The following is a 72,089-nucleotide window of genomic DNA, read 5'->3' as shown; positions in this document are numbered from 1 at the left end:
TTGTTCCTTACAGCCGATATCGCTGCTGCTCTCATGTTGTCGATTTCGTTATAAAAAGAATTATTATGGCATCAATTATCCATGGCATCTTCTTTGATGCCATGGATAACCAACTAGCCCTAATTGCTGTTCTCATTAATGTGGCTTCCATAAGGCGCGACCAAACAAGTTCGTACACAGTGCGCTATTACCTATTATGCCATATCAGTGTTCGTTATAACGAGATTCAACTCATGAGGAACTTGAAAAACTTGAAAGATCAGAAGCAATAAATGTCCAACACAGGACAGGAAACACAGTGTGATGGAACCAAATCAAATGGGGCACACCTAGCCTAGTCAATCTGGAAAGCCTCCCTGCTAGACCCGGTTTCATTTCGAAGCTTTGGCTGACTATACGAATAGCTTTACTTGTAGCCTACACAACGGAAGTTACTGCAAGGAAGAAAATCATGTTTCCATTCCATTCATTAGGCAAACGTTTACGAGACAAAGCAACTGATCTTAATGTTGTTGCTTAATTGTATCCTAAAATTCCAATGTCACCAATTGTTATGTCAGTAATCAATGGGCAGGTTCAATTAAAAGAAGCACTGACAGCCATAGCAATGAATGAATGAATGAATGAATGAATGAATGAATGAATGAATGAATGAATGAATGAATGAAATATCAACGAAGTATGTGCTTTTGGACTTGTGTAAGGGTTGCGTAAGCATACATTTTCATTGTAGGTTGCGGCCTTCAATAAAACGCTCTGTATGAGCGGCATCATGTTTCTGTCATGTTTCCCACAGCAGTGTCACGGGCCCACAGCAGCCGCATCCCGCTGGCGCAGAAAAGCGTCAGCATTCAACTGCGGGAAACTATCGATTTTTCTGGTGTGTAGAAGCCTTCATGTCGGCCTCACATCGTGTGCAATAAAGGACTTTTAAATGCGCCAGCTTTTGTCGGTAGGCTCAACTAGAAAACTGTCTGCCCGTCCCTCGTTTCGTCACGTAGGACGATCATCGTGATAAGAAAATGAATGCATAAAACAAAATTATTTTCTTGCTGGTCGGTCTTGTAAAGATGCCAGTATTGAAAGCGATTGGCTGAACTACTTGCCTAAACATCTACGCTTGCAAAATACTCCTGCATGTTACCCGCATGATTACTTTCTACCTGCGGTGCAAAAACGAATGTGAAAGTGCAACAATTGAATACTCTAATGGATTTAAATAAATGTATTGTGGCGGTGGAAAAAAAGCCCCTTTGTGGGAGAAGACGTAAAGCCGACGTGGAGTATTCTAACAACAAGGAAATTTTGGGCATTGAGAAAATTTGATGCGAGACTCGCGTTTTGTTGTTCGAGGAGTGCCCATTTTTCGGAGCCGTTCAAGGCCCTGACAAACATCATAAAAACATTCCGAAGGATCCCACGCATTGAGGGAATCGATTTCTTGCGCAGCATTCAACGAGTAGCGGCCTATGCAACACTTTGCGCCAAGGCTTATGAGGTGTATTGCCATAGTCGTGTAATTGAGTAGTTGTGTGCATATTTTGTGCGTTCTAGACAAGTTCAATACACTGGTGTGTAAGGGGTAGCTCACTGTATGTTGTAACACCCGCAGTGGTGTTGCAGCACAGACGTCCGTTTTCTCAAAACGAAGTGTAAGCAGCGTCCTTGCACATATTCCTACGCGAACGTGCAACGCTAGACTATGACTTCTTAAGCCATGTGAGTACATACTGTTGCGGTTATATTTAAAAGATATTTACCAAAGAAAATAGTCTGACAGTCAATATGGTGCTTGTTGTTCACCAAAACACGTCATCCGCCTCCTGTTCCCTCACTTCACCGTGGCGATAGCTGCAACACCGCAACGTCGGCCTCCGGCGGTGAAAGCGCCGACCCAGTGCATGTTAGAGCGTTTTGGTCAAAAGGTACGGCTGCAAGCGGGCGGTGAGGACGACGTCTGAAGATGGCAGGGTCTATAGGGGCTTCTTCATACATGACGTCCCTCACCTGGCGTAGCATACCGTAGAGGCCGGAGCATTTCGGAAGAAGCTTTTCGGACAGGCGAATATGCGGAGACGAGACCACAGGAGAACGCGGTCACACGGATGAAAGTGGGCGTTCCCATGGTGACTGTCCCATATATCTTTCTAGCGCAACGGCGAGTCACAAACGCGTTGATGGGCTATCTGACAAGCTTTTCGGCTGTGGTAATAGCGTGGTGAGCATATCCTGTCGATAGGTTGGCAGGGTTGGGTACTAGCGTATGAAACGGCAAAGTCGGTTCTCGTCCCTACGATAGGTAAAAAGCTGAACATCCAGCAGTGTCATGACGCGAGGTGTTGTAAGCAAAAGTAACGAAGCGTAGTGCGGTGTTCCTGTCGCGATGATCATTCGGAGAGCCAGAGAACACATAATCGGTGCACAGGGCACAGTTCAACAGCGATGCAGGTTAGTGCTTGTGGTGGCACACGAAAGCTTGTCCCGAACCGGCTCCAACACGTTGGCGGACGCAGGCAAGTCAAGCTGTGCGATACTGGCTCAACAGTCAATACCAGCACAGTGCTCACACAAGAAGTCGAGTCTGAGGATGACGTCATCAGGACAATATGTAAAAACACGAAACAGGACGGAAGTTTGGCGGTCGGCGACCCTCACACGTGCGGTGCACATTCAGAGTACAGCCGTAGTTCCTCCGTAAGCGACACGTACAAATAGGGATTCGGGCTCCGTAAGGAGCTTACTCAACCGTGCAACGAGATCAGACCGCATTACGGAAGTATGTTGCAGCAATACTGCTAGTGGGCCTAGTTGAAACACATTCATATTCACGGATTCGCGCGAGCACACGGAGACAAAGAAGAGATACACAATGACGAGCGTGAACTAACAACTCCAAGTTTTTAGTTTGCGCTTGTCTTTGTTTATCTCTTCGTGGTGTCTGGGCGCTCGCGCGAATCCGTGAATATGGAATTTTGTGCACCTGTATCAATGAGGACAGTAGAAGGTAGGCCATCCACTTCTACAGCAACCAGGTTCTGTTCCGTAGTCAGGCTTAGCAGAGGGTTTTCAGGTTGGGGGTCCAACGTAGCAGTCACCTTAGGGAGCTGCATTGCTCAGTTTTCCCAGTATGGGAGTCCGGCAGGGCGGGTCGACGAATAGCGAAGGGGCTGAGATGACCCAGATCGATGTTGGTGTGGGGACGGCGAACGACTTCAGCGTCGGACTGATGTTGCAGGCGCCTCATTGTATGTTATACTGTCACGAGCGGCAAACTGCAGGTGTTTGTTGTCGTCGCGTCCATAGCCATTAAACGAGCGAGATGGCGAGATGTGAGGGGGAATTTAACCCAGGTATTCTGCGAGGCAGTCAAGCAGTCTACAAAGAGCCACGCCAGTGCTTGAATCTACTTAGTACAAACACCCTGTAGCCTGGTCAAGTCGGGAAAGCAAATAGTAAATCTTTTAAATCGCGTGAAAAGATTTAGTATTGCGTGGCACAAGCCTAGAGTCGCTCCAGGAGTCGCACCATGTGAATTGCGCAACGAGTCTGCGGGTGGCTCGTGGTTGAAGCTTGCCCTCGCCATTGGAAGGGGGTCAGTAATAATTCATTATCATGATCAATAAATAGCGCCACTATGTAGGGGCGCGTATTCCTTTACATACGCATAGTGGGCGCTTGGCAACTGTAATTGCAGGAGGGCAGGCATTCTTGGAGAGTTCACAGCGGTCAAGTAATTTGCACAGTAACAGGCTCAAGTGGATAGAAAAGAGTTTAGGCTCACAGGGCCCTTAAACCTCGCACTCGGAGCAGCTGCGGTGTTGGCGGTTGTCAGAAGCGCTAGGCGGCGGCGGGAAGGCGAGCAATCGAGTGCCCACGGGCTCCGGGTCGCGCATTGTTAATGACAACCACGTTTAATGTAGCCCAAACGTGGACGGCATTAACAATTCTAAAAAAGGTACCTTGTGACAGTTTCTCCGACGACAACGTGAGTTTGAGTATAAATACCCACGAGTGTGCAGGAAGATCTAAGTGTATGAACATGAATGAGTACTTCAGTCAGGGAAGCCGTATGAGGGTGAGTGAACCCCTATGAGGCATGTGTGTGCGACAGTTATTCGTGAGTGATATGAACATGAGCGTATGCGCGTATTGAGGTCAGTTGTATGCGCGCAAGCATAAGCGTACATTGTGCAATATGCAGGCAGCGGTGAAATTCTCCTGATTGCATGTAACTGCCACTCACCGATCGTTATCACGGGCATGGAGAAACACGTCCATTTGAAAACGTTTTCGATAACCGCGCTGCATTAGCACAAAACTGCAGAGTGTAGTGGGGAAGCACCTCATGAAACGCAATAAAATCTATAGAAATACTAATAAACATCTAGACAGGAAAATCTCGAAAGGTCGATTCCACGAAAGATCGAAAAAGGGTGTATATTTGATGTTTCCGATTTTCCTGATAATTTTGTATGTTGTGCACATATGATTGCACAGCACGAAATCGCCGTTCGTTTTCAAATAAAATTTTTTTTCAACACAGCAAAATTCGAGAAGTGTCGCCGGTTGACGACGACCATTTTACGAAGAATGCGTTTTCGTAACTTCGGAACCATGCTGGCAGCTATTCAAGCTATATATTACAAATATCTTTCTTTTTGGCGTAAGTAGAAGTAAAGAGGAAATAGCTCTTATCATTTCATGGAATTCTGAGTAAATTATATATTTTTAAAAATTCACGAAAAACGCTGCTTTTTTGAAAATCAGTCAAATTTGGGACGCTATGGCTACTTCTGTGAACATCTTAGCTTGTTCATATTTGCAGTATGAATATGCCTTTATGTGAATAATGAACCTCTGCATTTGTATTTCTCTAATAATATTCAAAATAGTAAATTTTCATGCTCGAAACACCAAAAAGAGAAAAGTGCTCCTCCATTCAAAAATCTATAATAAAAAAAACCCAATCTCAATTTTTTTCAAAGTCCCCCAAAATGTTCTCAAAGGACTGCAGAATGATATTATGAAAAAACATGTTGCATCATTTTTATTACAACAAAAGCAGAAAATGTCAAACATTGTGTTTCCAGAGTGTGGTGGCCACTGCGTAAAGGACATCTCTAGTAACAAGAAAATACAGTAACACGTCTTTTTTCTTCTCTGAGCTTCGCTAAACAGCAGTAATGATCTATTGTTGGAAAGTGGGAACGTGTTTTGTAAAGAAAAAAAAGATCGTTCCAATTAAATGCATTGCGACACCACTTACATTCCTCGTCGACGGGCAGCACGGACATTTTCATTCCTCTGGATAATTTTTTTTAGTAAATGCGCTTATATAAAAGTAACGAAGCTAAACGCGAAATATGTGTAGCTGAGTCGATCATGCATTGTAAGAATGTGAGAAATCGCAAATGGCGGCAGTGGGTGAACGGCGAGTACCGCAGTGCAACCTAAGCACAGCAGCCACACATTGTTTGCCAGGCTTTGTCGCTATGCACGAGAAAAAAATGCCCCCACCTCCCCGAAGGGAATCGTGAGGAAATGCGAATGCATTTCTTGCGCCGAGAGTACACGGCGCAGTAATTTTAATGGCGTAAATTAATGACGAGACGAGGATTTGTACCGTAACCATTTATTTACACATTCATCAGTACCTGTTTGTGTTGTCATTGTACCTGACGGCCATAATCTCAGCCTTGTGGTCGCCGTTGGCGTTTCACAGCGGCGTCTCGAGCACACATTTCGAGAGGCGCCCAGCCAGCGGACGGGAGAGTGGGGCGCAGGGAGGAGAGAGAGCGAACGGCGAGAGAAGGAGCGGCGAAGCACTGCACCCAATGCCACCTAGAAGAGCGGTGCGGAGCCGGCGCGCGCCCGCGCAAACCGCGGTGAGGAGGCGGAGCGCGCGCAGTCACGTGGGGTGTGACGTCGCTGCGCCGTTGCTACAGACGCTCCTCTCCTTTCCTCGCGCCGTTGCTATGGGACGGCGGATTCAGGGTCGTTTATAAAGTGCATTCGCACTTAAAAGCTGGGGTGTCGATTGCGTTGGTTACACGATACATTTTTCACCGCTCGTCGCTCTCCCGCCCGGTCTCTGGATCCGCACAGTGCGGATCGTGTGGACCGCGCTACAAGCACTCGTGTAAACGGAGTAGCATGCGTTAGGCGGACAGGTGCAAAGGGCGGCGCGATGGACGCCCGCCTGAGCAGACGACAGCAATGAGTACGGCTGTGCCAGTCAGCCAAACACCACCTGAGATAGAAGTTAAGCATCCAAATTGTGCTTCCCTTTGATGCGATCACTATCCTACGCTCTGAAGGTGGCTATGGGTAGGCGTATAGCCATGGCCGAGATTTTGTACGGACTGCCTCATGGTGCACAAAAAGAAAATTCCGCTGCAGCAGAATTTTCGTTACGTAGAAGATATCGGATCGAGACTCTTTTGCGGAGGGTCATGAAGCAGGATGCGCGCTCAATTCAAGAGGGAAACCAGATCTGCCAGCACTCCTTCAAGAGAAAGTAGGATATGCAAAACAAAGCAGATGCAATGCAAACAAAACGTGTTTTGTCCGTGGCCAGAACTGCTGCCACCATCTTCACGTAATCGATTCTTTTTAAACTCTGCATTGATCACATAAGGTTTGACAACGTACACATTTGGGCCAACAAAACCACACCTCTTGGCGACCGCTCTCCAGAAATTCATTTCCATTCATGAAGAGACCTTGGTTTTTATACCAATCTCTCAATTCTGGCACAGCACAATCATCATAAGAGACGCATGGAGGGAATGCGTTCTTTAGCACTCAAGATATGAATTATACTCAACTGAAATAGATGAAAGAAAAGGAGGCTACGACTGAAAGTGCCTACTGTGGACTGAGGGCGGATGTCTAACACTGGCGTGAAGTCGCAAACCACGCGAATGCATTTAATTGGAACGGTCTTTTTCTTTACAAAACAGTTCCCAATTTCCGACCATAGATCATTACTGTTGTTTAGCGAAGATCAGAAAAGAAAAAAAGAAGTGTTACTTGTATTTTCTTGTTACTAGAGATGTCCTTTGCGCAGTAGCCACCACGCTCTGGAAACACAATGTTTGACATTTTCTGCTTTTGTTGTAATAAAAATGATGCAACATGTTTTTTCATAATATCATTCTGCAGTCCTTTGAGAACGTTTTGGGGGACTTTGAACAAAATGAGATTGGGTTTTTTTTATTATAAATTTTTGAATGGAGGAGCACTTTTCTCTTTTTGGTGTTTCGAGCATGAAAATTTACTACTTTGAAAGTTATTAGAGAAATACAAATGCCGATGTTCATTACTCACATAAAGGCCTATTCATACTGCAAATATGAACAAGCTAAGATGTTCACAGAAGTAGCCATAGCGTCCCAAATTTGACTGATTTTCAAAAACGCAGCGTTTTTCGTGAATTTTTAAAAATACATAATTTACTCAGAATTCCATGAAATGATAAGAGCTATTTCCTCTTTACTTCTACTTCCGCCGAAAAGGAAGATATTTGTAATATATAGCTTCAGTGGCTGCCAGCATGATTGCGAATTTACGAAAACGCACTCTTCGTAAAATGGTCGTCGACAACCGGCGACACTTGTCGAATTTTCCTGTGTTGAAAAAAAAATTTTATTTGAAAACGAACTTGCGATTTCGTGCTGTGCAGTCATATGTGCACAACATACAAAATTATCAGGAAAATCGGAAACATCAAATATACACCCTTTTTCGATCTTTCGTGGAATCGACCGAAATATATTACATGTTTAATTGAGATGTTGTTTAGACATAAGGTGCTTGAAGACCTTCTGTAGGCGGGCTAACTCCATGTTATTATACGTCTAGAACACTTCTTGCAAGAATTCCAAATACTTCTAGCGAGAACTTGTTGAGACTTTTTTAGATATTTATTTTTATAGCCATTTTTCATTTTAGCAGCGCGTACGGGTGTTATTTGGATCAGCGACAAAAGAAAACGGCATCCAACTTTTTACCTAATGATAGAACCCCTCGTGTGAATCTAAAAAACGTCCGGGTTGCGGCCTCTTGCCTGCGCCGAAAACAGCGGAAGAGGCCCAGTTCACTTGACTGCCACCGCAGCGCCACTTAAAGTGACAGTTTGCGCCGGGGAAGCGGTGCCTATGTGGTGCCCGCAATCTCGCTGTGTCCGCTTCGCGGCGTTGCAAGTAGGCACGTTGATTTCGGTGCCCGCTCATTGCATACTGTTAAGCAACGACAGGATCTTTTCTCCTATGAAAACGGTTTCCCTTACCTGCGGGCGCCGGAACGGTCTAGACTAAGCATGTCCGTCTCGGCGACAGCCAGCTTGGACCACATGCTTGAAAAGTAGAAAGCATAATAGACAAATCATGTCCTGTCTTCGCCTCACAAGATTATCGCATGTTATTTAAGTTCATTTACGAAATGTCCTGAAAGCACTATTGCGGGCTTTTGGGCTATTGGAATGTTGCGCAATATTTTCAACAATTCGAGTCGGAATTACATTATTGCAAAACATGCATGCAGAATGAATGAAAATGGAAGCTTCTGTGCGTAAAATAAATCATATCTATAGCGAGCGAAAATATCGACTCGCTGAACCACCAGTATACATGCATTTTCTAACATAGCAAAGTAAGTTTGCAGTGCAAAGTAAATGAAAAATTGGAGTTGGTGATATGCCGTCGCGGCCTCAAACGCGCAGCACTTTTCTGGAGAGGGGCTTGTGTGCCAGCCTTACTAGATGCTGCACAGTTGCGCTGATGTTCCCGGTCCACTTGGCTAGCAGTGGTCGAAGCAGGCGCTGCGGAAAAAAACCATACAGTCATGATTTGTGTGCTGAGGGCTACCCGAACCACGCCGTAGTGCAGAACACGCTACAAAATGTGGCAGGAGGGCTGAGTGAAGACGTTTACACAGATTTCCACTTCTCCGTCTTCAACGTGCTTCATCACTACACTGACAAAGTCACATGCGAGTTTTCAAATTTGCACTATCCCCATATTGGAATAGCGAAGTTGTCCATTGCATGTTCTTTACGAAATCGTACATGCCGCCACGCGGCTTTGGTCCTCGTAGGCGAACCTTGCACGCTGCACAGGTCAACTGCAGCAGAATAAAATGTAGCAAAAAAGAAATTTGTATAAAGAACGCAATAAAACGAAGATTGCATAGAATGCCTTGTATACTTGGCTTAACTAGGCAAAAACATCATCTACATTTTTTACACCAGGCAGATGAATATCATGCGGAAAGAACAGTGCCATACATGTATATCTGTTGGAGATTGATACAGTGGCCACACCCTATCATGGTAGAACCCCTGCCTCGATCCGGGCATAAACATTTAAGGTGATAGACTTAGATTTCTCATTATAAGCGAAATTTGACCGTCAGCGTGCCGCAGCGTCGGGGGCGAGTGATGCAAAAAACATGGTTGATCCATCCGTCACAGGAATCGGAATAACACGAAAGTAAAACGTGCCCTTATAGAAGTAACTGAATGTTTACTGTACATTGATATAAGAGAGCTTGCACAATGTATATTGATGTCTGGCAGCTATATCACCGTTTAACGTGGATGCACCCACTTTGATACTTGGTGGTACATCTCTATCCCGACGACTAACGTCCATGTTAAATGATTAAACAAACCCTTTTGGTACCTGTAGTAGCTAACGGTGAAAGCGTAATCAGATAACGGGTTGTGATAGCCAGACGAGCGTCGCATATTGAACGCAGAACTTGGTCGCCATCCTACGGCATATTAAAATGTGATTGAACACCACAGCCGCACTAGAGGGAAACGCAAAGCGCGCCGATCCGCCCCGGTAGCCCAGCCGCAATTTTTCCTGGGGCGAGCGCGTCGGCGGGGAAGGCGGTGTTACAGCCAGGTGAGGCAGGCGCGCGCCGCAGAGCTATTTTTGGTTTGATTAGCGTGATGCTACGAGCGAGGCCGACGCTTTTACATACTTTTACGACGCTTGGGTTAAGGTCGCCACGTCGCGGTGTGTTAAGGCAGTGACAGAATTGCCCTTCTATTGAAAACGCGCCGAATGGGACGAACGTGTAACGCATTGAAGGTGCTTATCGCGGAGGCCGCAGTAATGATGAATTACTTTGCTTTTCCGCTCCCAGAGGGCAACAGCACCCCGACTACCTAAAGCCCCTTGATGTTGGAAAGTAGCGGCGCTGTTTTATCCACGCCGTCTCACGCTCGCCCCGCCGTCAACCTCCTCTTTTTTCACCCTCTGTTTGCGGAGCCGGCGCATCCGCAACGCTGAGTGGCTGCGACGCGCGATACGTCCCAGTCAGGTGACTCTGACATCACGAAGAGCGCGCGCAAGCAAACTTCGCGCGCTTTTAGTTGCTCGCGTACGCCATGAACCCTCCAGGCGTGTGTGTGCGGGTGCATGCGTGTTTGTATGTGTACATGTGTGTGCTTGTGTGTGTAGCTGTATGCGCACGCGTTTGCGTTTGTGTGAGTGCATGTGTGCGCCTGCTTGTACGTAGGTTTGTATATGTGTGCGTGCGTCTGTGTATCTGTCTTCGCGCCTTTGTGTGCGGCGCGCACGTATGTGTGTATGCATGTATGCTCCTGCGTGCGTTTGAGCGTGTGTACGTGCGTGTGCGCACGTATGTGTGTGTGTATATGCGTGTGTGCGCTTGTGCATATTCTCGTGTGTGTATGTATGTGCATGCGTGTCAATCGCGACTGTACTCGCGTGTGTATGTATGTGAGTGCGCGTATCGCTTGTGTATGTATGTACGGCGTGCGTGCATGCCTGTATCGCGTGCGTGTATGTGCGTGCGTGTCTGATTTTGGTTCTGTCGTTCTGACGGAAATTGAAGACACCAGGCGCGCAGCCAGGAATGTTTTTCGGGGGGGGGGGCACTTGCTGAAAGCTTTGACTTTTTAAGGAAAACGCCTATTTTCATAATTTACATTCGATAAAACACCATGTGTCATCAAAATCTCGGGGGGGGGGGCGGCCCCTTGGGCCTCCTCCTTAGCTACGGGCCTGGAAACACTGTTCTTGAGTGGCCCGCAGCCCATGAGCGTGAGTGGCGGGGCGCCTGCGAGGCTTTGTCATCTCCGCCACTGCTGGCGTTCTCTGACGAACAGAGAGAAACAAAGATATCGGCACACGCGTCGGCAACTGTCATGGGCGCATTGTTACTACAAGAACACCAGAAGGAATGGTACCTGGTCATGTACGCATGGCGAACGCGGAACGAAACGCGATACTCACAAATCGAGAAGCAGACGTTTGGCATAGTGTGTGCGCGCGAACATTTTCATCACTTCTCTTATGGCCGCAAGATATCGATAGAGACGGACCACGAAACGTTGTTGGCCATCGCAAAAAAAAGAAGAAAAAAAACATTGGAGAAATGCCTCCCAGACTTCAGCGTTTCCTTGTGCGTTTACTGTGGTACGATTATGCCTTGCAGTTCGTTCCGGGCAAAGATCTGCTCCCGTCTGGCATGATCTCCCGCGCGCCCATCCTATCCACCAAAGCGGCAACGGCGAGGACATCGAAGTTAGTTCGGCCTCTCACGTTTCGTGCATGGTAACACCATCGACGAAACATCGCCTTCAGGACGAGATATTATCGGATCCGTATCCGAGTAGAGTTGTGCAGCAACTGTCGCGTGGAACAACCGTGGTAGAGGAATTACGTCCGTTTGAGTTTGAGCTATCACTCATTGATGGGATATTGCTTAAAGGGTGCAAAATTGTCGTCCCTAGGTGAATGCGGGCTGAAATGTTAACCAAAGTACACGACGGTCATCTGAGAATAAATTAGTGCAAAGCAAGGGCGCGTGCACTCATGTCTTGGTCGGTGCTGGACAGCGGCATTCAATCGATGATGCGTTCTTGCAGCGCATGCCAAAAGTATTCGGACACACAACAGTCTGAGCCCCTGATTATACGCCCGATAACCAATATGCTGTGGTACAGAGTAGGCATCGTTCCATTTTTCTGGTCAAGTGCCACTAGTTGTGTTTCACGCACGTACACGACGGTCATCTCAGAATAAATTAGTGCAAAGCAAGGGCGCGTGCACTCATGTCTTGGTCGGTGCTGGGCAGCGGCATTCAATCGATGATTCGTTCTTGCAGCGCATGCCAAAAGTATTCGGATACATAACAGTCTGAGCCCCTGATTATACGCCCGATAACCAATATGCCGTGGCACAGAGTAGGCATCGTTCCAGGTTCCTGGTCAAGTGCCACTAGTTGTGTTTCACGCACGTTCCAATTTTTCTCAAGTTGAAACATTAGCTACAACGACAGCCACGACGTTGTACAAAAAACGTCCTTGTTATTCGCGCGCTACGGGATCCCCATAGAAGTTGGGATACTCAAGACGCAGCAGCCTGTACAACAAGAAGACACTGTGCGTGTACTGAACGACAGCTGCTCACGCAAGGCCAGAGTGCTTTAGGAAGTGTCTCCCAGGGCCCACATCGTGGAGACAGAGGATGAAAGGTTTCTAATGTGGAATAGGGAACACGTGCTTCAAACTAAGGAAATATTTTAAAGGATAGAAGATGCTAATATCATAAATAGAAATAACCTACAAAACGAGAGGCAGGGGCATCAGCTTCTCCAATATGGCCCAAGTGTACCCGGCATCAGTGGTCATGCGCAAGCCCACGCACACGATTTCTCCCAAGCTGGGACTGTGAAAGCAGAGCACCACGGGTCGACCCCTCATCGGAACGAGCTCCAACGGATGCAGTACGATGCGCACGGTCGTGAATACTCCTAACTTCTCTTCCTGACTCTCTGTTATGAAGTCATGCGATTCGTGTTCTTTATGGAAAGAAGATGTGTCGTAGTGAGCTGTTTCGACAGCAAGCGCGCTGACGTCAAGCCACGTTCTACCATTCCCTTAACGCGGGTACGCACGCAGTACCCTCTCGCGCGAAGCTATATAAAATAGTCAAATAAAGAGATCAGCGTTGTTCGTTGCACAACCACCCGATGTGTCAATTCATACAGGCACTCGCGTAGACCCCTATGTTGCACCAGCGTCCTAAAAGGCATCAACACCATTAGCTTCGAGCATCTACGGAGGGAATTTTATTGGATTCTGGTAACAAGGGCCCATGCGACCGTAACCGTATCCGGCAACAAGCGTATCGTACAAACAAGTACTCACACAAAAAGACGCAGTTATCATCTGTCTCATGGCAGTGCAGTCGAACAAAATTTAAATGCCAGTAGCATGGGGACCAAAAACTTCTTTCGTTATATCCTATAATGGTTGTAAGAGCAGAGACAGAAATTAGCTTTTGCAAATGGGATATTTGTCTCGCGCGAAAATCCTACATACCACATCGCATTACAATCGGCTCCTAACCAAACAATGTTGTCCTTGCGTGTATTACTGTGCGTTCCAAAATAATAGACGTGAACATGAGAAGCTCTATGACAATGTGGTGCATCAGCCGGTAAAATATCTGCAATCTCAGCTATATCATTGCCCCCCCCCCCCCGCGAAATATAATGCGGTGCGGAATAGTCTGAATATTTATTGTGCTCTTTTATGCTAGTATTTCGGGCCTCGCGCGATCCAAATACTTGTTCGTCACAGCTGATATCGCTGCTGCTCTCGTGTTGTCCGTTTCGTCATGAAAAACGGTTAATGCGGCTTTATTGAGGCGCGACCAACCAAGTTCGTATACAGCTCGTTATCACCTATGATTCCACATCAGTGTTCGTTATAACGAAGTTCAACTTATGAACGCACTCTACGAAGCGAGAGTAGTAAGCTGTCCCTCAAAGAAGTAATGGATGCGAAGAACGGACTGTCAACGGAGCCAAATCTTACAGGGCACGGGTAGCCTAGTCAATCTTGAAAGCCTCCCTGCTGTATCAGGTTTCATTTCGAAGGTTCGGCTACCTGTACGAATAAATTTCCTTGTAGACTACACGACGGAAGTTACTACCAGAAGTAAAATCAAGGTTCCATTTCATCCTTTAAGCAACCGTTTACAAGTCAAAGCAACTGATTCGACTGTGCCGCATAAATGTCTCCTACGAATTCCTATGTCACCAATTGGTATGTCACCAATCAATGGGTAGGCTCCACAGCCATAGCAATGAATGGATGGATGAATGAATGAGTGCAATAATTACGAAGTATGAGCTTGTGGAGCTGTGTAAGGGACGCGTAAGCGTACATTTTCATTGTATGTTGCGGCCTGCATTAGAACCCTCTTAATTAGCTGTATCACCAATGCGTATGCCATGTTTCCCACAGTAGTATCACGGCCCCACAGCGGTCGCAGACATGAAATCAAGTCCGAGAATGATGTCATCAGAACAATGTGCAAGAACATGAAACAGGACGGAAGTTTGGCGGTCGGCGACCCTCGAACTTGCGGTGCACATTCCGAGCACAACCGTAGTTCCTCCACAAGCGACACGTACAAATAAAGACTCGGGTGCCGTAAGGACCTTACTCAGCCGTGCCTGAAGATCAGAGCTCATTATGAAAATATGTTGAAGCAATACTGCAAGTCGGCATAGTTGAAACACATTCATCTTCACGGATTCGCGTGAGCAAACGAAGAGAAAGAAGATATACCCGAAGACGAGCCCAAACTAACAACTCCAAGTTGTTAGTTTGCGGTCGTCTTTGTGTATTTTTAGGGGCGAAGCTCCTTATGCCGTTGGTCTGTCCATCCTCCGTTTGTTCGTTCGTTTCTTTGTAGTGTCCACCTCTAGTTCGTGAGAAGCGCACGTTCTGGTGTGCAGTAGAAGAAGACGACGTTGACGAGCGAGACTCTCGTGCGTGTTCGCCTGTGTGGCGTTCTTTCTTCTTCACTACGTCTCGTGTTTTCAACGACACCCTAAAACAACATTTCACAAGTAACGCGCCATGAGGCTCCCTCTTGGCGCGCTTTTTCTTTCGCTGGAAGACAAGGCTACAGAGAGCCACCCACGAGATAGCCGTTAACTTTGCAGTGGTCGAAAGTCTTGGCAAAAGATTGCCGTTCTCTTATGTTTTCTTTACTTGATGTTGCCTTCTGTAGTTTCCCGCGTACCATGTGAGCCTAACAGGTTTTATATCAAGCTTGTAGACGATGTGGAACGGGACCCCATACATACTGCGGTGGAGGTTCTGTATCTTACCGAGACGTGGAACCCCAAAAGACCGTATATCAAACAATACGTTCCAGTCGTGTGCATCGACGATGCAGAGCGTCCTGCAGGTGGTGTGGCCGTATACGTCAAACAGACAGAAAAGGCAGAAGATCTGAAACTACAACCAACGACACAGAGCCACAACGGTGAATATGCTGCAATCGATTTTGATGGATGCATCATCATGACCATGTAATTTATCGAGTGGGAATATCAAGACATTCATTGACACGGCATCGTGTAATTATGACAAGTACAAGAATAGACCATTTGTGTTAGTTGGTGACCTGAATGTCGATATTACCGAAAAGAACAATGAGCGGTTAATACAACATATGGCAGCTAAATATGCTCTCACGTGCATGTCCGTTGATCATATGAAACCAACGACCATCCGAGGGACGCATATAGACTTGGTATTTTCAAATTTCCAATGGCAACCCGTGCAGGAACCACTATCCCTTCATTTCACGGACCATAAAGGCGTGATAATGAAGGGACAACGCAAGCCAGGCATCATCTAATTAAGACAAATAAAGGTTGATGTTTGTAATATACACACATTGTTTCTCACTCTTTATATGACGATTGTTGGGGCGTTACACAGAAGATTCATGGTTCACTGATGATACCCTCCGGAGCTTCGCCCCACTCATCATCATTCACCGCGTGGATATGCTGTTGTGGCATACTTTTCTTCTTCTTCTGGCACGACGCACTTGGGACATAAACTAGTAGTGGGTAGTCTGCTGTGGAAAAAGAAGAAGTAGTTGGAACAATGGCGGAGATACAATAATAAACCGCGCTGTGTTTTCGGAACCGCGTTTCAGTGTGCTATATTTATTGGTGACCCGGACTACGAACGCGACCTTCCATGGAGCAGCGTGAGCATCTCGACGGCCTCAGCCCTGGTACCGCTGCCGCTGCACCCGGCCATGTACCCTCTTCGGGCGTTGTTGGAGGTACTACTACCATAACGCTACCACAGCTGTGGCTTGCCGATCCCTCCTTATGGTTCATTCAAGTCGAGAACAAGTTCCGCATTCATCGCATCACGTCAGAAGTTCGCAAGCATGAGCTCCTCGTTGAAGAGTTGCCGCCACAGGCAATGGCCGAAATACGCGACATCCTCGTGGGCCCGCCTGGTGACACTCCATATACGACAGTCAAACAGGCTCTTCTTCACCGACTCGTTCCGCCTAAGCATCGGCGCATTCAGCAACTTCTGTGCAACGAAGAGCTCGGGGACCGCCGTCCCACACAGTTTCTACGTCACCTGCAGCACCTGCTTGGGGACCAGCCGGACGGCTTAGAAACATCCATACTACGTGAGTTGTTTCTACAGCGTCTTCCACCTACCGTGCGAATGGCTCTTGTCCCAGCTCAGGATAAGACGCTGTCGGAGCTGGCAGAAATGGCCGATGACATGATGGACGTTGCTCCGGCAGTCATAAACGCTGCCCACACCTCTCCGATTTCTGAAGCAGATTCCCTTCGAGAAACGGTAAAAGATCTCGCAGCTGAAGTCGCTAACTTGCGTCTGCAATTGCTGAGCATTCATAACTTAAATGACCATCCTCGTCCACACCGACCATCTCTCACGTCGCCTGCTCCGCAACGGCCCCTCCACCAGCCCGAGCACCGCTTTTCACCGCAGAACACATGCTACTATCACCGGCGTTTTCGTGCCGCGGCTCGCAGATGTGTGCCACCCTGCTCATGGCGCATGGGAAACGCTCCGGCCGATCGTCAGTAACAGCGGCGGGCGATCAAGGCCAAGCATCAAGCCGCCTCTTCCACATCACCGACAGAACCACAGGTCTTCGCTTGCTGGTGGACACTGGAGCAGAAGTCAGCATAATTCCAGCGTCCAAAACTGACCGGCGTCTCCGCGAGAAGTCTACTCCTTTACAAGCGATCAATTCTTCGGTCATCGCAACTTACGGACAGAAGTCTCTGACCCTTGATCTCGGTCTCAAAAGGAAACTGCAGTGGTTATTTTGGATAGCAGACGTACGCTACGCAATCTTAGGCGCCGATTTCTTAAGGCATTTTCATCTGCTCGTGGATATGAACCGCTGTCGCCTGGTGGATAGCTATACCGGCTTATCGGTCAATGGTTTTCTGTCACGCGCTACGGCCCTAAACCCCACTTTCGTGAAACCGTCTACGTCACCATATACAGCTCTGCTCAACGAGTTTCCGGAGATTACAACGCAGTCTCCAATGGATAAGACCCCCAAGCACACTGTGACCCACTGCATCGTAACCACAGGCCCACCGGTTCACTGCCGCCCTCGCCGACTTGGCCCTGATAAACTTCGCATTGCTCGCAACGAGTTTGAGCATATGTTACAGCTGCAGATCATTCGTCCGTCATCAAGCTCGTGGTCGTCGGCGCTACACATGGTTCCCAAGAAGAACAATGACTGGCGGCCCTGTGGTGATTATCGGGCTCTCAATGCAGTCACCGTTCCAGATCGATACCCGTTACCCAATATTCAGGACTGTACTGCCTTTTTAACCGGCACAACAGTATACTCGAAGATTGATCTCGTGAAAGCTTATCACCAGATCCCCGTTGAGCCTTCTGACATTACCAAAACTGCAATAATTACCCCATTTGGCCTCTATGAGTATTTACGAATGCCCTTCGGTTTGAGAAACGCAGCTCAGACATTTCAGCGTTTTATAGACGAAGTCACAAGAGGCTTGCCGTTTTGTTTCGCCTATATCGACGATCTTCTCGTTGCCAGCAAGGACGCTGAAACGCACAAGGCACATCTACGTGAGCTTTTCACTCGACTGCGTGATTACGACCTTGTCATCAATGTAGAAAAGTGTCAGTTTGGAGTCTCGGAGATAGCATTCCTCGGACATCAGATCACTAAAGATGGCATCACTCCTCTACCTGACAAGGTTCAAGCTATCCTCGAGTACCCGCCTCCCACGTCCATACGTAGTCTGCGACGTTTTCTCGGACTCGTCAATTTTTATCGCCGCTTCATCCCTACATGCTGCTCTACACTGCTGCAGCCTCTGGAAGCACTACTCTCGACTTCTCAAGCCGAGTCAGCCGCACTTCCCTGGGACACGGTCGCGGATCAAGCTTTTGCCGCCGTTAAGACCAAACTCGCCCAGGCCACCCTCCTGCATCACCCTTCACCAACTGCTCCCACTAGCCTCATGGTGGACGCTTCTTCAGAAGCAGTTGGAGCCGCTCTTCATCAATGGATCAATGGTGCATGGGCTCCAATTTCCTTCTTCTCCCGCAAGTTACGCGACACTGAGCGCCGATACAGTACTTTCGGACGGGAGCTCCTCGCAGCCTACCTTGCGGTGAAGCATTTCAGGTACTTCCTTGAAGGGCGACAATTTGCCATTCTTACCGACCACAAGCCACTTGTTTCGGCTTTACGTTCCTGCAGTGCCACGCACACTCCTAGAGAACTTCGGCACCTTGCTTTCATTGCCGAATTCACCACAGACATACGTTATGTAAAAGGCAGTTTAACAGTGCAGCGGACGCTCTCAGTCGTATTACCATCAATGCCACGACAGGCACCACCGACCTTTCATTGTCTTCGCTCGCGGAGGCACAGGCATTAGACGATGAGCTTCCACGACTCCGATACTCTACTTCCCTCCGACTGGAACAAGTCAACTTTCCCGACGACGACGTTACGCTCTGGTGCTATGTTTCACACAACTGCACTCGTATCTATGTTCCTTCACAGCTGCGTCGTGCTGTTTTTGACACCCTCCACTCCATCTGCCATCCAGGCGTAAGAGCTACGCAACACCTGGTCACTGAACGCTATGTCTGGCCGCGCATACGCGCTAACATTCGTGACTGGGTTCGCACTTGCACAGCGTGTCAGCGTATCAAGGTACAACGGCACACCAAGCCTCCATGGGGAAAATTCCCTCTCCCTGATGCACGTTTCGACACCATTCATTTGGACATTGTCGGGCCTTTACCTCCATGTCGGGGAAATACGTATTTGCTTACGTGTATTGACAGGTACACTAGGTGGCCTGAAGCAGCTCCAATGCCTGACATCACGGCAGAAACAGTTGCTCGTACCTTTCTTGCTACCTGGATTAGCCGTTTCGGTGTACCATCAACGGTGACTACCGATCGAGGCAGACAGTTTGAGTCAGCGCTTTTCACCTCTGTCACATCTCTACTGGGTTGTGCGCGTATTCGCACAACTGCTTATCATCCAGCATCAAATGGCTTAGTGGAGAGACTCCACCGTCATCTAAAAGCAGCACTCGCCTCGCAGCCTCACGCCGAAGATTGGGTATCACACCTCCCTATGTGCTTCTCGGCCTGCGTTCAACACTTCGGCCAGAACTTGCCTGCTCTGTAGCCGATATGGTTTATGGCTGCACACTCCGTTTGCCTGGTGACCTCGTCAGCCCCGTTACTACGCAGAGTGTTTCGGATCCATCTTCTTTCGTCCAGCGTCTGCGGGTCTTCATGCAAAACTTGCGCCCATCACCAACTTCAGCTCATACTAAGAACGACGTTTTTCTGCCGGCAAACCTACAGACATCTTCACACGTTTTTGTTCGTGTCGATGCGTCTCGCCGTGCTCTTCAGCCTCGCTATGACGGTCCTTTCCCAGTCATCAAGCGTTCTGAACATCATTTTACAATCCTGCGTAATGGGCATGAAGACACAGTCAGCATTGAAAGGATCAAGCCGGCACCCATTCTGACAAGCTCAGTCTGACCATTTTTTTTTCTTCAAGTGCCCACGGCCACTTGTCTGCAGGGGGGGCCTATCTGTGGCATACTTTTCTTCTTCTTCTGGCACGACGCACTTGGGACATAAACTAGTAGTGGGTAGTCTGCTGTGGAAAAAGAAGAAGTAGTTGGAACAATGGCGGAGATACAATAATAAACCGCGCTGTGTTTTCGGAACCGCGTTTCAGTGTGCTATACTGTGATTTTTTTTATCTCCGTGTACTCGCGCGATTCCGTGAAGATGGAAATATGTGGACCAGTATCAATGACGGCAGCAAGCAGCGCCTGCTTGCTGCAGGTGCTACTGCAGGGGTTCCAAAAGCAGGTGCTGCTGTAGAAGCAGCACCTGCTTCTACAGCAAGCAGAGGCTTGTCCGTAGTCAGGGTGAGCAGATGGTTTTCTGGTCGTGGGTGCAACGCAGCGTCACCTCTGGGAGCTGCATTGCTCAGTGTTCCGAGTATGGGCGTCCAGTAAGGCGGGGCTGAAATGATGGAGAGCGATACTCGTGCAGGTACGGCGAACGACTGGAGCATCGGTCTGATGTTGCAGGAGCCTCCTGTATGGTCCACTGTCAAAATCGGCAAACTGCAGGTACTCGTTGTCGTCGCACCGATAGCCAGAAAACGACCGAAATGGCCAGGTGTGAGAACGACATTAGCGTTTCTTCGCTATCGTGACCCTGCTCAGTGGCGATGCCGGACAACAAGCCAATCTGTATTCATTGCTATGTCCCACCCCGTAGCAATGAAAGCAGATAGGATTGTCGTCCGGCGTTCGCCACTGTGCATTGTCACGATAGCGACGAAACGCTTCCGGACCACGCGAAGGCGGCCTCATGCCACTTACTGAGGTTGTGAGCGAACATACGGGCTGCAGTCCGACATCAGAAAGGATAGTGGAGACGCCGCCTCGATTTCGCGATACACGATTTGGACTATGGTCTCGGCGGTGTGCAGTTGACGGCATGTCGGTTGAAGGTCCTCGCAGGATAACGTGGCGGCAGTATTAGGAAGCCGCATGAACGGCTCTGCGAGGCGGCGACTCTTCAGTTGCTCGAATCGCCGGCACTCTTTGTTGATGTCATCCACGGTTGAGCAGTCCTTAGACACCAGCAGATTGAAAGCGTCATGTGAGATGTCTTTGAGTACATCGCTTACTTTGTCTTCCTCGGTCATGTTGTTATCGATACGACGGCAGAGAACGAGAACATCAAGTATTTTCGACATTTTATATTCATTCGACGTTTGCGCCCGGCAGCGCAGATCCTTAGAAGTGGCCCACTGGCGCCCGGCTGGTCTACCAAAAACTAGCAGTTCCGTGTACGAATACAACCAATGAGCGATGATCCTTAGAAATGGGACGCAAACGACTATGCGCCGGATCTCGCTGCTGGCTTTCATGAACGCGGTAGGGTGGGTAGCGGGCGAGGAGAGCGTCTGCTGCGCTCGGTGGCGGAAACGACTGAGCGTGTGAGTGGGCGGCGAGCGCAGCGCCGGGAGAGAGCTACAGGTGGGATAGAAGTGCGAGTGGTGATGCGGCGGCGACGGAACGCCGCAAACGTTAAGCGTGCGGACCATTTTATTGCATTTTTGGGCCGGCGCCGGGTGGGGAGACCGTCTACTACTACCTTCGACAACAACAACAATAATAATAATAATAATAATAATAATAATAATAATAATAATAATAATAATAATAATAATAATAATAATAATAATATTAATGCCTTTTCTTTCTTCAAATAAAGCAGTGCATGTGGCTAGGCCTGCGAAAGCCAATTGGTAAATTGAGTGGAAGAGCCTGGCAGACAGCAATACAAACCCAACGAGTTACAAGGTTGTATTTCATGGCATAAGGGGGATGATAGGACAAAAAAAACGTGCACACTGGATAAAACGCAACATGGCATACAAGCGATAGTCATTAGCAGTATACAATTGTTACAGAAATTGAAAGTGATGAAAGTGAAACAGAAATACAGCGAATGTTTGTTAAGCAAAGTACTACGATTGTTCAGCAGCTTGCTGAACAATCAGCATAACAAATCAGCATGACAAATTGCCCGTAGTGCGCTAGAATGATGGTTGTCATTGGACAATCCACGATAAAGGTGATGAATGTCAAGACGACCATTATAACTAGTTGTGTACACAGCTTATTTATTTTAAACTAGAATTTCTGGTGCGCTAGAACCAAACCGCTAAGGGCCTCAACATTTTCTCTCAAATCACCGGCCACTGCAACTTAAAGCGAAGCTTAAGAGGAGGGAGGAAAGAAGGGGCGGCCAGGGTGGGGGATGGAGCGGGGGGTTGTATGTCTTGTGCTTTCCCTGCGATGTCCGCGCTGAAGTCACAGAGCGTACGAAGGCCACTTCGCTCGCTGCAGCGGCTGCGTTTGCGAAAGGAGCGCGCTGTTCAAACAGAAATAAGTAACAACTGTGACAGTTCGCGCTCGTCCTTCAACGGCGACGGTGGGGTGCGGGCCTAAAGAGCTTCGCTCCCAAAAAGGTCACGGCACTTCTGCTTACAGGCCTCCCAATTCGTTATATCTTCATCATGGGCCCGGAACCACACGTGTGCTGCTCCGCAGAGATAGACGGCAACGTTGGTGAGCGTCATTGTCGAGTCCCACCGATAGACCGCTGCAAACGCTCGTATTTCGCGATCTAGACATCGACGTAAACGTTTGTAAACTCGACTTGATGCGCAACCTGCGCAACCAGCTGTTTATTGTCAGTTTGACGAAGCCAATATATATAGGCATGCCACACTGCGCAATCACGATGCGCACAACACAAAGATTTATTTACAAAACTATACCACTGACAGAGCTGTGAAACACCTACAGCGGGACCAGTGAGAACTAGTGTACACGCCACCGACAACGGACAAGGCGCAAGCATGAAGCCAGGTTCAGACTACAGACGAATCTGTCACAGGTGTCGTATCGCGTAACAGCTGCATCGTCTGTTTGCATTGCTAACACTGAGGAAGAAATATTTAGGAGGCGAAACTCCCGTTAGAACCGGCGTCGACGAGCGTCCAGATAACGTCACAAAAAATACAAAAATAACATGCGCCGACAGCGGCACTAGCCACCATAGCGGCACTTCAATCGGCGCCACCTTGCGGCGCGAAGCCGCATCCGCAAAAAAAAAAAAAAGAAAAGAAAGCGCTCCCGGCCGGGCGCGGCCTCGCGCGCCCGCGCGCGTGCGTCCTAGCAGCGTTCCTGAGCAGACGACAGCGGCGTTTGCTTCAGCGAGCACGTTGATCTTTTTTCGCAGATTGCCTTCTCAGTAACAGCCCGCGGTAACAGGTGCGCGTCTGCTTGAGGGCTGCAATAGCGCTGCTGCGCACAGTATACTCTTCTTCCGCGCGCAGTGTGCTCTTCTTCGGCCCACAATGGGACGCAGGTGTTTTGTTGAAACCTGCAAAAGTGGGCGCAAGCCTTGCCGGGAAAATGTGACCATCTTTTTCCTTTCAAGACTTTCAAGACTTTATTGAGGTTGTTTACGATACAGTTCATGTTAATTCACAACACTGATTAGACCCATAGCCACAGGCTAGTAGGGGGTCTAACGGAAAAAAATTATATAAGCACAATAACAATTTGTGAAACAAAGCACAACATCATCAAAACAAAAATAATTATGGAAAGGAAACAAAAGTATACAAAAAAGATTTCGTTAGGATTTAAGATGAGGTAGTGCATAACTCATATGCATGATAGCACATACTCAAATGTAGGTAATCATTACAACAATCTTTTTACTTTTGTACATCATTATATAATCAAAACGAGTGTAGTCGAAGCGCCAAAAATATGCGTAAGGTTTTGTGCATGGTTATATTTTATTGTTCTTCATGGAGCAAATATTTTTTTAAGTGCATAAAATTTAAGTGCAATAAGTGCATAAGTTTAAGTGCAATATTTTTTTAAGGCTCCAAGTGATCCAGCATATCTGCAAGCATGGGCTGCGGCGATTCCTGGTGGCGGCCGTCAGCTCACATCGAAAGATTGCGTCTGCGAAAAGCACTTCACAAGTGACATGATTAGACGGGATAAATAATACGGAGAACTTCAAGGCGAGGTGATCCTGGATTACCCGAAAAGACCTAGACTGCTTCCGGACGCTGTCCCCAGCGTCTTCCTTCCCTCTCCAGCATGTTTGACATCCCCGAAAAAGAAGCGCACTTCACAAGAACCATCATTGAAAAGTAGTCACGATACTGTTAAAAGAGCAAAAATGGGTGTATACGACAAGCTAGAAATGTCTCCGGCGGCGACGTCAGCGATGTTGACAACAGTCGTCAAGATGCGAGAGAAAGTCAGGTTGGTCGCATGCATGCCTACGCAGCTTGTGAGGCCAATAGGCTTGAGGAAAATTAACTCTGTGTGCGTTCACGCAACCAAGTTCTTCTATGCGCTAGCACCAGTAGCTCCGGCCCGCTGTGCGCCGCAAAGGTACTACGACTCCTGCGGCAGACGCGCAGTCATGCCTTTCCTCGTCTGAGCAATGCTTGCTTCATAAACTGATGAAAGATAAGCATGCCAGTTTGCCGAGCCCAGCATTGAATCGCCGTGAAATTAGTATGGAAGGCGTCGAAAGTATTTGTTTCACGGAACTCGAGAAGGATTCACCAACCACACCAGTTATCATGATCAAGAGTTTAGAGCAAGTAATGTGTGGAGAGGGGCCTAGAGTGAGCCAATATGTTTTCGAGCGCGAAGTGAGCAGTAAGGTGTTCAACGTTCAATGTGGTCTCGACAGTGTCCCAGGCATCACTGAATTGCTTGCCACATTCCATAAAAGCGTTGTGTGCAGTGGTGGCCCTGCAAAGAGCAAGTTCCTTGGCAATCAATTAGAATGCGCCACAGTTGACAGATTCGGATTCTGGAGGCATAAAAATTGTTCCCTGCTACTTGATGCATGCGAATCGCAATGCAGTTCCTGCAAATCCTTAGACAACACGCTGCGTAATCAGAAAGCGCGGAAATCAAAACGAGCGAAAGTTACGCGCATTCGACTTTTGGCGAGTCCATCAAAGAAGCTGAAGTTGGAGGCATTGCGAAGGCAGCGTATTGCCTCTTATCGCTCAAAGTTAAGGCTCCAGAAATCAAAAAAGCCGTCGTCAACAAGCTGCTGAAATATAAGGAGCAAGTGAAAGAATTAAACAACGAAATAAAAGAGCTGGCGAACAAAGCGGGGCTTCCGGAGACGCACCGCATGCTGTTAAGTGAGTGCATAGCGGCCGCGAAAGCTACATCAAAACACGGAAGGCGTTACACAGACAGCTGGCTGCTACTATGTCTTCTCTAACATATTCGTTCGCCATCAGCCTGCAAATTTCTTCGGGAAGGTGACGTATTGCCTTTGCCCTGTGTAAAAACTGTAAGGAAATACATTGCGACTGCAGGGATTAAATGTGGCTTCGATTCAGAATTATTTGCAGTACTGAAAAAGAAATTGCATTTGAAATCTGACTTCCAAAGGCATGGCATGCTTCTCTTCGACGAGGTACAGGTGGGGGAAAGCAAATGTGTGGAGTCGGAAACGCTAAGCTACACCGGCCTTGATGACTACGGTGAAGGAGGCGGTGAGACATCCGCATTGACCAACCATGGACTTGTGTTTATATTTTGCTCCTTCGGAGAAAACTATGCACAGCCTATCGCGGTGTTTGCACCAAGGGGAGCGACAAAAAGAACTATTCTGAGTCATTTGGTGCTGCAAGTGATAGTGCTGTTGGAAAATGCATGCACAGTTGTTGACGGCATCGTGTGCGATGGCGCCAGCACTAACAGAAAAAAATGTGGACTGGGCTTGGTGTCAGTGGGAAACTGGACAAAACCAAGCACTTTATTGAGCACCCTATGAGTGAAGACAGAAATGTGTACGTATTTTCGGACGTACCGCACCTATACAAGTGCATTAGGAATAGACTACTAAAGCAGCGCCTACTCAAAGTAAAAGGAGAATGGGTGAAATGGCGGTTCTATGCAGCTGTCTACAAAAAAGAACTGAAGAATGCCGGAGGCTTGAAGGTGTGTCCGAAGATAACCAGCCACCACGTAAACGCCTCCAACATGGATCTAGTGCGCGTTAAATTTGCAACGCAGGTGTACAGTCGATCTATGGCTTCGGCCATCACGTACTACACCGTACGCAATGTTTTCAGCTCGCTGTATACGGCGGGTACTGTGGAGTTACCTGAACGTATGAATGACCTGCTCGATGCAATGAACAGGCGACATCCCGGCGAAGCAGTGCACTAACAAAGCCGAGACATTCTTGTGATGAAGGAATCGCTTCAATTGCTCAACGACTGGGAACACGATGCCAACTTTGGTGTTATAACCAAGGACATGTTCCTGACTGCATCAACTGCCGAACGTCTCCGAGTGTCCATATTATCAACGTTAGACCTGGCACAATATCTGCTTACAGAAGTCCGACAGGCAGCAGGTGAAAGCGACCACCCCGACATGCCAACGTTCATTCAGCTGTACAGAATGCTAGCCGTCTTCAGTATGCTGAAACCGCCTAAGTTCGGCAACTGCGAAGCTCGAGAGGAAGCGCCTGTTATTGACTTTGCCGCCTTTAGGGCTGCATTCAAGAACAAGAAGTCCGATGAGTCGAGCGTAGACATGCTCAAAGCAAAGCTTGATGGACTGAGTGAAACTGAAGCGTGGGACTGTGACGACATTGTGACAACTGACTACAACAGTGTCGAAGTTGTTGACGCAATCCTGTACTATGTAACAGAGTTCGTCAGCCGAAAAATGACGAAGTTGCTTCCCTGCGTAAAATGCGGGCAATCTCTTTCAGTCACAACACCGAGTCAGCAGAAGGCTGAGCTGACGCTCTGCAAGACAAGATGTGGTCTGAGGCACTCGAACTCACGGTTATACGAGATGCTTCGCTGTGCTGAGAATTTTTTTTTTCGAAGACCATGGACGACTGCGATGTGTTTTGGGGCACGATCGAACACGTTCTTGACAATTCTTTCCATTCGACTAGCATAAGAATGAGGCAATCGCAGAGATACTTCGGTATTACGTCGCTATGTGTATGAGGCAACATTGCCTCTCTGAGGCAAGGGAGAGTGTGTAAGTGTCACAAGAGAAAAGAAAGCTGTCGAGGCTTGCGCCAACTGAATGCGAGAAATACTATGAAGGCACTTCCGTGTGCATGCGGAGGTTTCCATCATATAACATGAGTGTAGATAAGCGAACGTTCTTTTCTGTTCATGCATAGAGACTCTACTCTGCAAGATTCCTTTAGTATAATATGTGTTCATAGTGCGTTTCTGCTGTCTCTATGACACGATGATATTAATATTGATATATTACTACCTGTGTTTATTTTTAAGGCACAAATAGAGCCCTATGTATATGCAGTAAACACAAGTTTCACAGGAAGTGGATGACGACATAAAGCACCTTTTCTGTTGCAAAAACTTATTCTGCCGACCAAGTGCGCATTCGCTTGTCGCCTTGCGGGCTTGTTACCTTCTCATCTTGTTACACACAATATTAATAGAACTAAGAGACAATAATGCCTCAGAAAGTATAGAGGATGTTATTTGTAGTAATTAGGAACACATATTTCCACATTTATATCCTAATTACAACAAATAACACCCTCAATACTTTCTGTGGCATTATTCTCTGTTAGTTCTCATTAATATTGTGTCTAACAACGAAAAATGAGCCCTGAAAAATACTCTTTCCTTCTCAGCTTGGTCGCATGCTCAGTAAAAATTTGAAAGCATGTGTGCGTTCGGTGAAAGCCAGCAGCGCATACACCTACTCTGGCTACTCATAAATGTCATTGTATGGTTGTCAAACAAAATAGCGCCGCGTACAAAAGAAAGCACCATATAGCGATCAGCGAAAGGAACGGAATGCATTTTCTTTTTTTTTTCCTTTCTATGCCGTAGCTGAAATGGTAAAATGCGTAGCACCAAATGCTCTCCAGCCACGGAGCTTCTTCCTTCGTGTCTGCAGTCTATGCCAGCGCTGAAAAAGTTTGGCATGGCTGCTATTAGTAGGAATAGTCAAGCCCGCGGCGACGGAGAAAGAAACGAGCGCGGCCGAACGCGCTCCGCGTCCACGCTCCGTGACTGCGGCGGAACGGGAGTAACGCGGGCGACCGGCTCCATCGGAAACCGAAACGGCGGCAATTCCCTTCCGTGCCGCCAGACGCCGCCAGCATGAAGTGGCTCCCCGGCAATGTGACATTATATGGTCGCCTCAAGTAGCGGAGTTGCGCCACCTAAATGTTTCTTCCTCCATATATAAAACCGAAAAAAATTGGGGGACGCCTAAGCTTCGCCTTTAAGAGTTGAACGCGATAGCGATATTCTGTTCCTAGTGCGCAGTTCGAACACTACGAGTGTTTAACAGAATGCGCGCACTAAGGTGTGTGCGTTATGTAATGGGTAGCATGCTTTAAACCAGGAGCAATTATGTGCGAGAAACGTTTTCGAACTTGCGATGTACCCACTACGTGGTCCTAAGGGAATACGCGCAGTAATGTGTGTGCCTTTTGTAATGGGTGGCTCTCTTGAAACCACGAATTCGTTATTATATTGACATGGTGTGACGCCCGATGGCAATGCACGCTTGTACCACGCAATATTACTGCGATATTACATCTCGTACTGTGACACCTGTATACAGGACGCGTATTTTTGGGAAGCATGAAAGTTACTTTCAATGCAGCTCCAAGCAGAGGCGTGGCTGTGTGGTAGAACACCTGCTTGCCACGCAGACGGCCTGGGTTCGATTCTCACTCAGACTCAACATTTTTATTATTTATTTTATTTGCAGCTTTTTCCATTTTTCGCTCACGGACAAGATGATGATTTTTCGCTCACAACCAACGGTGCCGACGCCGACGGCGGAATTTCTGCGATACGAGCTCTTTAACGCTGTCGCGTTAACACGGAGCCCTAGTAATAGCAGAGTGTGGCTTTAGAAAGGCTTAATACGAAATAGCTAGAAGACACTGAACAGGACACTGTCAATGGAGCCAAAGAAGCAAGAGTACACCGAGCTTGCGTCAATGTTAAAAGCCTCTGTGCATGATCTGGTTTTATTTCATAGTTCAATTGCCTATCCCAAGAGCTTTACCTGTAGCCGACGCAATAAAAATTACCGGAAGAAAAGAAAGTAGTTTTTCTTTGTATCCTTTAGCCAATCGTCTATAAGATACACTAAATGCTTTCAATTGTGTCGGTTAAATGTATGTGACGATTTCCTCACCAATCAAGGGGAAGGTGCAACCAAATAATGAAAACGCACAGGGTCCCTTATGCACACATCTAAGACGACTGGAAGGCGAAAGCCATTTTCTGTTAGATGGGAAGCAGCTTATGGCGGAGTTCAATACGGTGGTGTGCGGCATGACCGCCATTACTGCGCCTGCGCTAACTGTCTCCCACTCTCCTCCTTTACGCAGGTGCTAGGTCGCCTTCTCTCCTCTCCTCCCCCGCGCTTCAGCTGCGGCGCAGCCTCTCCCCCCACGTGATGCGCCAGCGCATGCGCGTCCCCCCTCTCTCTCCTCTCCTACTCCCCCCCCCCCCCCCGCCAACGCGCGCGCCTTACTCTGTCCAGCGACGAGTAGGCAGCAGCGACGCCTCCGGTGTCTTGACGTAGCACGAGCGGCCGGTGACCGCCTCTACTTCTGTGGCTCTAGACGCGGGGCGCTCGTGCTCTCCTTCCCTCGCTGAAGAATCCCACGACGACACCAATGACATGGACTGCAGAGAGGCAGACTCACATGATCTTGCGACTTTGCGGGAGTCGAATACCTCGAACGCCGGCAGTTCCACGCACTGGGAGCTGGATAGAGACTGGAAGACAGTGCTGATTCTACGCCAGAGGAAGGCACAGGCTGAAAAACGCAAGAAAAAAAAAATACACCATCTCCCGCTCATGCTAACCATCACCTCGCTGCTTCGCATACACACATGGTTCCCTTAAGCGGGTGATGTTGCTTCTTCTCAGTCGATGGATCATTGTTCCTGCGCCGCCATTCTCCGAACGCTTTCTGCACCTAATGTCGTTTTGCATTGCCTGCAGGAGGGGAAGCGCCTCACTTGCTTTGCACTGCCTCTGTGATCGGCACGTTTGACTAAGCTCAGATGCATGTGATGATGTCAGCACGTGACTTCACGTCACATAGAGTCACTGTCACTTCACTATGACGTCATAAATTCGGGCGATCTGTGGCGCCATAGAATGACGTTATCCCGTGATGATGATTTTTGCACCACTTTATGGGCGCCAATGCGACACGCCGACGCTGGACGCCGGTCAACTTTTACGTTTGTTGAGGCATCTAAGTCTTTCGCCCCAAAATATCTGTGCTTTTACGTGCAAATATCACAATATGATCATGACAAAATTGAGAGATCGGATATTTTGGCCATCTGGTGTTCTTTAACGTGCACTGACAATCATAGCAAAGAATGAATGAATAAATAAGAGATCTCCGCAGAATCTTCTTTTCGAGTTTATTGTCCAAATCAGAAAGTGTTTGCAGCAGGGTGCAAGCTACGAAGCGCACGGCGGTGATATTTCGGGGCAGCGCCTTTTTAGTGCGCTCATTGCACGTTGTCTTTCTTGGCGTAATAACTACAATAGGTATTGTTCTGTGTACTTCTGTCATCTAAAACCAACTAGGAGACTATCATTGTGACTATTTTAGGATTTCCAGCGTTAGTATTGCATTTTGTTTTCTTTACTTTTCTGCAAGACCATTGAATGAATAGTTCCTTGCACATTGGAATATTATGTTCCAAATATGTGGAAAGTCGATTCACCTTTTCTGCAAACATTGGATAGGTATGTTGACCAAGCGGTGAGAGATTTATTTCATACCGTTGTACAAACGCAGTAAGGAAACGCAAAAAAAAAGACGAAGCGGAGGCTTCCTGCTATCTGGTGCGCCGTCATTGGTGAACATGGCGTCCACCGCAAAAGCATAGCGTCTCCTGTACGCCGCTCTTCCAAAGAGAAATTTTATCCGCAAGAGGCGAAGACGCTAACTGTGAAAGTCTGAGAATCGCTTTGGAATGAGTGCGAAGAAGGGGCCATGCTGAATTTTTTGGTTAAGAAGACTGCACAACTCAAAAAGGTGAGCCAGCGGACGATGTACGAGTGGGAATCGGAGAAAGAAAAGGCGGGCAGGGCGCTCACACCAAAGAAGCGTTGCGGTTGAATTCGTCGATAGCGGAACAAGCTGACTAGTACTGCAGATTGGCCAAGTTAGGGCATTATTATATCGTACTAGTATAGCGCAGCTCAATTGGAGCATGACGGAAAGACGCTACAGCGACAAAGGAAACACAGGCAACAGGATGACCGCTAAACATCCAACTTTTGTTTATTGCATGACCATACAGCACAGTAAATGGCTCACGTCACAGCAAACGTGACACCGCAAGAAGCTGGATGACTTTCGCCTGGAGTGGTGAGAAGGTTCGTGCAGAGCCTTTTTTTAAGAAAGAGATCCCCCCTGTCACCAAGCTTATGCGCCACTTCGAAGAGGACAGCGAGCTCCAACCCGTATTGACGGAAGCTATGCACATGATGTTGAACAAGCCTGGCTTCCAATATATGAAGTGGTCTCGGAACGCACTTCTCATCACAGCGACAGGCATTATGCAGTTTCGCCGCTCAGCTTGCGTCAGATTGTGGAGTTGGGACGCCAATGTAGGCTATTTATTTTTACACTGAATAAACGTGGGTGAACGCCTCTACGCAAACCGGACCACTAAATTGATGTTGTTGACTTCCTGGAGCCAATGGTGGTGAACCTCACAGAGGACACAATGAGTAGTGGCGGCTCCGTGTCCGCTGATGAAGACTACCTCGAGTGCGAGCTCCATTAGACGCACTCGAAGACATGAACTAGGATGCGATATGCAGTCGTGTTGATAACGTTCAGAAGTGCGCTTGTCCTCTCAGGTGTTCTGTTTTGAATAGCTGTGTGCAGGCTAACATGCACCAGGCTTCTGGTGCGTTTTACGCAGTGTGTTATTCAAGCGTGCATAACCTTCAGAAGTGTACCTGTTTTGCCAGGTGTTCTATTCTTAAGGCTTGTGCAATAGATCGGATTGATACACTTTCTCCCCTTAAATTGGTATGCGTCACGCAGAAGCTCGTCGAACAAACCAAACTAGCTTCTCAACTCAACCCGCGTAGAATGAGGAGGGTGTATGACCGTAACATTAGGCGTGAGCCCATCTGCGAAATTCGCCAAATGTTTAAGGGACAATTGGTTATGTTCTGAATCCTCACTTGAGCTGGCAAAGGTGCCTTGCGCATGCATTCCTGCTTTTTGCGATGGTTTTTTTTTGTTTCACATAATTAGAGTTTGCTTTGTCGATGCACATAGGATTCATGTTTGTTACCAAAATAACGGCAAATGGTTTATTGGGGACCTATAGTGACCGAAGTTCACGATTCTCAACAGCTTTTTGAGCAATAAGTAGGCCATCTCGCACACCCCATATGCATGCCAGGTAACTTCTAAACGATTCTGTGTCATTTGTGCGCCTCCTTTTCAAGTGCGCGAATGTAAACCTGTCATGTTCACCGTTGCACATTTGTGCGTATGCTAGAGAATCGTAGTGTTTTCTTTTTGTCTTTTTGCGCTGCTACATGGGAAATACCTTGCTGACGCAACCTGGTTGTGCAGTAAAGATGGAACCAAAAAAGAGGACACTGCCCGTTTGATGTTGCTTTTGTGAATTGATCAGCGGCGGCATAATATTATTTGTATCATAACTGTGACTGACAATTATTCATAGTAACGGCTTCAATGAACATAGCCTTTGTTATGTATGTTTCTCTGTTTCAAAGGCGCCTTGTGAGGTTCTGAAATTATTTCACCGCGCGTACTGCGCTTTCACTTCCTCGTTGCACAACAAGGCGAATGCATTAGGGACAGCGTGAGTATTTGAAGTACGATTTCGTTGAAGCACGAGTCAAAGCCTTTTTTTTTACCTTGCCCCTCCCTTAAAGCACGTGTATTGATGGCAGACGCGAATTCCGCAAGCCTTTACAACTCCACAATAAAATAATGAAATATAGCAAGTGAATTGCAAATCAGTTTTGCGGAAACCCGCAAGGTGGCGGAAGGGTTAAGAAAGGGAAAATAGACAACCACCCAACTGTAGCACAAAGCCACAAGGAAATCCATACGGATTTCTCAGAAATAAAGCCTCTTAGTCGCCGAAAAATTCGTCCTGGTCCGGGAATCGAACCCGGGACCAACGCCTTTCCGGGGCGGTCGCTCTACCAATTGAGCTAACCAGGAAGCTAGCAATTGGCAGCGCGAGGGCGAATTCATCGACAACTCGAAGCAACTTGACACATATTGCAAATCAGTTTCGCGGAAACCCGCAAGGTGGCGGAAGGATTAAGAAAGAGAAAATAGACAACCACCCAACTGTAGCACAAAGCCACAAGGAAATCCATACGGATTTCTCAGAAATAAAGCCTCTTAGTCGCCGAAAAATTCGTCCTGGTCCGGGAATCGAACCCGGGACCAACGCCTTTCCGGGGCGGTCGCTCTACCAATTGAGCTAACCAGGAAGCTAGCAATTGGCAGCGCGAGGGCGAATTCATCGACAACTCGAAGCAACTTGACACATATTACAAATCAGTTTTGCGGAAACCCGCAAGGTGGCGGAAGGATTAAGAAAGGGAAAATAGACAACCACCCATTTGTAGCACAAAGCCACAAGGAAATCCATACGGATTTCTCAGAAATAAAGCCTCTTAGTCGCCGAAAAATTCGTCCTGGTCCGGGGATCGAATGGGTGGTTGTCTATTTTCCCTTTCTTAATCCTTCCGCCACCCTGCGGGTTTCCGCAAAACTGATTTGCAATATGTGTCCAGTTGCTTCGAGTTGTCGATGAATTCGCCCTCGCGCTGCCAATTGCTAGCTTCCTGGTTAGCTCAATTGGTAGAGCGACCGCCCCGGAAAGGCGTTGGTCCCGGGTTCGATCCCCGGACCAGGACGAATTTTTCGGCGACTAAGAGGCTTTATTTCTGAGAAATCCGTATGGATTTCCTTGTGGCTTTGTGCTACAAATGGGTGGTTGTCTATTTTCCCTTTCTTAATCCTTCCGCCACCTTGCGGGTTTCCGCAAAACTGATTTGTAATATGTGTCCAGTTGCTTCGAGTTGTCGATGAATTCGCCCTCGCGCTGCCAATTGCTAGCTTCCTGGTTAGCTCAATTGGTAGAGCGACCGCCCCGGAAAGGCGTTGGTCCCGGGTTCGATTCCCGGACCAGGACGAATTTTTCGGCGACTAAGAGGCTTTATTTCTGAGAAATCCGTATGGATTTCCTTGTGGCTTTGTGCTACAAATGGGTGGTTGTCTATTTTCCCTTTCTTAATCCTTCCGCCACCTTGCGGGTTTCCACAAAACTGATTTGCAATATGTGTCCAGTTGCTTCGAGTTGTCGATGAATTCGCCCTCGCGCTGCCAATTGCTAGCTTCCTGGTTAGCTCAATTGGTAGAGCGACCGCCCCGGAAAGGCGTTGGTCCCGGGTTCGATTCCCGGACCAGGACGAATTTTTCGGCGACTAAGAGGCTTTATTTCTGAGAAATCCGTATGGATTTCCTTGTGGCTTTGTGCTACAGTTGGGTGGTTGTCTATTTTCCCTTTCTTAACCCTTCCGCCACCTTGCGGGTTTCCGCAAAACTGATTTGCAATATGTGTCAAGTTGCTTCGAGTTGTCGATGAATTCGCCCTCGCGCTGCCAATTGCTAGCTTCCTGGTTAGCTCAATTGGTAGAGCGACCGCCCCGGAAAGGCGTTGGTCCCGGGTTCGATCCCGGACCAGGGCGAATTTTTCGGCGACTAAAAGGCTTTATTTCTGAGAAATCCGTATGGATTTCCTTGTGGCTTTGTGCTACAGTTGGGTGGTTGTCTATTTTCCCTTTCTTAATCCTTCCGCCACCTTGCGGGTTTCCGCGAAACTGATTTGCAATATGTGTCAAGTTGCTTCGAGTTGTCGATGAATTCGCCCTCGCGCTGCCAATTGCTAGCTTCCTGGTTAGCTCAATTGGCAGAGCGACCGCCCCGGAAAGGCGTTGGTCCCGGATTCGATTCCCGGACCAGGACGAATTATTCGGCGACTAAGAGGCTTTATTTCTGAGAAATCCCTTGTGGCTTTGTGCTACAAATGGGTGGTTGTCTATTTTCCCTTTCTTAATCCTTCCGCCACCTTGGGGGTTTCCGCAAAACTGATTTGCAATATGTGTCCAGTTGCTTCGAGTTGTCGATGAATTCGCCCTCGCGCTGCCAATTGCTAGCTTCCTGGTTAGCTCAATTGGTAGAGCGACCGCCCCGGAAAGGCGTTGGTCCCGGGTTCGATCCCCGGACCAGGACGAATTTTTCGGCGACTAAGAGGCTTTATTTTTGAGAAATCCGTATGGATTTGCTTGTGGCTTTGTGCTACAAATGGGTGGTTGTCTATTTTCCCTTTCATAGCAAGTGAATGAACGTCACCGTTATTTCTCTACCGTCTCAGCGGAGTGTCGTACAATAATTCATAAAAGGTACATTCAAATCTACAGTGCATTCGCGAGAAAGTTGTCTTTGCCGGATAGCTTATTCTTCTGGCACAACACGCCATGAAAAATCTTGTGGTAACAGCCATATGCAGTTCCGCTCTGTCAACACCAAATACCCATGAACACGCAACCAACCTTACAAGAAAGGGGCCACAGTCGCACGTTTTTATCGGCTTCCGTGAGGAGCAATCGCAGTCACGCACACCGGCTAAGCATGCAAACGAACAAAAATAGTAGTTAAAAAGTACGGTGCTGCGTATTTGGCGTCAGGCAGCCAAAAGTAATTAACGCAAAAAAAGACTTAAAAATTCGAAGTTCACCTGTCCGGATTCGAACTTTGGCCCAGTGACACTCGCACGACCTCGGGGTGCGGGCACTCAACTGATTAGCCATCAAGTAAAAATGAGCGCAGACTAACACAATGTGGAGGATCTGGCCTTCCTGACTCGTTGAGATCCGCTAAGGTTTCGTAGTGCAGCAACAAGCTTGTGAAATGGAGCATAAGTGACGCGTAAGCATAGAGATAATTTGTAGATTCCAGCTTTCCTTAGAACGCTGTTTTCGGTGGCGTTGGCATGACATCTTTATTCTACAATCCAACCTTCGTCAGCGCCTTTAACAGTCCCAGAGCAGCCGCAACCTCCTGCGACCAAAATGCCAATGTGTCGTTGAAATTGGGCAAAGTATGACCATATGTATGTGCACTAGCCCCCATGTCGACTTTACATCGTTTCCTAGAGCGGACATTTAAATGCGTTAGATTTTCTATGCGGACACAGCGAGAAAACTAGCCGTACGTCCCTGGCTCACGTATGACGGTCATCGCGACATAGAAGTGAATGTATAGATTAAAATATAAGTTCTTTGCGTTTTTGGGTTTGAAGCCAGGCTTTTGAAACTCAATATATGTACTGAACAAGTGTCGTTTCATAGCTGCGTTCATTTTCCTATCCACTCCAATAACGCTCCTTGTTCGATGCTTTTCAGAACTTGAAATCTCCATCATCCCTTGAAGTTCTGTCTTCCTTCCTTTATTGCTATGTTGTTTATCGCTTGACCGTTTATTAGCATCAATTATATTGTCACGGGGTCGTGACGTGAACGAGGCCAGCAGTCGACGTGCCCAAGATGAAACCCTTGATTTGGCCGAACTTGTGGCCGGGAAGCGCAAAGTCAAACGACAGCAGTACGCACTGTGCACTGATAGCGGCGGACAGAGCGTCGGCCGTCGATAGAACTGCTCTGCGTTAAGGCGCGTCGGCATTTATACATGCGACATTGAAAGTTCCAGTCTTATCGCTGGTGGCGGCGTTAGTTCCAGAGTATACTCAACTGAATCCAGAATAGACTCAACAGACGATCCTAAAACAATCTGGAACGTTCCCAGACATTCTGGTGCGGCTTTCGCACGGCAGTAGTAACAAGTGTAAGGGGGCGGTAACAGAAAACATAGACATGAGCGCGTGTGGCAATATACAGTAATTAGGAAGGCAAATATGGAAGGTAAATTGTGGAAACAGAAAAACGCTTGTGTAAGCAGAAAAGCGATCTCTTTTGTGAAAATTGACGAGTCTGAGGATGTTAGCCTACTCTTGCGAAGTCCATGAAATCCCAACCACGAGAGAGATTTCCTACACTAAATTGAACCATGGTACGTTTTTATGGCGGGCTGACTCAGATTCTGCATAATAGACACGTTCACGTAAGGGGCAGAAGCGGCAGTGGGGAACATTTTAACGGCGGAGCTCTTTAAGCTTGCCAAAGCACCGATTCACCTTTGGAAAAACTATCACCATCATGGGAGCTCTCTCTCTCTCTCTATCCTCTTTTCACTCCCCGAACATGTGCGCCCAGTGCACGCGCTACCGCCGCCTCGATTTGTCCGGCGTAGGATGCAATAACGTGGATGGCCTTGAAAATAGTAACGAGGGAGAAAAAGAGAGCGAAAGTAATCGAGACAAGTGAACAGAAAGAGAGACATAGAGAGAATGAACGGGGAGAAAGAGAAAAAAGATAAAAAGACAAAGAAAGTAATAGACAGCGTGAAAAAGACATAGAAACCGCCAGACACAAAAAGACAGAAAAAGTAGAAATCAATACAGAACGAGAAAGAAAGAGAGACCGAGAGAAGAACACAGAAAGGTAAATAAAGAAATAGAGAGCGAGAGAGAGAATGAGGTAGAAAGAAAGCGGAAGCCAGACCTAGAGAGATAGAGAGAGAGAGAGAAATGCAAGAAAGAGAAAAAACACATAGTTGATCCTACCTTCACAGGAATCGATATAACGAAATAGTGAACCGTGTCTTCACAGAAGTATATTTGATTCTTTATTGTACATTGATGTATGATAGTTTTCGCGATGTCTATTGGTGTTTGGCAGCTTTGGCACCGTTTGATGTGTGTGAACCCACGTGAAATGACACATCTCCTTCCCGACGACTATGGCCAAAGATCATTGTCGAACCCTTGTGGTAGCTCAACTAAGCTATGCTGTCACCAGGGCTGGGCAGAGATGCTCAGAAAAGTATTCCGGAATACAGATATCGAAATACATGAACTGGAAGCCTAAAATACAGATACTGAGATACATTTGCCTTTAACGCAACGGGATATTTCGGAGATACTTTTGCAATACGACGAAAAAAAGTGTTCCCGAATACAGTTACAGTGATATAGATACTGGAAGACTTTTTTTATTTCAAGGATGCTCATACGACGCAAGGACACTTATTAGTGCAGCATAATGTTGTAATTAAAGTTACAACGCATCGAAACGTTCAGTTCATTATTTATTTTGTAACAGTACCCTCAACACCACTAAGCCATTGCAGGGGAGGGGGGTGGACAAAGTACATAATTAGTAAGAATGACATAATTACAAGTATACAATTGAAATAAGAATACACTATTTCACAGCAACAGTAACAGGGATTGGACACCGAAATCGACATACTTGGCGAACAAACTAAGCTATGCTAGACATAGCACACTTTAAGCAAATCACTCGAATCACTAATGAACACCAGTGAATGGAGAAAAAGCACACATTTATTTTGAAGATCTGCTTTGCTAAGAAGGTTGCTTTTTAGGGTTCTCAAATGTGCTGTCTTCTAACAGCGTCAGCTCAGCCTCAGCACAAGACTCACGAAAGAAAAAGTCTGTCTACCGCTGAAGGCGAGCACAAATTCGTGTTATAGTGAATAAATATCGCCTCCATAGCTGGATTGCCCTGCAGCGTGGCGATATCTCTTCTCGGGTCATCTAGATACCGAAACACTTCCGCCCTCACTTGAGTTGCTCTGACCGTTGAGAATCCGAAGTCTGTCCCCATTTTGGGAATCCTAAGCCATCTGACCCTGTCGGCTTCAATGAAGCTGTCACCACCACCGACGCTACCAGCACCCATTTCAGAAAGCCGCAACAGGCGAAGTCGGCTCCGGCGTTGGGGAGCCTGCTACCACAAAAAACCGTTTCACGCATGTAATCAAATAGGAAGGCACCCTGACATGGGAGAGGTGGCTGAAAGCGCGTCAAAGATAGCCATCTTCTAGTCCCTACCGCCGCGACTACGGGAACTGCTTTTGGAAGTGCCGCCGCTTTGACAACTGACAGCATTGACAGCATTGACAGCATTGCAAAGCCTGTTGCAAGGTGCTATCCACGCGGGGGGTCGCGAAGTAATGGCTTGCCACCCGAAAAAAATTAGGCGTGCTGCACTGACCTTGAGAGACAGCGACTTTCGTCGGCAGAGGCCGACAACACTGCTCCCGCGATTCTGCCGGCTGCGGCGTCACGCGCTTTACCATATGGACCATTCTGTGCTTGAGGGGAAACCATGGCCGCCCTATCCGTCGGCAACCGGCGGCGCGCCTTTGCTTGTCTTGCACAAAAAAGAAAAAAACGCCATTCTCCTATTGGAAACACGCCTCAACTCATTTCCGACACAAAACGCAATGCAACGAGATTACCGTGTCCTGTATAGTATCGCGATACAGGCGATACATCGTAAATGTATTTCACTCATCATCATCATCATCATCATCATCATCATCAGCCTGTCTACGCCAACTGCAGGGCAAAGGCCTCTCCCATGTTCCGCCAATCAACCCGGTCCTGTGCTTTCTGCTGCCACGTAATACCTGCAAACTTCTTAATCTCATCTACCCACCTAATTTTCTGTCTCCCCCTCACGCGTTTGCCATCTCTTGGAATCCAGTCAGTTACCCTTAATGACCACCGGTTATCCTGCCGACGTGCTACGTGCCCGGCCCATATACATTTCTTCTTCTTGATTTCAACTATGATGTCCTTAACATCCCACCAGTATTGACAGGAGAAGTAAAGAAAGCCCTAAAGGGAATGCAAAGAGGCAAAGCAGCTGGTGAGGATCAGATAACATCAGACCTGTTGAAAGACGGTGGAGCGATTATGTTAGAGAAACTGGCCACCCTGTATACGAAGTGCCTCTCGACGGGGAGGATACCAGAATCTTGGAAGAATGCCAACATCATCTTGATCCATAAGAAAGGGGACGTCAAGGACCTGAAAAATTACAGGCCCATAAGCTTACTGTCCGTTGTCTACAAGCTATTTACAAAAGTAATTGCTAACAGAAATAATACGACGTTAGAGTTCAATCAACCAAGGGACCAGGCAGGATTTCGTACAGGATTCTCAACAATAGACCATACTCATACTACCAATCAGGTGATAGAGAAATGCGCGGAATACAACCAACCCTTATACATAGCCTTCATAGATTACGAGAAGGCATTTGATTCGGTGGAGACATCAGCAGTCATGCAGGCACTGCGGAATCAAGGCATCGACGAAGCCTATATAAACATAATGGAAGAAATATACAGCGGATCCACAGCCACTATAGTCCTCCATAAAGAAAGCGACAGAATCCCAAATGTATTTCACTACTGAGATACAAATACATTTTTCAAATGTATCTCGATGCAGAAATACAGATACTCGAAAGTATCTCTGAAATACTATCACGATACTTTGTATCGCGATACTGCCCAGCCCTGGCTGTCACCCACACAACCTGAACGTATCATTCTCATTCAATAGCGAGACACATAAAGCTACATCTGGAAACAGTATATGATGAATCCCGCGCCAATATGACATGAACGAGCACATAACATTGGTACACGATATGCACTCATTCAAAGCGTCGTCATCTGAGCAGAGAAACGCTAAGGTGTGCCTCCTCATTAATAGTGTAACCGGCGCACGCGCTCACGCGTATACCACACAGTACAACGCGACGCACTCGACGTACAAGGAGCGACGTACAAGGAACGCTTCAGGAACGCGAGAGGTAGAGTTCGTAGTTTTAACTGTGAACGCGAGAAGGCGTCGCGCGCGTCTCTCTCGTTGCACCGAAAGCTGAAACTTTCGAAGCGCTCCCTGTCCACTATAGTTAGTGTGATGGCGCAGTACTTCACTTCACCGATCCCAGACGGCGACACCGCACGCACCGAGGTTACCAAGGTCATTGAAATGAGGAAAGCATCTTCGTTTTCTTGTCATCTGTTCGTGTGCATTATATAGAAGACGCATCAGTGACGGAAACGATTTCAGTAATGTCCTTGTGGAACCCGGCATAGAACACATTCGTGTTAAAAAGATGGGTAGCGCAAGAAAGAGAGAGGAAGATAGAGGCAGGAAAAGTAGACGGAAAAGTTTGGTTGCCGCGGAACACATGAGAACCGAACCCATGACCTCTCCCCTCCGCTAGGAAAAGTGCCGGTCTCTCTACCCACTGAGCTACCGATGCACATGCACGATGCTTCCCAAAGGCGCCTTTTATCTCTCAAGCCTCCTCCCTGTCAAAGGGCGGTGACTCCTCTACGGTGTCACCGTATAGGAGCGGTAAAGTGAAGTTCTGCATCATGCTCTAACGAGCGCCTACAGTGAGCGCTTCTGCAGTCGCCATAGTAGTGAAGCTTCCACATGCACCAACCGTGTTTTTCCGGGGCCTAATGCCTGGAATGCGATGGTAGCGAGTAATAAAACTCCTCCAATAACGCCGCAGAAACGCATCGACCTCGAAAGCTGAATGTGGCGCAAGTGACCGCTTTGGTGCTGCTAGACACACACCGGCAGGAAGAGGAACGCGTTTGCGCGGTCACGGCTGAAGCTACGTACTGTGCCTGTCGTGTTCCTGAAGTGCTCTGTGCTAGTGTATGCATCAGTCTACGCATAAACGCAGGCTTAGGTACCCCATTACTGGTGAGCGCACACGTTACCGTTTCTCTCCTGCAATGACCACGCTTTGAAAGAGTGCATATCGTGTACCACTGTTTATTACGTTCATCTTCATGCCACCTTTGCTCGGGCTTCATCATATTCTCTGTCCAGGTGTATGTTAACTTCTACAGCAACGACAAAGATTGGAATACCAGAAAGCAGAGCTCATTGGCAAGTATTAATTCTAAAAGACTGGGCGTGCAAACACGGACACAAGAAAGAAGTCGAAACAGCACAAAAGCCGGTGTTGTCTTGTCTCCTTTCTTGCGTCCGTGTTTGCAAGTCCTGAGTTTTAGAACGAATGTCACAAAGGTTTAATCAGGATCATTGATGTTTGTCGTACGGATAGAGATGGGCCGCAAGGCGTCATCGTGGGTCCATCCACGTCAAGTTGCGACGTAGCTGACAAACACCAGTAGACATTCTACAGGCTCTTATATAATAATTTACAGGTGTGCGCAGGGCTGGGCAAAGATAATTTGAAATTGTATCGCGATACGATACAAGACACTTAGGCAAGAAGTACTTGAGATACAGATACAAGATACCACCGCAATAATCGTATCCGATACGATACTTGCCAATTGTATCTTAAGATACGTCGATTCATTCGCACATTTATTATGGATCCATATGATGTAGCAGCAAACGTGTACGCACAAAAATCTTTGCTTAAAAATGTCTTACTTGTGACCAATTTTATTTCATTTGAATGAAATATCTGTCGCCATCCGAAAAGCTTTTTCTTAAGTACATTAGTTTCATTCTGAAGCAACTTATTGGTGTTTGTATTAGCTGTTTAACACGCCGGCTCTTTACACCCTTCACTGACGGCGGTTCTTGCTTGTCATTTTTGTAATTGATGGGAGTCGCCGCTCACCTTGCCGGCCAGCTAGTGGGTCGCCACCTCATCAGAACTACTTCAATAAGAAGCCTTCGCACGATGGCACAAATACCGGTGTGGAGTCTTACCGTGTCCGTGAAAGACAGTTACGCAATAACGGATCACAGGACAGATCTAAAGCAGCAACAACGCTCATGTGACATTTTTTGTGACGCATCGTGTATGCGTAGAAGACATAAACCTGCATTGAATTAAAAATTCTACTTATCCACTGGTGCAAAGCGTTCGTTATTGATAACCACTAGAAAACTAGAGCGCCATAACTATAGGTATGGTAGTAAGACAGATAACTGGGCAAGATTGTATGTATTCATATTTAAACTTTCTTAGCGCGCACAAAAGACAAGGATAAGAAAGCGACACACGAGCGCTAACTCTCCACTATTTATTTTTGAAAGGAAAGATACGTATGAATACCCCAAAACCAGCATAGAGCATGTGCGGCGCAAGTCATGTGACACACTTATCTCCTTATCTGTGACTCCTTATCTGTTAGAGCCACCGGAGGATGACTAATGCATTTCTTTGCACACCTATTGATATACAAGGCTTCCGTAACTTCACGTGTTGGTTTTTCTTTATCTGCAAACAAGAATCTGTATCATGAAAAACGGGTTCACAATGGCATGATTTACAATGATCAGACAAGTGTGAAAATGTTTCTTTCGCCAGTGAGTTAGCATGCTATTTAAGCCGTGTGTTGATACAGCGGCCATTCTGTCCTATGTACATACTTCCACAGGTTAAGTGTATCCGATATACCACCCCTTACCAGCATTTTGTTAACTTCGATTTTTCCTTTAAGCCACAGCTTCATGCAAAAGACACCCGCCGCTGCGATGATAGTCTGAATATGGTTTATTCCGGAAAACTTCTTCCTTTATGGTAAACATCGTGAAAATACCCCACGTTGCCTTTTGTTCTGCGCATTTGCCAAAACATTTCGCCGTGAACGTCAGTACTTGTGAAAAGTCAAACACAACCGTCAAGTTTGAACTCTATAACTCAACAATGAGAAACGATATCACAATTATGTTAATTGCGCATAATAGTACATCTAAAGCGGCCTAAATTGATCTGGTTTACATGGCTCACAAACGAGGAACCCGTATACACCGTATGCCCGCATACCCCGAGCCGCGGTGTAGGAGTTTGCGCCACAGGTGAGTGTGCTATTTTAAATGCGAGAGCGTTAAGAAAAACTGACATCGGCAGCGTTGACCCCACGAATACAAAGATTAAATATCAATCTCTCAGCGGGAATCGAACCCAAGCATTCTGCGTGGCAATCAAGTATTCTACCACAGAGCCACGCCGGGTCTCGAAACTGCTTTGGAAAAACACCCTGTGCCTGGCGCAATGTTCGTGAAACGTCCGTAGTGGTTGCAGTGTTGGTTATCCGATTTTATAAACATGACATATGTACTCCTATGGTACAGGCGTCACTTCGGGTTACCGGCAATTGTAGTTAAGCGCCATCCACTGAAGTTGGTCGAGGTAGCACTGTCCAGGGCTGCTATTCTCGCAAGCCGATGCGCTGCGTATCAGCTTACCGCTTCTGGTGTTGTTAATACCCACGTTGCGGTTGGCACCGTTACGCAACTGTAAAAAACTGGCTGTGTAAAACATATGCCACTGTTCAACATATGTTTGTGCGTACAGCATGTGTACAGTGCTCACGTATTGAAACAGGATAATTTAGGTCTAAATAACGCACATACTTTGCCCTCCGCCGTGTTCAGTTGGGGTGATATTGGCACAGTTTCCATTCGAATGCATAGATCGGAGCCAACATCTTTAGAGACCAGATTCGTCGCGACATGACGTAATTACCTCGGGAAATTGCGCATGCCAGTCCTTATACAAAAAAAAATTCGGCAGATCCCACGTACCGTGGGAATCGATGTTTTGCGAAGCATGTGGCGGGTAGGTTACTGTGGCGTAACTTTTTTTACTGAGCGACACGTTACAAAATGACGCTAAAGATTTGTATATATTTTATACGCACGCATATATATGTGGAAGAGCTGCATATGCGTTATAGAAGCAGTTGTTTACGGTTGGGTAACGCTGACAATGACAATGTGGGTATTACCAACACCAGAAGCGGTAAGCTGATATGTAGTGCTTATACATCTCCCGAGAACGCACGCACGTTTCACGAACCCGTGTGCATGTGTGCAAGAAGTTCTTGACAGTTCTTAAACAAGGGCATCATCACCGTGATCAGTGAGCACCAGCAGCTCGTCATGACTTGTTGTAGGATCCGGTCGTGATCGTGGTGAATAGGGGTCCATATGTACTGAAGTATGTGGTATAGTAGAGCTGTTGGAATTCGTGGATGCCTCGGTCATTTCGTCGACAAATTGTATGTCGACAGAGCCGGCGACATGTCGGAACCTGAAGCCACCTTTCGAGTTGGTGAGGCATAGGCCGTCGAGTATGGTAGGCCTGGATAGTGCTACGTAGAGCAACATCAGTGGATGGTGTTTGTCCTATTCGTAGACTACCGCAGCCTATGTGGCCTACATCATCATCATCAGCCTGTCTACGCCCACTGCAGGGCAAAGGCCTCTCCCATGTTCCGCCAATCAACCCGGTCCTGTGCTTTCTGCTGCCACGTAATACCTGCAAACTTCTTAATCTCATCTACCCACCTAATTTTCTGTCTCCCCCACACGCGTTTGCCATCTCTTGGAATCCAGTCAGTTACCCTTAATGACGACCGGTTATCCTGCCGACGTGCTACGTGCCCGGCCCATATCCATTTCTTCTTCTTGATTTCAACTATGATGTCATTAACCCCCGTTTGTTCCCTGGCCCACTCTGCTCTCTTCCTGTCTCTTAAGGTTACACCTATCATTTTCCTTTCCATCGCTCGCTGCGTCGTCCTCAATTTAAGTTGAACCCTCTTTGTAAGTCTCCAGGTTTCTGCTCCATAGGTAAGTACCGGTGAGATGCAGCTGTTATATACCTTCCTCTTGAGGGATAGTGGTAGATTACCATTCATGATTTGATAATGCTTGCCGAATGAGCCCCAACCCATCCTTATTCTTCCAGTTATTTCACTCTCATGGTTCGGCTCCGCGGTTACTACCTGTCCTAAGTAGACGTACTCCTTTACAACTTCCAGTGTCTCGCCACCTATCGCAAAGCGCTGTTCTCTACCGAGAGTGTTCCACATTACTTTAGTTTTATGCATATTATTTTCAGACCTACTCTTCTACTTTCCGTATCCAGTTCAGTAATCATGAGCTGCAATTCGTCTCCCGCGTTACTCATCAATGCAATGTCATCAGCGAATCGTAGGTAGATACTCTCCATTAACTCTTATCCCTAGCTCTTCCCAATCTAGGGCCCTGAAAACCTCCTGTAAACACGCGGTGAATAACATTGGAGAGATCGTGTCTCCCTGCCGTACGCCCTTCTTTATTGGGATTCTGTCGCTTTCTTTATGGAGGACTATAGTGGCTGTGGATCCGCTGTAGATTTCTTCCATTATGTTTATGTAGGCTTCGTCGATGTCTTGATTCCGCAGTGCCTGCATGAGTGCTGATGTCTCCACCGAATCAAATGCCTTCTCGTGATCTATGAAGGCTATGTATAGGGGTTGGTTGTATTCCGCGCATTTCTCTATCACCTGATTGATAGTATGAATATGGTCTATTGTTGAGAATCCTGTACGAAATCCTGCCTGGTCCCTTGGTTGATTGAACTCTAATGTCGTATTAATTCTGTTAGCAATTACTTTTGTAAATAGCTTGTAGACAACCGACAGTAAGCTTATGGGCCTGTAATTTTTCAGGTCTTTGACGTCCCCTTTCTTATGGATCAAGATGATGTTGGCATTCTTCCAAGATTCTGGTATCCTCCCCGTCGAGAGGCACTTCGTATACAGGGTGGCCAGTTTCTCTAACATAATCTCTCCACCGTCTTTCAACAGGTCTGATGTTACCTGATCCTCACCAGCTGCTTTGCCTCTTTGCATTCCCTTTAGGGCTTTCTTTACTTCTCCTGTCAATACTGGTGGGAAGTCAGATTCCTCTGCGCTATTACTCCTTCTTACGTTATCATCCTGAATGGCTCGGCTGCTGTACAGATCTCTGTAGAACTCTTCCGCTACCTCAACTATTCTATCCATATTGTTTGTGACCTTGCCTTCCTTATCCCTTAATGCATACATCTGATTTTTGCCTATGCACAGTTTTGTCTTCATAGCTTTGAGGCTTCTTCCGTTCTTTAGATCATGCTCAATTCTCTCCATATTTTACTTTCTTATGTCGGCTACTTTACGCCTATTGATTAACTTCGAAAGCTCCGCCAGCTCTATTTTGTCTGTTGCATTTGAGGCTTTCATAGCTTGACGTTTCTTAATGAGGTTTTTCGTCTCTTGGGATAGCTTACCAGTGTCCTGTCTAACGACTGTACCCCCGACTTCCACTGCGCACTCCTTGATGATACTAGTCAGATTATCATTCATTGCGTCAACGCTAAGGTCGGTTTCCTCGGTTAAAGCCGCGTACCTAATCTGAAGTGAAACTCTGAATTCCTCAACTTTCCCTCTCAGAGCTAGTTCATTAATCGGCTTCCTGCGTATCAGGTTCTGCCGTGCCTTCCTCACGTCAAGTTGAATTCTACATCTTACCATTCTATGGTCACTGCATCGGATCTTGTTAACTACTTCCACATCCTGTACAATGCCCGGGTGGCCGCACTATATGAAGTCTATTTCATTTTTAGTTTCGCCATTAGGACTCCTCCACGTCCACTTACGAGTAGCCCGTTTTCTGAAGAAGGTATTCAAGATGCATAAATTATTGCGTTCTGCAAACTCTACTAGTAACTCCCCTCTGGCTGTCTACAAATGGCTGTCAATCAATCTGACATCATCCTCGGTCAGCATGAGGCCATCGCCCAGCCTCTTAGGAAATGAAAAGGACACGTTCTCGTTCTGGTGGACGAAGTGCACTTTACGATGCGGTGATGTGGATATCATATGTAAATTTCGTTATTGTATTCTTCCGGGGTCGAGCAATGCTTCAATATAGCTTGCTGCATCATAGGAATACAAACGTAATGTTTTTTAGACTGCTAGAAAAGCGGAGCAAACACTGGAACTACAGACGTCAATCTGAGGTGACGCCCGTATCATAGGAGTACACATCGTAGGAGTATCATGTAGTGTTTATTGCTTTCTTGTAAAATTAGATAGCCAGCACCACAACCACAATTGACGTTGCACCGATAATACGCCTACGTAGGCTGTTTTTCCAAACCAATATATAGACCTGGCGTGGCTCAGTGGTGGAATACCTGACTGCCAGGCAGAACGCTTGGGTTCGATTCCTGCTAGAATCCCAATTTTCATTGTTTCCATTCGTTGAGTCAACGCTGCCGATTTTGGCTTTACTTAACTCTCTAGCATTTAAGTTACCAATGTCTGTTCTCGCCGTTCCTGGGTAGACATAAACTGTCAATCACCTGTGGCGCATACCCGTACACCGCGGCCCGTGGTAAACGGGTATGTGCCACACGTGTCTAGTGGAAAGGGTTTGACGACGTAAGCGGCATGATTTTAACGTTATTTATGGCCTGACCCGGCAATCATATTCGTCAAATCCTCTTACCCTCCCATGCAAATTTTGTTCTACACCAAGTTAAGGATGCGACCATGAGAGCACCCAGACGTAGGTGGCTAGATAGATAGATAGATAGATAGATAGATAGACACGTAGATAGAAACGCTCAAAGTGCCAGAGGTTCGCTAAGAAATGCTTCGCATTTAAAATTGATTTGAATCCGTGCGTACTGTGCATATCTTTAGCGTTATTTTATGACGTTTCGGTCATTCAAGAAATACACCACAGTCACCTTCCCTCCGCGTGCTTCGCATAACACCGATTCCCATGGTACGTGGGATCTTCTGAAATTTTTTCTTTTGTTTCTTTTCTTTTCTTGTCACGACGCAACTCCCGACGGCGCGCGAGATTCAAAAAAATAAAAGCCATGCGCTAGGTGACGTAAGACAGGCTAACTAAACGCTGATATCCGTGAAAGCTGGATCTGAAGCCCAGCTAGGGCTATGAAAATTTTGATCGTTGGGCTGCATAGAGCGAATTCGTTTCGTGACCTCTCACATAAGTACGTCTTTCATTTGAGTGCCTGTCTTTGAATGCCCTGTACAAAACACCCTCAGGGTCCCGTATGTATTCGTCCGAGACGACTCGAAGGTGAGAGCCGTCTTCTATGTCGTCAGTCAATGCATTGATCCTCATCCGCCCAACTCCGAAAGCTTTCTGCACCTAACGTGACTTTGCAGTGCGTCCAAGATCGAAGGCATTGCAAGCTTTCTGCACCTTACCTGTTTTTGCACTGCCTAACTGATTGGCGGGCCGATCACGGAGGCAGCGCAAAGCTACGATATCGTACGATGACGTGATCATGTGACTTCACATTACGAGGACAGCACATGGCGAAGCCATCATGTGATAACTTTTTGTAACCCTAGTTCTCACGCCGCCGAATGCGGGACGCCAATGGTGAATTTTCGTGTTTGAAATAGAATTGTTGCGGTTTGACGTCCCTAAACCAAGATATGATTATGAGGGAGGTCAGAAGCATTTCACAAACACGGTCACAAACACGGGCCACAAGTATCGCAGGACGTCTTCCTTGGTCCCCGTTTTCAGCGCTATGGCTTTACTGAATGAAAGCAGCAAGACGGTTCACCAACGCTCAACAGCGAAGTTTGTTGTTTTCTGTAGTTTTCAGACGTGCTAACGCATCGTCTAGTTGCTTAATTTGTTTGTGTTCGTTTTCGGCTCCACGCTGTTTCATCGTGTTTGATCGCACAAACTCAGCTCTCCTAGACTTTGATAAACTAGCGATTTTCTTCGCCTGCAGTGTCTATGGCAACTTTCTTGGGTATTTCATTTAAGTCTCAGGTCCGCCGTGGTGGCTCAGCGGTTGCGACGCTCGGCTGCTGACCCGAAGGAAGCGGGTTCAAACCGGCCGCGGCGGTCGCATTTCGATGGAGGCAGAATGGTAGAGGCCGGTGTACTGTGCAATGTAGTGAACGTTAAAGAACACCAAATTGGAAAATTTCCGGAGCCCTCCATTTCAGCGTCCCTCATAAGCATATCGTGGTTTTGGGACGTAAATCCCCACATAGTATTAGTATGTAACTCTCAGGTTTCAATTGTTGTTTTTTTCGTGTTTAACTGAACTATACAGTGGTCCAAGAGGTACCACATTGTAATATGCGTTGTTTATTTCTTGACTGGTTCTTATTGCCGTTATATTTTACTCCTGAGCAAATAAAATATTAATATTTACCAATGAATGAAAGAGAGAAAATATATTAGAAGGCAAGGAGAGTGGCCTGATCTTGTACGCCTGGGCCTCTTACACTGCGCTGGGGAAAATGCAACGGGGGAAAAATAGTGATGAAGTATGATGATGGTGTCAGAAAGAAGTGATCCATGTATATATAATAAGACAAAGTGGTCAAAGAAGCTAATGATATTTTTCATTATACCAACTAGCCCAAATGTCCGCCTTATAGCGTATATATACCCTTTTCATGATTGTAAAGCTAGCTTTCCTGCGATGCAGTTAGCCCAGTTCATAGCAGTTAGTCTAGTGACTTTTGCAAACAGCGTGTTCAAGCGCAGTTTGCTTGAGCTATGACGCGGAAAATGTAGACTCAGCTCTATCGAAATAAACACACATCATGGACAAACCCCAGGACGTGCAATGACGACCTCGTCTCCACTTGAAGCACAAAAGGTGCCGCCTTTAGTTCGGCGAATATGCAGCGCAAGGAACTGCGCTCGCGGATTTTGAAAATAGTCTAACAGACCCTGCAGAAATGCAACTTTCAACTAAAGCTTGCACTCCCACATCAGCCAGCCTACACAGACCCCCGTCTTCTGCTGTTACGTGAAGCGACAGTCGCGAATTACAATGTGTTGTAATGAGAACTAACAGACAAAAAGCCAAGGAAAGTAATGGGGATGCTATTTGTAGTAACTATGATGTAAATGTGAAGAAGGTAAAGTGGACGAAAAGGAAACTTGCCGCTGGCAGGGACCGAACCTGCGACCTTCGAATAACAAGTCCGATGATCTACCAACAGAGCTACAGCGGCGGTCATCCCCCGGTCCACTTTATGGGGTATATATGTTTTTCTTTGTGCTTAACAAAGAAAAAACGAGCCCTCCAAGTTCTCCTTTTTTTCGTTTTTACGTTCGAATGTCTGATACATTAGACACGCTGATAGTACGGGCTTCACGGTGGTCTAGTGGTTACGGGGCTGGACTGCTGGCCCGAAGGTCGCGAGATCGAATCCTGGCCGCGGCAGCCGCTTTTTCGGTGGAAGTGAAAACGCTTGAGGGGCGTGCACTTAGATTTAGGTGCACATTTAAAACCCCAGGTGGTTGAAGATTCCGGAGCCCTCCAATACGTGGTCTCTCATAATCATATTGTGGTTTTGGGACGGAAGACACGAGATAATAATAATAATAATAATAATAATAATAATAATAATAATAATAATAATAATAATAATAATAATAATAATAATAATAATAATAATAATAACAATAATAATAATAATAATAATAATAATAATAAGTGGTCTGTTTGAGGCCACTCTGTTGTTGTGCAATCTCGCATGGGTGACCCCAAAAAAGAGATCACGTCAGCCTGTAATTATAGTATTATCGAGGGCTTCCACTATATCTAACATACAAGCGGAGAAAAGATTGTGTCCCTACGAGTGCGAGCGTCTTAGTTACTTCCTCTTCCTCCTCGTCTCTGCTTTGCCTTTCGCGGGATTTCGTCATGTTGCATATTTCCGGTGCGTCTTTTCGACCAGAGAGGTAGCCGACAACGCCTCCGATTTCGGTGCGCTCGAGGAGGCAGGCTTCGAGGAAATACGACCTGCGACTGAATCATCCATGGATGATGGGCACAGATCCTTCAATCCATGACATCACCCAAAGGCGAAGGACTGCCTCTAACCATTGGGCGAAAGTGCGAACTCTCGCGAAGGGGCTAAATGCGCACATGTGATCTCTAGCGCGTATGGTAGAAAGACTTCGGTCGATATCAAACGCAACAATGCCTCTCAAACAATGAGATAACTTTTTTAAAGCACCCATCAGAAATGTCGAATAATCGATTAATCGAATAAAACGTCACACAGAAATCAATTATTTGATAAAAGACTAAATCGACGAACAATTAACGGCGTGGCGCGCAAGTGGGATTATGAGTGCTCGATTTTTGCGTTAACGTAACGTAACGAAGTTCTGCTGACGATGGCTGAGGTGAACGCTGCGCTGGACTATAAAGGGCCCTTTATAATGAAGTCGGCGATTATGCTAGCAAAGCAAAATGAAAAATCACGCATCATAGCAAGCTCAGGACGCACGCAGATCCGCATAAATGGGGTTCCTTCCGCCAACGCCAAATGGCACGAACACTTGCTTTGATCGCAACACTGGCAAAGCACTTGCTTCGGCGCGCCTAATCTAGCTCTTCACAAATAAGACAACGGTCGAACACATTGCAGTGTGACGCAAGCTCTCGCACTCAATGCCAGAACTGGGCGTGCAGAATAGTACGCTCTTCGCGGTAACAACGAAGCACACGGCGCAGAACGAGGCAGCCACTTGGCACATTTCGAATGGCAGTACTGCTCTGCTTACACCTCCTGCCAATATGTACACCACCCGCCGCACGGCTAAGCGCAGCAGCACAGCTAAATAGGACGTTCACTGGCAACCAACATTTCTTGAACCATTGCTTCAAGAAACGTTGCCGTATATTGCTGCACAAGCCTCTGTCATCGAGCGCTATAGCAACAACATAATCACGTAATAGTACTTCAATAACAGAGAAAAGGGTTCAGTAATCACACAACGCAGTAAGGAAACTGTAACAAAGCGCAGTGGTTGGCTCAATGGCAGCAGACCATCGACGAGCATATGAGGAGCGTCAGTCTGTCCAGTCCACAAAAACGAAACTAGGCCTATGCACCATGAAAATTGAATCTGCCGATTGAAGCGCGCCAAAAGCATGGACCGCGACATGTAGATATACGCACTTTACTTGAAACAAAATTAATTGCTACCGTTGGCTCGCTTCCTGAAATGTAAGTAATTTACTACCTATATTTTAGCTTTTATAGCTGTTTTTCATGCACTGAAAGACATGTGATAAATCGTCTCCAAAGCACCGAGTTTAAAGACAGAAATTCTCTGCTTTTTTTTCAGGTACATATTTCTGCTAACGACGAATAACAGAAATTTTCTTTGTGATCACATACTTTTTTCTGTAAAGATGTGTCTACTTTTACATATAATTTTCGCAGTATAGGCTGAAAGCTGCCTATGCGTTAGCCCTTTAGAGGGACCCACCTCAGCCACGCTAGAGAGAAATAAAATGTTACAATAAGATTTTATTGAAAACAAACCACTAGAGCGAGTTCTGCAGCTTAAATCAATTAAAACTGTAGATTTACGCACAATGCAAGCTCACAACAGCCAGCAAAGACACTCAGATCAAGACGCACTGCACAGGCCATTTTGGCCTGTTCTATCTTGGTAACAATGCAAATGAGAGCATATAATATTGAAACAGTGTTTTGATGTTATAATCACTCTTCGATAAACATTTTCGTCAAAATTGAGACCGGAGTTCTTTCATTTTGTTTTTCGAAAAAACTTTCTTCTTTAACAACTTTTTTTCTTTTTATTACACGGCTTGTAGAAAAACAATCTCTCGCAGAAATGTTGCACAGGCTTTGTTCTATATTTGATACTTTACTGTAGTTTCTCTGTGAAACAACAATCGCGCCAAGCTGCATCAAAGTTAGCAAACGTTTTTCATTCGGGCCGCCTTTTCCATTTTTTCACGTTTTCTTTTTGTCTTTTGCTGACAGCATAACGAAAGCATGACTGCAATTCACTGTGATGCGTATTGCAACCAGGAGAAAAAAAATTGCGACACAACACATATAGTGCGCGTTAAATTGACCAGCAAAATCGCGAAATCTTGCGGTAAGCAATAGCGAGACGCCCGCGCCTCCGCTTTCAAATATTTTTTTGTTGCGCTGCGACCATTCTTTCGGAAAAGTATTTTCGGCTCCGTGTAGTTCGAATATACGCACATAACATACAAAACAAGCAGACTAAACAAAACTATTGACCGCACATGCACATTCGATCTGTCGTGGTATCACACTGTTACATGTGTATTCTCGAATGTGGCGAGTGCATGTGGTGCAACCATAGGTTGGCTCACACGCGGCTTTATATTGTCACGTAGTCGTGACAATGAAGAAGAGTGCAGCAAGACTTGGAAATACGGAACTCTCTATTTGGGCAAACCTGTGCTTGTTATGTGAAAGCTGAAAATACGAGCGATACACGATGTGCACTGATAGCGGCGAGAACTGTCCTTGGCCGCCGAGTAATCTGATCAGCGGTAAGGCGCGCCGGCATTTATAGATGTGGCACGGAAGATTCCAAGTTTAGCGTTGGTGACCCCGTTAGTTCGAGAATAAACTCTACGGTTCACGGTGCGCACATACGCACAAACTGTAATACTAAAGCTCGAAGAACCGTGTAGAATCATGGATGAAAACTTCATTGTGCTAAGTGAGGTCATCTGGAATCATATTCTCACTGCCCCTTCAACGCATACAAGGGACGATAATCCAAACATTGTGATCAGATTACTTGGAGAGTAGCAACCAAATTGCGGTTGACACCGATGATCGTGCCACACGAGATGCTCTTCTGATTTTACTGCTGCTTCCAATATATGGCACGTGAACACGATTTCAAGCGTACGAGGCAATGCAAAGTGATCGAATCCGTGGCGCGATCCACGACGTAGGGAGAATGACTGCGGAACAGCTCATGACGAACCTCCACTGTCGAGCCTGCGAAATCATCAGCGCTTGCCCCATCTAACGGGTCACGTCATTCACCCATCTATGGCGGAACTATATGCTATCCTCGATTTTGCCAAACATGCTGAGTCCAACGCTCAGAACTTACCAGGTGATAAGAAACTTTACAGTGTATTTACTGACTCCCAAGACGCATTTCGCGCTTGCAAACACACTCGCACAACCACTCCTGCTGTTGAAAAACTGCATTTCTACGTGCGTCGTCTGCGGGAACAAGGACATGATTTGCATTTGCACTGGATCCCGGGCCACATGGTTATACCAGGAAATGAACGGGCACATCGAATAGCGCGCGCAATGCTTCTATCGGCGCAGTCGAAACCGCCCGAAAATATATTGTGCAACGCAGCAGAAGAACTTAAGCAGTGATTGGTACGATCCCGTGCAAACAATAACCCAAGCAAGCGCTACCGCCGCAGCTATCTCCTCGAAATACCCAACCCATGGACATACCTCCCCTTCCTCCGAGCGTTTATACCCGCCGGCAGCAGGTACTGCTGCGGCAGGTACAGACCGAAACCCTTCTGACTCCCTTCCTCGTGCAGCGTTTTCGCCGAAATCAAGGATGTCGGGACCTGGGAACCCGACATATCGGCATCTGCAGCCACTGCAACATCCGAGCGGACCTAGCGCACCTCATGTGGAACTGCCCACTGTACTCTGGGCGCAGGCCACGGGCCATTGCCACAATCCCACCAGAATGGCGTCCAACTTCATTCCAGGCCTGGGCACAATCCGTGCGCAACACCGCCACCGCCGCCGCCAAAGAGCTATGGCGGTCGTTGCTCGAGTACCTGGACGACCCCAAGGCTCCAGCCATTGGCACCAGGCTCCGTCTCCGGCGTGAAAGCGAGAACGTCATCTCGCAAGACGCTCATTAAGACTGCTTTTCCTGTACGCCCCACATTTTTTTTATTTTTATCCCGCCTCTCCCCCTACATTCACCGCAGCTCTTCAAGGGCACAAATGTGAATAAAGACGTGTCAACAACAACTCCAGCTTATCAGAACTATCCGGAATGGTCGCATTCCGGCTCGGCGAGCAAAAGACAGTAATTATACGTGAAACGAGTGGTTTGCACGCAAGTGAACATTCACACCATCTCCCGCTAAAGGGGACCATGAGCCGATGCAAAGCAGCGTTTCGGCATGTATAGCCCGCGTTTCAGAGGGGAGTGAAGAGGGGAGAGAGGCAAAGGAGAGGGGAAGTGGAGAGGGTGAGAGGGAAATGTGAGGGGGAATGGGAAGTGGAGAGAGCTTGCGCATGCGCAGTAAGGGTGGTCACGCCGCTTGAACCCCGCTATAAGATGTTTCACATCTAATAATAGAGTGCGTGGCAATATTTATTCACGCCTATTTCGTATCCATGCCAGCATAGTGCGCCTTTAGAAAGGCCGCGCATTCAGCATAGTACAGAAGTCACGATCACTGTCCATGGAGCCAAATATTACGAGCACACATAGCAAAAGTCATCCTTAAAAGCATCCGTGCTTGATCTAATTTTATTTTTACATTTCGCTTCCTATTCAAATATCTTTGCTTGTAACCCACACAACAATGATTACTACGAAAAAAATCAGGTTCCCGTTGTGCCCTTTAGACAAACGACTACAGGAAAAAGCAAATTCTGGGAATGGTGCCATTTAAATGCATGCCACGATTTCCTCACGAATCAACAAGCACTGGCAGCAAAATAATTGTGTGTTTGCCTGAACCAACGAACGAGCGAACGAACGAACGAATGAATGAATGATGAATGAATGAATGAATGAATGAATGAATGAATGAATGAATGAATGAATGAATGAATGAATGATCCTAGCAGAATTTACTTTTGGTGTTGATTAAGTGACGCGTAGGCATAAATATTCATTGTACGTTGCGGCCTTTCCTAAAACACCGTTTTTCGTGTGGCATCAGCGTCGCAACTTTCATCTTTCCAACGGCTGTCAGCGTATGGAACGGCCGCACAGTAGCCGAAACTGGTTACCACTGAAACGTGAGTTTCGAAACATATTTTGGTGAAGTATGAATTTTAAATGCGTAAGCATTTCTATGCCGAATCAAAGAGAAAACTGCCTGTCCGTCCGTGTGTCAGATAGCGATAACGCAGATATGAATAAGAAAACATTAAACATAAGCTTCCACCACTGGGCATGGTTTTGAATACAGACCTCACGCTCAGCAGGGGAGGGTCTTAACCACTGAACAACGCTTGCAAGTTATGGAGATATGAGACCTACACGAATGCGTTGCGCCCGCTGAGCAAAGCAAGTGCAGCAAGGTAACACTCTCTATGGGGCCTTCATTGAAGTGAATTGGACTGAAATAAAATCTCCTTAGAGGACAAAAGGTAAAGCCCGAAGAAAGGACTGTACGCCACCGGAAAATCCAAAGTGCGAAATTTCGATGTCAAAGACGCGTTTTTGTAGCCGCAGGATGCGCGTGCCTTGGGACAGTCTTTGAGACGCTGACCAGTGCTACAGAGAAGAGGAGAGACGCTATGCCGATGCCGCCTGAAAGCGGCTTTCCAGGACTGGCTGCTACCTAGATAAAGCGCAACACATACGCAATACTTAAACAACTCCGAAAAGAGATTATCCGCGAATTTTAATTGATGTCTACAGTCTTCTATGTCGGCATTGCATCCGGCCCTATAGAGGGCTTTTAAATGCGTCAGCTTATCTGTGCGGCTTACCAAGAAAACTGTAGATTCGACCGTTGTTCGTTCACGCAAAAGGAGCTTCGTCATAAGAAAATAAGTGTTGAAAACAAATTAAAATTTCTTGGCGGTCCCTATTGAAGAGAGGCGCCCACGCCCCGCAAGTGAATGTTTAAACTACTGGCTGTAACATACCCGCTGGCAAAATAACCATATATCGAACGGCATGAATGTTTCGAGGAAAGCAAGTGCAAAAGTACAACACCTGAGTTCTGTCATGGCTTCATTGAAGTGATATCTAGATGGTGGAAGAAAACAACGCTCTAGGACAAGATGTAAAGCCGACGTGGATGATTCTAACCACGAGGGAAATTACGGGATTGCGAAAATTGATTGACAAACTCGCGTTTCCGTGGTCGAGGCAGCGTATTTTGTGGGATCCCTTCAGACTGTGAAGAACGCAAGACAAAAAATAATAATAAAATATTCCGGCAGACCCCACGCGTTGTGCGCAAAATTTCATGAGAAAAAAAATCACAGCATATCCACGGAGTGAATGATGATGAGTGGGCGAAGCTGCGGAGGTTCATCGGTAAACCGTGAATCTTTCGTGAATTCTGCCCAGTACATCATCACCGACGTGAGATCGGGCGCGTTTATACTAAAGGTTCGATGAGAGTTATGACGACTTGCAGCTCACTTTAATTTTACATGTACGCTGTGAATTTTCATTGTTTAATCACGCACATGAGAAATCGCACACACGCACTACCTTGGAGGTCTAAATCCAGTGCCTATATATACGGGGTGGTCAGTGAACGGTTGTGCAGCGCGAGCGGTCGGTTTTTTAAATCAAGACGCTGCCGCGACGCTGCCTGCGTCGGCGCCGCTGCGCCGCGAGGCAAGATAGGGGGGGCGGGGGCGTAGGAGAGGAGAAAGAGGGGGAAGCGTAGGAGAGGAGAGGGCGATACATATCACGATACATATCAAGATGAGCCTTCATCTCATCTTGCCTCCCACTGTCAAACATGTAAATGCAAGCCATTGTTCGAAAGCACCATTATTTTGTTTCGTCACCCTCAGCAGACCACGCGTGAAATTTCGGAGGCGTATCACATTACAAAGAATGCGACGATATGTGTTAGCCGACCATCCCTATCTTTACATGACAAAGAATTCAATTTTATCAACAGAAACTGAACACGTTCCTTGGGTTGTAGGCCTGTAACTCCTTGTGACATGCGCGATGCGATGTATGTATAAATGTACGCTCTTCCGTCTAATAAAATTCAAGTGAGCGCTTGTGGTTTGTGTTTCTTCTGGTCCTACGTCCTTTTGCGCGCTCAAAGTTTTTCAAACATATCATGTACTGTCGCAGCGCATTGTCTTTAGGGAGCCTTCATGTGTGCACGCCCCCTCCGTTTTTAAGACTGGTTATGGGAGAGGGGAAGATGAGAGGGTGAGTGGAGAGGGAAAGGGGAGATAGAGGACATGGGGAGGGGTGAGGGGGAGTGGAGAGGAGGTGTGTGGAGAGGGTATGCGCATGCGCAGTAAGGGTGGTCACGCCGCACACCACCACCACCACCGGACAGATACTGCCGTTTACTGCCGGCTGCCGGAAGATAAGCCGGACAACGGAGACGTGACAAGGTTAGACTAAGAGGAGCTACGCCCCTAAAACACTCACGAGGAAGAGATAGAGTAACACATCTTTATCGATGGACAAGGAGCGGGTGGGAGGAAATCCTAGTCCGGTGTCCCTAGGATGACTTCAGCGAGGATACGGGCCCACTGTATTATTACTCGAAGGACATCGGGTGGTCCGTTGCGCAGAGCATCGTACTACACCTCCTCGTTACGCAAAATGTAAAGAAAAGCAGGTAAGGGAGGGAATATGTTTGCAGTCGATTCAACGGCGACATGCCTATGCCACACTTAGGGCCAAACCATACGAGGAGGATCGACGTATTCGATTACATTAGCTGATTGTGTGCGTAATTCGGGCTCACGAGGCAAGTGCACTACACTGATGCGTCTGTGGTATCTCATTAGGGAATTTTATAATAGCGTAGGCAAAGCATTGCTTTAGCCTTTGTCGCGGCAGCGAATGCGCCGTACGCTATCCTCTTGCAGGCCCCCGTTAAGCGAAGGAAACAACGGGCGGCAGCAACGAACGCTATCTTTGCGTACTCTGTCTAAAGCACCATATTGTCTGACGTACCCTCTGATCTCACCTTGCAGCACAGACGTGACTTTTTTCAAAACGAAGTGCAAGCAGCCTATTTTATGTTCACCTCTTCCTGCGACGACGAGCCAAGCTAGACTTACCTTGTTGAGTCATATGATTACAGATGTAAAGTCTATTACATTGTTGTAAAACAGACTGCCAGCAAACCAAGCGAAACTGACGTTAGACAAGCACCACTTTCACGAATGACGATAAGCAACTAATGTAATACATCGTGCACCGTGTCGTTTCTGGCGGAGGGTCGTCGTGGCATGTGTTAAGCGTTTGGCTGGTGCAATGATAATATCATTTATAAGAAAGGGTATGCCTTTCTATTGTTTAATCCCAGCAAAGCGTATTATGAAGCTCTCGATCTCTATTTCTGCGGTCTCGGGTACACATAGGGAGTGAATCCTCTGTGTCGCATAACCGCATTTGATGGGCCGTGGTACGTGGGAATGCGCCCCACGAGACTTTGGGAACGGGTCTCGTGATGTACGCGATGGGCGCGTCAAGTTATGCATGCCATGCGTGACCGTTCAGTCATGTTCTTCATACACTCACACCCTCCTAATCAAATATTAAGATGCAAAGCATCTTATGGCGGAGTTCAATCCGGTGGTGGTGTGTGGCGTGACCATTCTTACTGCGCATGCGCTAACCCTCTCCATACACCTCCTCTCCCCTCCCCCTCTCCCCTCTCTTCCTTTCCACTCCCATTCTCCCCCTCTCCATTCCAACCTCTCGCATGTCTGATTCTCTCCTGCGCGACGCTGCTATGAGCGCCAGCGCATGCGCGTCTCCTCCCCCTTTCTCTCCTCTCCTACGCTCCCCCCTCACGCGCGCCTGTCGACCGCGTTCCCCACTCGCCCAGCTAGAATTAACGGCCAGGCTAGAGGGAAGAGACGACGCGCGTAGCGTTCCTCTTCGCGTTCCACGACGCGATGTCGGTAGCATGCTCAACCAAGGTCAACGGAACGCGATCGTGCAAGTGCTCAGGTTTCGCATCGCCTCATGGTCGCCTTTAGCGGGAGATGGTGTAATTTTGTGTATACCAAGGAAAGGAGGTGACCACGAGAGCACCTAGACGTAGGCGGATAGATAGATAGATAGATAGATAGATAGATAGATAGATAGATAGATAGATAGATAGATAGATAGATAGATAGATAGATAGATAGATAGATAGATATAATGATCAGGGCCTGTTTGGTTCATTCATTTATCGAACCGTTACTCGCTTGTGAATTTCATCGGAGCTGTTAAGCTGGTCGGTATGTCGTCTTGTCTTGTCTTGTCGCCTAGATCTTGGCTCATACCCACAAGGGGGATTGGCCATACTGTACTTTATAATGTAAATGGTTTACACAACGCTTGCTAAAAAATAACAAAAGAGAGAGAAATTAGATAAGAACTATAATAACATTCCTTAAAAAAAAGTCGTCATTGCCATGAACCGGCACGCGCTTTCTTCTTCCTCCTCTTCATCTTCGTCATTTCCTGCTTCTTTTCCTTCTCTGAGAACACGTGCCCCGATTTTTCCGGCGTGGGATGCAATAATTCTGATGGGCGAGACAAGCAGTACAGAGAGAGAGAGAAAGCAAGGAGAACATGGAAAGACAGAGAAAGAAATAGATGGAGGCAGAAAGAGAGAGAAATAAAGGGACACCATGTATAGCATAGCGTGTCAAGGGATAGGAGAGTGAAGTGAGAGTGAGGAGGAGGGAAAGGAGGAGGGCAACGCTACCTGCTCCACTGCTTAATCAGTCTGCATGACTAGCGCGTAGGAGTGGGAACAAGGCTCTCGTGCGGGAGCCCGAACATCTCGTGTGTTTAAGGTGTTTTTATTGTTCTCGGCGTTTTCTTACTTTCCTACAATGCCTCCTCCCGACTTGGCGGGATCCCGTGAAATCCTGGATTTCACCATTGCGCATAATGAAATATTTTTTTCATATTTGTTCCAGCGACCAAATAAATATGTATCTATCACCTTATAAAATGCGAAGCATTTCTTAGCGAACCTCTGGCACTTGGAGCGTTTCTATCTACGTATCTATCTATCTATGATTGACAGTTTGTATCTACGCAGGAACGGCGAGAACAGACATTGGTAATTTAAATGCGAGAGCGTTAAGACAAGCCGACATCGGCAGCGTTCCCCCGACGAATGGAAATGATAACAATTACGATCCCACCAGGAATCGAACCCAAGCATTCTGCGTGGCAATCAGGCATTCTACCACAGAGCCACGCCAGATATACGAACAGGTTTGGAAAAACAGCCTATGCAGGCGTAATGTCGGTGCAACGTCAATTGTGGTTGTGGTGCTGGCTATGTAATTTTACAAGTACGCAACAAGCACTACCCATGTACTCCTACGATCCAGGCATCATAATTGATTTTAAGGCCCAAAGCAGGACATACGCAAGTAGGACATACACACATATACCAACTTGCCCAACAAAAAGTACTCCTAAGATACAGGCATCGTGTCAGATTAACGTCTGTGGTTCCAGTGTTGACTCCGCTTTTATAACAATCCAATAAACATTACATATATATTGCTATGATTCAGATGCTATATTGAATAATTGCTCGACCAGGAGGAGCACATTAACGAAAGTTACGTACGATATTCACATTATTGCACTGTTGAAGTGCGTTTTTGACGGCAGTCGGCGTCGATGCGCACTGGCGACAGTCAAGCCAAACACGATCTCAGAGCGCGAGCGGGAACAGCCAAAGAGCACGGCCCACTTGAAGGCTATAGAGAGTGCAACCCATTACTCATCTCCAAGGCTTCGCTACAATTACCCCGAGTACGAAAACGGAGTCGCCCGGTGATCTAACAGCTTGTCATTATGAGCGGGTCATAGTAGGCCTTGAGGCGCTCCGCGTGGACAATGTCGCGCCCTCGACGCCGCATGTCCGAAGATGGTTCGATGGGTTCGATCAGGTAGTTGACCGGGGATATGCGCTCGATGATTCGGCAGGGGCCTTCGTATTTCGGCAGTAGTTTTGAAGAGAGGCCAGTTGCAATGGTAGGGACCGAGAACCATACGAGTGCTCCAGGGAGGAACATGGACATAGAAGTGGTGGTGCCACCGCGCATGCTCTTCTGCCGCTCTTGTTCCTGCGTTGTAAAAGTCTTGGCAAGCTGGCGACACTCTTCCGCAAGCCTGGCTGTGTCAGAAATCGGCGCACACTCCTTTGAATCCGGCTTGTATGGGGGTATCGTGTGGATGGTGTGCGACGGGTGCCTTCCGTACAATAGGAATGAGGGTGAAAAACCAGTTGTGCTTTGAGGAACGGTATTATAGGCGTAGGTGACGAAAGGCAGAACGGCATCCTAATTCGTGTGAGCGGTGACGACGTACATTGAGAGCATGTCGCCGAGCGTGCGGTTAAAGCGTTCTGTTAGGCCATTCGTCTGCGGATTGTAAGCAGTAGTTTTGCGGTGAACAGCATGGCACTCATTGAGACACGGCCTCGAAGGCTGAGAAGCTCTTGGGGTGAACCGTGACGCAACATGAATCGGTGTAGCAAGAAGGAGGCAACATCGCGCGCTGTAGCCGCTGGGAGAGCGGCGGTTTCGGCGTATCGCGTAAGGTGGTCAACAGCGACGATGGCCCAGATGTTACCAGCCGACGTCAGAGGAAGTGTTCCATACGAATCGATGCATATGCGCCCGAACGGACGGTTAGGGCAGGGTAGTGGTTGTAGACCAGCGGGTGACACGAGCGTTGAAGGTTTTCGGCGTTGGCAATCGAGGCAGGAGCGAACGAACTTCTGCACGTAGCGGTACATCCCTCGCCAGAAGTATCGTTGTCGAATGCGGTGGTAAGTTTTGGATACCCCAGAGTGCGCTCATTGCGGATCAGAGGGTAAGGACTCGCATATTTGAGAATGCAGACTGCGGGGTATCACTAGTAACCACTGGCGGCCGTCGGCGTTGTAATTGCGTCGGTGCAGTAGGTCGTCACGAATGGCGAAATGGTGGGCTTGACGACGCGCAACGCGCGAGTGGTTGGTGTTGCCAATGGATCACTGAGCAAGTCTATCAGCGAGGCGATCAATTTATCCTTGCGCTGTTCGGTAGCGATGGTGTGAACGTCGATGGAAGAAGCAAGAATGTTAGGTACTGATCAGGGGGCATTGTCGTCAGGCAAGGGGGAGCGCGAGAGTGCGTCGGCGTCAGCGTGCTGGCGTCCGTTGCGGTACAACACGCGGATGTCGTAGTCTTGCAGGCGAAGTGCCCAACGGGCGAGACGGCCTGAGGGATCCTTCAATGCCGACAACCAACAGAGTGCATGATTGTCGGTGACGATATCAAATGGGCGACCATGCAAATAAGATCGAAACTTCGAAACCCTTCACCATAGGGGGGGGGGTTCTTGCTCGGGATTTTACGGTACACTAATAGATACGAGGGCGTAAACTAAGTTTATATATTTGTCTTCGACGAGTTGCACCAGCTCAGGATGAACTGCCACGCGCACCGCACACAACGAGCGCGCCGCGCGACTCTGCCTGCAGCGGCCAACACTGGTCTGCTAGTGACCGAAAATGAATCCACGAGGCCTCTGTACATGCCTCTGGATACAAACATAGCGGCCGGTGGGCACCCGCGAAGGAAGCCGAAGGCGAGGAAGTTGCGAGTCTTGCGAGCAACATGCGAGCATGGAGGAAAGGGCAGTTCTTTTCTTTCAAAATAGCCGCTCAAAAGATCCTGCTCGTTCTTGAACGACCCATCTCTAATTTTGGTATGATATGGTATGATGAACTTTGTTCGGGTCTTGAAGCTTAACGCCTTAGGTTGACGCAGGCGCCTCCCAACTCGGGACAGGAAGGTTTAGCCTTACCGCTGTGTCGTGGGCCTTCTGGGCGGCCTGTACTTGATCTGAAAGAGCTCCACTCTGCAGGACTCTTTGCCGCCAGTCTCTCGTCACAGTCTGTGAAAGCCGGAGGACATTGCCAAAGCATATGATTCAGAGTAATCATGTCATTACACTTGTCGCAATTGATGTCGCATTTGAATACGTGAGTACTGTACATACCCCGACTCGTGTCACAGCGCTTCGCCTGCGTCGGCAGAACAGTCGAAACGACTCCACTGTGTAAGGCGAGGAGTGGCGCTTGCAGCACGGGAAACACACGCGTCGAACAAGCTTTGCGTTTGCCGTTGCAGTTACACATGCAAGATACACCGTAGTCTCGTTTAGATTAGCAGTTCGAAACAAATACAGATAGTAATAATTGCTGGGATTTTACGATCGAAGACCACCATATGATCACGAGGCATGCCGTAGTAGAAGGCTCTGCATATTTCGACCATCTGGTCTTCTTTTCCATGCACTGACATCGCACAGTACATGGGCCTCTAGCATTTCGTCTCCATCGGAATGGGAACGCCGCCACCGGTACGAAGCATGTGATATGCTCGAAGTCTTGGAGAATAGATGAGAATGCACTTTCGAAGAATACGGTGCACGTAGTGTACGAACGCGTCACCAAATGGTTCCCTGTAAAACATTACGATTGCATGAATTCCAGTTGCCGGCAAGCGGCAACTGCGGGCCATGCAAAGAGTCATACAAATCCGTGAGTGACGTCGCGACATGTTCATATGTTAAGAAAGAACCCACCATGGAAGCGATTTCTTTCGTGCTTGATAGCGCTATGGGTAGGACACGCATGGTAAGGACTCCTGAATAACAGGGCCTGTATTCGCAAAAACGTTTACGCTAAAATTTTTCGTAAGAGAATATTTTAGTCAGTCACGACGCGGGACTTATTATTAGCGAAGCCGGATGACAAACGGTAAAGCACACGAAAATTTTGTAAATTCGGCTTCATTATTTTTCGGAATAAGCAGCTCGCATAATTCGGCAAGCCACAAAGAAACGCGTCTCAGCTTCGTGGGGGGGGGGGAAAGAAAGAATATCAAGGAATCAAGATGCCAGCTTCTAGAGAAACGAGAGCACACAACTCCGTACGCCATGGAGGGGTACATTCTCTCCCCACATTAAAAACCTTTCTGCGCGCGGTCCACTGGGAATCAAACCCAGTGCCTCCCGCATTGGAGGCGGACGCCCTAACCACTCGACCATCGCTGCGGTCGAAAGATCAGTGTGAACACGAGCGCACATGGCATTATTGTGTCTAACTGTGAATAAATAATTTTGTGCCGTGCGTTGTTCAATCGCACATGGCTTCGTTACGTTATCTATCGGATTGGGCAACACCGCTGATTCGTTGATCCACTACCAGCACAGCATGAGCGGGAGCCAGTTCCTTGCGTTGCCAGCTTATGGCTTGCCATAACTCCACGGCGCATTCTGCTTTTAAGTAGAGTTTTACTTGGCACATGTGCAGCAGGGAGCATTCGCTCAGACGGGTAAGTAATGAGGGAATCGGCTCGCTCCTTCATTTTGTCCGACAACTCGATAATCGCTTCCATTATGCGCAAGCACTCTTTCGCCAGTACCCCGGTCAAATAAGAGAATAACGGTTTCTGTAACGCTTTGTCGTTGCTAATGTAATTGATAAACGAAATTCTTTATGACATTGCGACGCTAGAAAATTTTAAATATAGGTATTCGCAGCTATATAGCGATCCTCAAAAATGACTAAATTACAGGAAAATTTTCCCATAGGAACACACATGGCAGCACAGGAAGTGAATGGAAAGCATGCAGTGGTATAGAGTGAAGAATTACTAACCCATCAATTACCAATATCGTCGGAGCTTCAACCCTCGAACTCGAACGCCATAGCTTTCAAGTGTGCAAGGTATCGTCCCATTCACCTCCAGTGTGTGTAACTCAAGTGCACATGGTCATTAAACCAAATGTATATCTGGTGAACAAGGAAGTGAAACTTCTGCGTTTGCTCTTTTAGACCGTAGTGCTTAGGCGCCAATTCCTGGGTTGGCGTCCTTCCTTGTCCCTTGGCGCAACCGAATGAACGAGAACAGCGAAAAATGAAGGTGAACGCAAAGCGCAGAGAGTCTGTCACACCCGCCTCTCTCTCTGTATATATAGAGAGAGGCGGGTGTGACAGACTCTCTGCACCTTGCGTTATATATACATGTGGCGTTTTTTCGAAATGAGCTAAATCCAGAAACCGAAATTAGCTCAAATATTGCTCCATCGGCAAAGTACATTCTCTCAACGTTCCTCTGAAAGAATTATCGGAACGAAATGGGTCAAAAACCAACAGCTACGTGTGCTCACAGACCTCGTTTCAAAACGAAATTGAGCCAGATCCATGCGCTGTATGGACCGAAATGAGACAAATCTAGTATGCCAATAGCACAGCGCTTCAGCGATCACGTGATTCAGCAAACATGGAAGCCTCCGTGTGATTTCCCGCCTAGCCTGACTGCTCTGCCTGTTTTCTGGGTGTTTCTGCAAGTTTTTTTGCCCTTTCGGAGCTGGATTATCAAGGATTCTGGTGGAAGTGAAGAGATCGGCGAGAGATCGGCCCTCACACGTGGACGACATCGTGAACAGAAGCAATGTCGACGCCGACGAAGCAAGAATGTGCCGCTGCAGGAATTTCAATAAAGATTTTTCAAAAATACCGCATTAAATTCAATGTCTAAATTCAATATGAGCCAAATCCAAAGTTATCATGCTAATAATGGTGAAATCCGCTGCATATTTATTAATTGACTGTGGCCAGAAACTTCCCTAGGCGACATGTAAAACATATCATAGTATAGCTTTGACAGCGTTGTATTTAGTTCGCTTAGCAAATTTTGGCCGTTTTCTCAAATTCTTTTTGGATGGATTTGACTCATTTCGAAAAAAACGCCTCATATATATATATATATATATATATATATATATATATATATATATATATATATATATATACCGGGTGCCCCAAGAATCTTTAGCCACTATTACTGAGAGTCACCTTGCGAACCACAGACAATTTTTGTTTGCTGATTAACTAATTTGTTAATTTGAAATAGTTAACTAAATTGGTAAATATTGTCTTCGCGCAAGAAATGCGACTTGCAAAGTTCGAGAGCGTCTTCAGAAACCCCAATTGCATTATATGCGATAAAGAAAGTCTCACGTATACCATTTTTTCCAAGCTGCAAAGAAAGCCCGCGAAATACAAAAAGAACCACGTGACTAACGTACTCGCGCGCAGCGAAAATGCTGCCGTCAGCCTTGGATTGAGCGAAAGAAATCAGCTGCGGCCGGGTCTCGCCGACTCCGTTGCAGCGGTAGGGCGATAAAGGGGCGGTGTTTTCTTGGCCCGTGTCAGCCAGTTGGCAAGCTTGACGGTGCAAGTTGCAGCGGGCAAATCGCCAAAGCACCACGTTTTCCCTCCAAGCTGGGTCATTCTACGCCAACGGTCGCAGCCGGGGCGCTCGACAAAAATGGATATCTGTCAAAAAATCTGAGAAAATTACGCACATATAGACATTAGTTCTACAGTATTTTCCCAAAATATTTCGAGCGGCAAAAATTTTTCGGGCACGTGAGCGCCATTTGAACTTCTCAATATGGTGCATAACCAGGTACGAAAGAAAAATTCGCTATAAATGGACCGTTTCACGCATTCATTCGAAACTTGCCTTTTTGTGTTTTTAGAGCATCGCGCTTTTATTATAGGAGAATTGCTTAGAGTAGCTTTATATTTTTCACACCTTAGCGCGTAGGTAAAATTGAGTAAATTGCAGCGATTTCGGAAATTTTTTACAAAAGACGATTGTAGACAAAATACATCAATTATTTTTATAGAACTCTCTATAAACGTACTATCTCCTAAAGTTTTTGTTTTGCCTGTGTGCGGCGCACAGGCTCTATAATAAAAATCCTGAACTTGGAAAAAATGCTACATTGACCTATGTTCAGCAGTCTCTAGCACCCTAAGGTGGTCCTAGAAAAAATAAGCAGAAGAGCGCATACATATGAAAATTATAACAACTTCGTCCACAGAAGCCAGGCGCGTCGGAGAGCTATTTTTCGATATGAATTTATGCTATGAGCAAGGATTGGATTAAAGCCGCCACCTCGCGGTGCGTTAAAGACTAGATGACATTACACTTCTATGGGGAACATACCCAATGGGACGTTCGTAGAAACGGCGTGTTGCCGGAGCTAATTGCGGAGGCAAGGAAGCCTATTAGATGCGAAGTATCTTATGGCGGAGTTACATCCGGTGGTGGTGGTGGTGGTGGTGGTGTGCGGCGTGACCACCCTTACTGCGCATGCGCATACCCTCTCCACTCATTTTCTCCCCTTCCCCTCTCCACTTCCCCTGTCCCCTCCCCCTTTCCACTCTTCCTCTGAAACGCGGGCCAGACATGCCGAAATTCTGCGCAACGCCGCTATGAGCACCAGCGCATGCGCATCCCCTCCCCCTCTCTCTACTCTCCTACGCTGCCCCCCTCTCGCACGCCTGCCGACTGCGTTCCCCGCTCGCCCTCTGAGAATTAACGGTCAGGCTAGAGGGAAGACAAAACGCGCGTAGCGTTCCTCTTCGCGTTCCACGACTCGAGGTCGGTAGCATGCCCAAAGAACGCCAACGGAACGCGATCGTGCAAGTGCCCCGGCTTCGCATCGCCTCATGGTCCCCTTTAGCGGGAAATGGTGTAAGTTTTTGTTTTCGAGCCTGGTGGCAAATATGCACCGCGTCATTATAAAGGGGACGCTCATAGGAGCCATCTATCCATCCATCCAAGAGCACTGTGAGAGGAAAGTGTGAAAGATAAAAGACGCATTCTTGTGTACCTGGTTATGTGTTTGGCGATCGCTCAGTGAGCTAACCACCCGCCAGCCATCGTCGTGGACCTAGAGGTAATGGGTTCGACTTCTGTCAACGGAATTTCTCATAGGTATTTCATTTATTTGTCATAAAATGGCGCTCATTTTGCTCACGTATTTCCGTGACAGAAATGTGTCGTGAAAGCCTTGGTGGACCCCGGCATAAAACACTTTCGTGTTAAAAGACGCGACTTTTTCACGCGTGCAAAAACGCACTGACAACGTATGAAGTAAATAAACCATTAAGCTGTTTATTGGACGGTACTCCGCGACAATGCGCTATGGCGACAGTAAAGGCAAAAGCACGGGCTCCGAGCGCGAGCGTCGTTTAGAAGAGGACGACCCACTAGGAGCCGCTGGAGAGCGCAACCGTTAAATAGTACCAATTGCTTCGCCACAAAACAAAAATATCTCACTGGTGTGAGCTGCGTCCTATTCCCAAAGCGCCCGTAGAAAATGAGGCAGTATTTTTTTGTATTTGACGCTGAATGTGCGGACGTATTCTGAGACAACATTCATGAGCGGTAGCCTTGACTTCGTCTTCGTTGACAAGAAAAGTTGTCCCATGGGAGAGCAGCTTGCCATCCCTACAGTAAGCCCAGCGCATTGCGTCATTGGAGCCAAACAGAGAACGACACACATAGCTTAGGTCAATCTTGAAAGCCTGCATGCTCGATCTGGTTTCAATTCGGAGTTTTGTTTACCTATGCGAATAGGTTTACATGTAATCTGCACAATAGCAATTACTGCAGGAAAAGAAATCAAGTTTGCGTTCCATCCTTACGGCAACCGTCTACAAAAGTACAGTCGCTAAAACGTTGCAGCATATATGTATTCTTCGAGTTGTTATGGCGCCAATAAAGGGGGAGGCTCAACCTACAAGAAGCACTGGTAGCCACAGCAATGAATAAATGAACGAATGAAATGAAAATGTACGCGGAATCTCCTTTGGAAGTTGTCTAAGTGACACGTGAGGGTAGAGTTTTGTTGTAGGTTGCGTCCTTCATTAGAACGCCGTTTTCGCGTGCATGACATCCACATGTTAACGCGATTGCGTTTAAAAACTCATTTCGCATATATTCCTGTATTATTGTCGGGGGCGTCGGTGGCAGCGTCTTTGTTGTGAGCAAAAATGTAGCGTTGTCCGTGTGCGAAAGTTCGAGGTAGGTGCAAATACAGATTAGGCAGGAGGGCGTGCGCACTTTGGCTTTTCTTGAAGGAAGATTTAGGTCTCCACCCAGAAGCGACGTCTAGGCTAGCGATTGGGAAGGCGATACGAACACGGCCCGATTACCCATAGCTTCCTGGAGCCGCATCCGAGAAGGACAGGCACGCGGTACGGTCGTACCATCCCTGGGACGCGTTGCGACGCTGTTCCGCAGTTTTCCCGCCGTTTCTGAGAGATGGCGCGCCCTTCTGAGAGATGGCGGCAGCCAGCGAAAGGTCCACGGGAAACCACTGTGACGTTTTGGTTCTTCTAATAACGACACAAAAAGAGGAAACTGCTGTCTGCATATGTATGCGACGTGCATCACCAAACGCGGAGCGTGTGCGTCTAAATCAGCAAGTGCCCCAGTATATCTAAAATGCCCAGTGTTCCACGCATTCAAATGTCAATCGGATATGACCAGATTGGCGAACAAACATAAGCTGTCAAGTACGACTCTGCCCGGTAAAGTGCGAAACATCTAAGTATCACTCGTGAACTAACATTCCTGAGTAGCCACCTACGCAGTTTTTGCTTGCTTTTATTATTATATTTTAATATAACGTGTTTGGTCTAATAATTAGCCTGGTAGCTCGGCTCAACACGGTGATCGCTCCAGTTGATGTAGCGTTGTTAGCTCGGACGAGAAATCCCTCAGCTCGCAGCGACGTAACCGGCATCGTACATATAATTTGTGCTCAGCAGAGGCCTTGTAAACCCCGAACAGTCAATGAAAACAACATGAAAAGGACGTGGCGAGATCCTTGTCGTTGGGTTAGAACTTCCGTAAGAAAGCGGCGTGTATCGCAAACGAAATGCGATATGAGAGCTGAAATAAAAAAAAAGAATTCTGTCCCTTGTTGTGTAGAGCAACTTTTTCTTCCTACTTCAGGAAGACAATTTTTACGTGGGCAAGAACCATGTCCGTCAAGTACAGCAATGATATACAAGAAATAGTTACCTCTTTAAATTCTAAGCAACAAAACAAAAACCACGTTGTTACGCTTGTCCAGTGTTTCCTGAACTGCTAATTTTGCTGCTTACCTTTGCGAACAAAAGCAAGACTTTCGCCAAAAAAGAGTACATATGCTAGACCAAGTTATTTAGAAAAAGTAAACATGAATAACCCCGATGTCGATCGTGTGCTTCAGCCCGGGCGCGCTTTGAAGAATGCCTCACACCGACAAAAGAAACTCTCTAACCACCTTACTTTATCGCCGCCAAAAGGCAATCAAATATTGTGACTATCAACACAAAAAGAGTGAACGAAGGAAAGAAAGAGAAAAGCGTGCCGGCATGTCCGCATCAGCATCGTTTTTATGTACCAGCACCTGCCTGTTAACAGCTGTAAGTTCGTTAACACCCGAGGGCAATAAACGAGCGAGTAATCAACGGGCACTTAAAAGTTGAGAAACAAGATAGACAACAGGTTGTGAGCAACAAAAAGATGCAAAAAGATGCAGTGAAATGCGAGACAGGCCGAAGCGGTGATGTAGAGCGGCTACGGGGCGATG

At 47.1% G+C, this 72,089-nt stretch overlaps 7 non-coding genes across 7 annotated transcripts; 4 read left to right on the top strand and 3 right to left on the bottom strand.

Annotated features, from left to right (window-relative positions):
- Window positions 1-33,194: 33,194 nt before the first annotated feature.
- Trnas-gga (transfer RNA serine (anticodon GGA)) lies at window positions 33,195-33,268 on the bottom strand. The gene has a single exon. It is a non-coding gene; the product is annotated as a tRNA-Ser (tRNA).
- Window positions 33,269-33,472: 204 nt separating this feature from the next.
- On the bottom strand, window positions 33,473-33,546 carry Trnas-gga (transfer RNA serine (anticodon GGA)). The gene has a single exon. It is a non-coding gene; the product is annotated as a tRNA-Ser (tRNA).
- A 355-nt stretch (window positions 33,547-33,901) lies between these two features.
- Trnas-gga (transfer RNA serine (anticodon GGA)) lies at window positions 33,902-33,975 on the top strand. Its single transcript has one exon. It is a non-coding gene; the product is annotated as a tRNA-Ser (tRNA).
- A 204-nt stretch (window positions 33,976-34,179) lies between these two features.
- On the top strand, window positions 34,180-34,253 carry Trnas-gga (transfer RNA serine (anticodon GGA)). Its single transcript has one exon. It is a non-coding gene; the product is annotated as a tRNA-Ser (tRNA).
- Window positions 34,254-34,457: 204 nt separating this feature from the next.
- Trnas-gga (transfer RNA serine (anticodon GGA)) lies at window positions 34,458-34,531 on the top strand. The gene has a single exon. It is a non-coding gene; the product is annotated as a tRNA-Ser (tRNA).
- Window positions 34,532-35,279: 748 nt separating this feature from the next.
- Window positions 35,280-35,353, top strand: Trnas-gga (transfer RNA serine (anticodon GGA)). The gene has a single exon. It is a non-coding gene; the product is annotated as a tRNA-Ser (tRNA).
- Window positions 35,354-50,784: 15,431 nt separating this feature from the next.
- On the bottom strand, window positions 50,785-50,857 carry Trnat-ugu (transfer RNA threonine (anticodon UGU)). Its single transcript has one exon. It is a non-coding gene; the product is annotated as a tRNA-Thr (tRNA).
- Between the last annotated feature and the right edge of the window lie 21,232 nt (window positions 50,858-72,089).

Source organism: Rhipicephalus sanguineus, chromosome 8 (genome assembly GCF_013339695.2).
Source record: "Rhipicephalus sanguineus isolate Rsan-2018 chromosome 8, BIME_Rsan_1.4, whole genome shotgun sequence".
Lineage (NCBI taxonomy): Eukaryota > Metazoa > Arthropoda > Arachnida > Ixodida > Ixodidae > Rhipicephalus > Rhipicephalus sanguineus.
The sequence above is the reverse complement of the archived record's forward strand: the minus strand, read 5'-3'. Positions and strand labels throughout refer to the sequence as shown.